Here is a 69808-nt window from a genome sequence, read left to right on the forward strand (position 1 = left end):
CGATGATTCAATTATTTTAGTTTAGTGTTAGTATTTCTAGGTGGAGATAGCTAACAGTTAACACGAGTGTTAATAATATGGTTAATTTGTTAGAGATTCACAGTCACGACTATAAATGGAAAATGGATGAATTGACGTCTTTATCCTCTTATAAAGGCGAGAAATGTGTTAGGTGCGATAATGCTATAATGATTTAAGAGCATCCACAACGAAGGTGCTGTGGGAGGCGGCGCCGGGAGGGGGAGGATATTGAGTGGAGGCAACCGGCGGTTCAACCAGAGGCTGCGCCGGGAGGGGGAGGATATTGAGTGGAGGCAGCCGGCGGTTCAACCAGCAGAAGTACACCCTAGTTGAAAAGATTGAAGATAAGAAACAAAAGGCGTTATTTATAGGGGTATGGAATTATTAAACAGTACATGTACATAATAATCTAAACCAACATTTGATTTAATCTACAAAGGTTAATTATTGTATTAGCTGAGCTGCTTCCCCAAACAAACAACGTTATTAGTATTCCTTAAACACCACCACCATCACTACTATCATCTTCTTTGCTTCTTCACTACAGTACATAAACTCTAACAACCACTCACTCTCTCCCATGCTTCATAGCTTCTTCCCAGCTTCTGTTTCTTCACTCTTTGCAAATCTTCCTCGAACTCTCGGCTGGCTATCCGCCAGAGCTTTCCTGCAAGCGTACTGCAACCAAGCAAAGAAACAAGTTACTACAACGACCAATGCTGGATCAAGAAGGGGAAGGCAGAGGTGGTCCGTCACCATCACCGGCAATGGGTGGAGGGCGAATAAGGGAAGTGAACTCCTCAAATGCAACAAATGAAAAGGCCTTTTGGATTTACCTTGATTTTTCTGCCAAAATTTCTCTTGGACTTCTTACTCCAGTATCTTGATAGCTTCTCCCTTCGGACCTCAGAAATGCAACTGCTCATCACTCGCACTTGCCCCATTGGGGATTCGACGTGGTTTATGCTACCATTACAACGAGCCTGTCATCAAAACTCCACTGTCAAGAATCATCTATACGTCTCAACAGCACAACCAAGAAGGATCGAAATTGAGGCTTGTTTCAACCAATTTAATTCAACTTGATTGATACCTTTATGTCTCCTTCACTGTATGCTCGTCGCATCCCATAAGCAGCTTCGAAGTCATCAACTGCGAAATCGAGAAAGCTGGGCCTCAGGGGAGCCTCATGGACGTCGTTGTCCATCGATCTCAGACAACTGGAGCTAACACTCTTCTGAAATGAACATTCCACACACGACTTCTCATCTATCAACATCTTCTCATCAGTAGTACTCTTGACAGTAGGGATGTTGATGCTGAGGACTTCAGAGAGCGGAGTTTCGTTCCCTTCCTTTGCCAAAATATCCTTCCTGCACTCGTAGAAGACCTCGCTGAGGAGCTGCCCACTCTCAATCGACGACTCAACGTCCGACACACTCAATGACTGAGGGGAGATGGCATCTTCTCCACAAGAGATCATTGATATGGCAACTGTCGTCGGATCAAGGCCCATGACAGGCTCCTCGATAACTGGTTGGGGCGCGTTGAACAGATCTCCTTCACCCCAGATGTTGTAATCAGAGACAGCAGAAACCTGAACATAGCTGCTTGGTGTGCCCTGCAGCAAGTAGCATATCTTTCAACCAAGTTCAAAAAACCACCACATATATACAAGCTTGGTAGCCGATAAAATACATTATAATCAAGAATTTTTCCTGAAATGCATAACCTTTCCAGTATCTCAATAGCCACAATACATTAATAGATGATATCATATTTCAACAGAAAACTCCCAAGTAAACAAGAAATAACAAAGGAGAGAGACCTAAAATCATATATCAAGCCCACTTGAAACTGGCCTACCACAACAAAGTAGGAAAAGTTTTTTGGCCATATAGAGAGAGAAGTTGTTGCAAAGCAGTTTTAGAGTCTAGACAGCCTAAGCAATATGTATGCATTACAACATAGATGAAAACCAGCTGGCAAAACCAACACGGCTTTTTCATTAAAGAGGACCAATAATGGTTCTTCGTTTACCCTCGTGGCCATGGTGACTTCAACACCGACCTATTGGTTGGAGGAGAAGCAACCAATAGAGCTGCGCTTACATGGAGGAATCAAGCAACAACGGAACAACAGTGACTCGACCACTATAAGTTGTCACCCACTAAATAGAATATAAACTAAGATTATTTTTGTAATAACCTAGCCAAGATCCTAATTCTATAAGCATCAATTACATCCTACAAACTCAAACAATTTAGCAGATGAAATGACAAGAAACAGTTAGATCAGGTTAGTATAAGTTTTAATGCAATATTGGTAAAGTAAAATAAAAACATGAAAAAAGAAGTTATTGCTAACTTGTTGCTAGTGAAAAATAAGACTCATCTTATTAAAGAAATTTACTATAAATAAACATGAACTAATTTGGTCGAAAAGGGGGAATCCTGAGCCACAAGTTGGCATGAAAAGGATAACATTTTCACGAAAAAGACTTGTTTTTGTGAAATGATATTCGAGGTGTATTTATGTCATGTGTACTGGAATGAGGAATTGACAAGTTTGTGAAGAACACGGAACCAATGATTGAGATATTATTCATGCTCCAATATTTATGTCTCAACCATTTATGCTTAGTGGGAAATTAGAAGTAATAGATGGTTTTATTCAAACTCAGAAATTAGGTTTTCCTTTTTTGCTTCATGTTGGTCAAGCTTTGTAGCAACCAAATGGTAATTCTTGTCGCCTCCATGTTAAGATGAGCTTGGAAATGTCGCAATTAAAAAAAACATAAAAATAGAAAAGAAAAGCAGAATGAAGATATGACCCCCCCCCCCCAATAATGAACACAGAAAAGGGGAAAAAGATCAAATTTTTGCATTCTTTTTGTGACGCAGAGAAGAAGAGATAAAGAAATTGGAAAGTGATGGGGTGCGTACTAAACAAGCCCAACAGCAATGACGGCCCATCAGCCCAAAACCCAAGGAAGAGTATGAGTTCGGCATTACCAAAGAGTTCGGCCTCAGCCTACAGCTCGGTAAAAGCCAACCTATCAAGCTCTACTCTCAGATCGGCAACCAAAGCAGGAGTATGAGTTCGGCATTACCAAAGAGTTCGGCCTCAGCCTACAGCTCGGTAAAAGCCATCCTATCAAGCTCTGCTCTCAGGTCGGCATCAAGCTCTACTCTCAGATCGGCAACCAAAGCAGTTCGGTCTCAGTATTCGACCGAACAAGGAGTTAGTGGACCCATACAGGATGTCCAACACACCCACTACCACGTGGTGTCAACTCAGGCCACGATCGTAGGCCATGACCTACGCTACATCCACGATCTTAGGCCATGACCTACACGACATCCACGACTTAGGGTGGTGATGCAAGCCACGATCTTAGTTCAAGATATAAATAGAACTTAGATCTGATAGAAAGGGGTTAGAATCTCTCTAGAGAAAAAGTCATATAGCAAGTCTGTGTTGTAAGCTGTAATTCGCAGATCAAGCAATACAAACCTGCCCCCTTTTCTCCCCGTGGACGTAGATTTACCTCAGTAAATCGAACCACGTAAATTCACCGTGTCGTGATCTGCTTTCTCTACCAGCATTTTACAAACACCAAAAATTCGCCGAATCATCAGAAAGATTAGTTACCGATGAAGCATTGGGCTTCTGAGAGCAGCAAAAGTGTTCAAAATGGTGGAATTCTTGAGGGAAGTAAGAGTGCATTAGCGGTGCATACATTTTACTTCACCAGTTCCTTTTTATGTCAAAGATGAGATAGAGAGAGAGAGAGGTCTGTATCTTATTGTACTTTAATGGAGGGAGGTGGGCTTTTATAGTTGTCGACAGAGAAGAGAGATGGGAGAGGAATCAGATTTTGTAACAGTAGGAAGAAATTTTATACTACTCCTACTCCTACTCCTACTCCTACAGAGTTGAAAGATAAAAGTGAGCAATGCAAGAAACCAAAAAAGAATAGGGAGTCGTTATCAAACTTAACCCAACTTGAAGACTTGAATTATTAGCCTATAGTTAATTAATATTTCCGATATTAATCCATTAAAAAACAAAAAATTGTTGTTTGGAATTGTGAATTGATTTCAGAAAAGGTGAGGTTGAAGTTCTGCAATTTGAACTCAATAATTACAATTAGATTCATTGGAAACAGGATTGCAATTTGAACTTGGTGGAGTGCTTTTTCCTATTTTAAGAGATGATAAATTATGAAAGTGACAACTGAATGGCGACAACAAATAAGGTTTAAAAACTCATAAATAAAGCCAAATTATATAATTCAGATCTAACATTGTACCTAATACCATGAAATGGTGCCAATTATTTCATTCAGAATCATACACTCATTATTTCTATATAAGTTACAAGTCTTGACCGTTTATAAATATTAAATATTTGGATTAATTATCGGAATAACACAATTTAGTCACATTTTTGCTTAATACTACTACTATTGAGCTCTAACACAACCTTTAATTTGTTTGCAACTGTAATACTAATACTTGTCGTGTGACATTCATCATGTAAAACAAAATTTTGAGTGTTGTAATAATAAGTAATATTAACATTGATATTTTCAAAACAAATACTGTAAAAAAAAAATTTATTTTAAAAATCGACAATTGATTAACCCTTATATTTTGAGGGCCCTAGGCATTAAGCACCACATGTGTGCTTCAGAAAGGGATTTGTACTATTGTACTAATGCATTCTACTATTTCTATAAAAAAAATTTAGAAAATGAAAAGGACTCAAGTATATTTATTTCATTAGTTTTTAGTTCGAGAAAGTCCCAGAAGTGACTAAAGAGAGAAAATAATTTTAACTATTTACTCTTTTACTGTTGGTATTGAATTAATTGTTCAATGAAATAGAAATTTTATATTTGGACAGCACGTTTACAAGTAATCAAATGAAAACGCAATTGGCATCCGCAACATTAGACTTTTTGATAGAATCCATAGTTTTCTAATTAATTGAAATGATATGGAGTATATAATTGACTTATAGAAGTCCAATAAATTTTGATGAGTGATCATACACTGAAGTAGCTATGGTTTAGATATGTGCCAAGGACACATGCCAGCTAAAATCACACTCGAATTGTTACTTGCCAAAAATAATTTAGACACCCCTAGTGTACAACAATTTAACCTGGCCACTTAAAATGGAAATTTGTTGGCCAAAGTTAATGAATTTGTATCACCGTGTCAACTTGTGATAATATTACTACAAATAAGTTGGAAAGTTAAAATGACTTTGATAGTATGCAATGAATGATCCCAGAAAAACAAGACAAAAATATGGAGTAATAATGACTTTGGATGAATGTGGTGGACCATTTTAAAACAAGTACTACTAATGCAACTTATAAGATTAATTTGGTTTCTCTTGTGTTAATCAACACTCACATGGTTCCATACCGGTTTTATTTTTAGAGGGAACATTTTTTTTGGTCCACGAACTTTACCAAAGTATTATTTTAAGTTCGTGAACTTTGAAAATATCATTTAAGGTCCACCAACTATGAGTTAATATCATTTGAAATACTTTTTACTATTTCCAAGTTTTTTTGGACGAAAATACCCTCAATACCTTAAAGGGTGTATATTTTTAATAAATTTATCATATACTCATATTTTTTTTATAAATATCTTTACAATATATTTTTGACAAATTTTCTAAATATAATCTGACCTTCAATATTATCATTTAATTTTGTGACATGCAAGAAAAGATCTTTATTCAATTTTTTATTATTAAAGAAAAGTTCTTTATTCAATTCTAAAAAAAATTAATATAAATAATTGAAGAAGCAATTTTACTTGCATGTCACAAAATTAAGTGATAATATTTAAGGTCAAATTATATTTAGAAAATTTGTCAAAAATATATTGTAAAGATATTTATAAAAAATATGAGTATATGATAAATTTATTAAAAATATATACACTTAAGGTGTTGGGGGTATTTTCGTCCAAAAAAACTTGAAAATAGTAACAAGTACTTCAAATGATATTATTCTATAGTTGGTGGACCTCAAATGATATTTTCAAAGTTCACGGACCTAAAATGATACTTTGGCAAAGTTCGTTGACCAAAAAAGATGTTCACCTCTTATTTTTGTATACTTCGTTATAATCAATGAATTTTAAAACCTACCCTTTATAAGATGGAGTATAAAATTAACGAAAAATACAGTCGTTTAGCATCCCTCCTTGGTAAAAGTACATGTTTTAATGACCAATTAATAGTAACGTAGTATATAATAAAAAAAAATTAGTGAAGTAATGTGTTTGAAAAAGTGTCCATAAGATAAAACCTAATTGTGAGAAAGTTTCCACCAAAAATTGATATATTTGCTATTTTTATCCGCCTACCAAAATTTTCATGTTTATTTATAAGTTAATATCTTTAATAAGATGCGTCTTATTTTTCACTAGCAACAAGTTAACAATAACTTCTTTTTTCATGTTTTTATTTTACTTTATCAATATTGCATTAAAACTCATACTAACCTGATCTCTATTAAGACTATTTTTTGTTGACGGAATGAGTATTACTATATGAATACAGTTCAACATCAATATATATAGAAATAGATTTCATTTTTATTTTGTTTTATTCATTTCCTCTATATATTTTATTATATATACATAATTATCCATATGAAACAACAAAATTGAAAGATGAGAATTAAAATAATATAATTAGTAATTAAATAAATCAACCTTTTCATTCATTAAATCGACCAATTACTCAAGTCTCAATTATTTGATATTAATATATTATCTTGTTTTTGTAACTGAAATCACAGCAGATATTTCTGAAAGTAATCAGACATTAAAACCATGAAAAGATTTATAGTTGATGTTGACTACGAAGTTTACATGATAAAACATACAATTATTTTAGTATTATCACATCCACATGTAGCTGTTAATTGATAGGAGGTTATAATCTACTACTTAATCAAATGTGCCACTAGATACTCTAATTGGTTGTAGACTGCAGTCTTATCCTATCTTATCTTATCACAATGTGGTAAGTATATAAAACAACTGTTAGAAACCGAATTATTATTGTTTCTTTTCATTGCTCCTTAATATTGGTTGCCTTTTATTTATGTGAGTTTTAGCTTCCAAACAAAGGAAAAAGGAAAAGGATTACGAATTTACGACACATAGAAATCAACTAATTTAATCACTTTGTTCCTTGATCTGAATAATGAGCATCTCTTAATACTAACACTAATATATGGAGTATAATCTTCCTCTAAGTAGACCAATAATCTTTAGTAGAATCCACTGATGAAATGATTCCACAAAGGGGAGTTGAATTACTCTCTCCATCTATAAAAGTTAATTTCATCTTTTTATTTTCATTCGTATATCAAAACTAGTTTCATATTAAAATTAGAAAATTATTTTAAATTTATTGCTCAATTTTCTTTTTATTTATTCACATTTTTTCTTTCTCTCTCCTATCCATTTTATCTCATTTTCTCATACTATTTACAAGTTTTGTAGTATTAGGTGGTGTTCGGTTTACAAGATAAAATAATACCAAGATATAATCTAGGATTGAGTTGTGAGATTATTTTAGTCATAGAGCGTTAGCTATGATTAATTATTTCATGATTATCCATCTGAGATTGAGTTGTGCGATTCAATCTGATGAACCAAACGTACTATAAATTTAATTCGGGATAAAATCTTGCTAACCGAACACCCACCATGTGACTATTTTGATGGACAAAGAAGAGGAGTAGATTATAAGCGGCCTTTAATTTATTGACAATATTTGATTCTATCTTCATACTTATATACTGTATATGTCACTTCTCTTCTTCACCTGTGCAAAATTGTCGGTCTCATAATATTAGTACTAAGTATAGTAAGCCGCAACGAGAAAATATTCGTAATATATTATCAAATGCTAGACAATGAAAACTATACTCTTAACACATTATAGCTTATAGTATCATAGTGCAACCACGTGCATATATAATTAATTCAAAATTAAATGCTCAATGATAAAATATTAGAAAATAAAAAAGGAATACAAAAAATGGAACGCATTTTAATTAAACTTTAATCCAAGAAAGTGGAGTATATACTATACACCCACGATGCTGGTACATGAATGGCGTGTGTGACAATGTACTTAAATACTAAAACATTAGAATTCCCACATTAGGAAATCAGAAATGAAATTGGAAATACTAATTTATTAATTGCATATACCCATCATAATCTTATATGGAATCAGTAGCCAACACGTGGAAGCGAGATTATTCTTTTTGGAATGAGGTGTATCTAATAGGATTCCCACCTTAATTTACGAATTATGTCCGTATGTTTAACGTGTTTAACTTAAAATTAGGATTAAAAAGATGATAAAAACTGAGATAAAAATCAAGTTTAAAATAGGTATTGTTTTATATATTATTGCTTGGTAAAAGAAACTGAGGAAATAAATATTAAATATATATAAATATTGATCCCTTCCTTGTTTTTGCCTGTCAAAAAACTTGAAGTCGTAAAAGCGAATAATTTTAATATTTTTTATTACTATGTTTTATTTAAAAAAGGAATTTGCATTGAGGACAATAACATATGAAAAGTTTAATCAAATTATATCCTGAAATTCTAAAGTTGAATACATGGAAAAATAATTTATCAATTTCACATAGAACATTTATTTGAAAATAAATAAAGTACTATAATATAGGAGAACACATAAATTTTTTTTTTGTGTGCGTGGCTAAATTATACAACTGACAATGTTTTTGATAAAATAATTTTACCTAAACGACTTTAGAAAAAAATTACTTAATTGATCAAAATACAAGAAGCCTATGAGAAGGAATTGGAAGAACAAGATTGAAAGAGAGTTGTCTAGAACGATAGAATGAAGAACAGCTGGTGTGGTGTGGATTGTCAACTTTTGTATTTGAGGCGTTTGGAGAATGGATTGAGAATGACAAACGTGACAATAACATTTAAATTAAAAATTTATTACAAACTCAATGCCCAAATTTAAAAATTGCATTCTACTAAATATGGTACAATTAAGTGTTGTTTTTTCCTAAACCTGACAGGACTATATAGAGCACTGCCATTACACATGTATAAAAGCATATATAGGGTTTTGCATGTAAGTATCTTTAGATTTTAATTTGGCCAATTTTCACTTTTTTGAAAATTGCTACTATAATTTTAGTATGTGTTAAAAAAATATTTGCACGCAGAAAAAATGAAACCAATAAATTTATGACATGATCAATGACGGATGTTTGGAGTGTTCAGGGTCCGCCGACCTCGTCTTCGTAACTTCATTTGACATTTGAAGTTACCGCCGAACCCACGGTGTAGTACCTCCACTCCCAACCTTTTGTGATTAGGGTTCACTTTCATTCTTCTATCATTATAATGACTTTATTTACTATGTTCAATCCCATAAATTCTACTCCCTTTGTCCCAACAAAGATGAACCATTTGATTTTCGTTACAGGATTTTATGCAATGTTGCTTTGTGAGTTAATGAAGTAAGAGAGAGAAAAAAGTAGAGATGTTGTTATTTTTATTTTAGGTAATATTTCATTTTTAATAGGATAATTAAAAAAATATTTAATTTTTAATGAGATAGATGGAATATTTATTAGTACTTCATAACAGCAGTACTTTACACATATTCAACTAGTGACAAAATGTAAATGTGTGAGCAGTAGATTCTTACGTTAAGGGCATTAGCAATGGGGCGCCCTAAGGCGCGCCCTAAGGCGCGCCCTATGGCGCGCCACGTCAGCAGTTTTATCCTCCTACCTCCCCACCTGCAGTGGGGCGCCCTAAGGCGCGCCCTAAGGCGCGCCCTATGGCGCGCCACATCATCATTTTATTTATTTGTTTAATTGATTTAAATGTTTTCAACTAACAATTAATAACGAGTAAATAAAAAGGTCGAAATAACAAACGGGGACACATTAATAAAAAAAGAAGTTACACCGTTCAACTTACAAAAAAAAAAACTAAGTCGGTGCAATTCCCAACTTCCGACGCAGTTCATCTATCAATGCCCGGAGGTATTCGGCTTCGTCGGGGTCGGTACACTTCTTGAGGGCCTTGTGCGTCTCCAACAACGTCCTCGCCATCGACGCTGTCGCCAACGACGAATACACTTCGGCTGCCTGGGGCGGGAGCATTTCCGGGAGCGGAGGTGGGGTTGCAGCGGTCGAGGATGAGGTCGCGGCCGCCTTCCCTTTGGCCTTCGCAGCCTTGACGCCGGGAGGACGTCGGGAGGGGGCGACTGGTCGGGTTGGAGACGGCTCCATGTCCGACAACCCATACGAGTCCGTACTGAAATCGGGATCGTATTGGGCGTTGGTGTCGAACGAACGATATTGGCCGGGTTCTGTACCCGGCCAACGCGCATCTCCACTAAACATAGGACTATTTGGACTTGAAGCCATTTCGTAGTAATTATGTAAATGTAAGTTTCGAAAGTGAAATTGTGAAATGAAATGTAAAACGAATGAACTCTATTTATAAAACAACCAAACCGCGTGCCATCGTCCGCGACCTATCGTCCGTGTACGCCACAATGGGGAGGACGATGGCGCGCCCGATGCCTATCGTCCGCAGCCATCGTCCGTGTACGCCACAATGGGGCGGACGATGGCGCGGACGATAGGCATCGGGCGCGCCATCCTCCGCGCCCTTAGTATCGGCCGCGACGATCGTCCGCGACCTATCGTCCGTATCCGCAATGGGCGCGGACGATCGATGGCGCGGACGATGCGCGCCATCGGGCGTGCCATCGTCCGCCCATTGCGGATGGCCTAAAAAGGAGGTACTAATTTTTGTAATGGTGGTTGGAGGATTGAAGCAAATGAGTATCGCCTCAAAAATAGTAGCTGTCTTGGAATCCAATATTTTAGGGCATAAAAAAAGTAGAGTGCATGGGGGTTGAATTTTGTACAATGTCAACGTTGAGTAGAGTAAATCTATAGAACTACTAGTACTATATTTAATTAAGTCGAATTACTCATGGCTGAGAAATTTCTCTGTACAGACATCATCATCAACATCAAGCCCAAATTCATAAAGGAGGAACCAATTCCAGAAATTCTTGTTTTACACGTATATATATGTAAGAAAAAATTGGGCTAAAAGGTTCCTATTTTTGTTTTATTTTAAAATTCTAGAAGATGGCACTTGGTTACTAAGTTCTTATAGTCTTACAACCTAATACTCGAATAATTTTACGAATAAAGCGGAAAATATATTTCTCCGTCATTCCGTACACTACGAATTTAATTTAACTACCGACATCATGTTTATTTTTTTATTCTTTTTCATTCTTGTCAAATTTCTTGCTACCTTCTTCGGTAAAAATAGTACTATTGGTAGTGATTAATACAAACTTTTAAATTATATATATAAATTTTTGAACTATTATTAATAATTTATAATGATATTTTCATTCGAAAAAAATTTATAGTATTACTGAATAGATATAGACTAATTTTATAGAGGAATCATTCTGCTACAAAAATGAGGCTATATTTTACAAAGAAAGGTAATAAAAGCGTTTAGTTTTCTAATCAGATCGAAAACTATATAAACATTTCAGCTGCATTATTAAGAAAATGATTGATGTGATGTTACTCTGAGAACATTTCAACATCTATGTTTTTATTTGTTGTTGTGTCAAAACTAAATTTTCAATATAAGCACGCAATAGTTATTATTCATATACCATGTCACACCAAATTTTTATACTTATGATTGGGAGAATATGTCATATTGCATTTTAATTACTTCGAGCGACTTCTATGCATAATAATATTCAAAAGCCTATTGTTGGAGTTTAGAGTGCATAAGTGAATTATTTTTTCAGAGACTAATTAGTTGATATAAATTTTATGATAGCATTCCAAAAATAAATAATGTAGAAGATTTAACAAAATAATCTACGTTCACTAATAAAAATATTAACACACGGATACTCGCTCACTCACAAGTCACAATCGTGGTGAAATGATGGGGTTTGCACTTTGATTATGTATGTAAGGGTCTGGAAGTAAATGACAGATTCCATCGTCGGCTCATGAGAATTGAAATACTATATTAAATTCGGCCTTTTGAGCTCTTGCTAGCCTTGCAGTGCGACAACTTAAATCTTTCAAATTTACTTATGTTTTTTGTTTGTCGTCATTTGCTTGCGATGATTGTCACACCACTTATGTGTTTAGAAGGCGGCGAATACCTTAATTGTTGCGTCTTTTCCACAAATTTTGTTTCCTAACTCTGTTATTATATGAGAGTACAGTGTGATTTGATGACAAACACTAACTCACTTTGAAGAGTCCAAGACAAAAAAATGGAAGGTTCTTTCCTCACTTTTGTCTCGTGGGATATCACCATTCCCTCTGCATTTCACAATAATTCTTGTCTTTTTTGCTCAAGATAAGATGTCACTTCCAATTTTATCAATTTGTATAATAATTGGAACGAGACAAATTAGTGGTTTTCTTTACCCATTTTATTCGAGCATCAACAACAATATTGCACCAACACCAGTTTCTTGGGGAAAAAATAAAATGAAAAACAAAGTTCTTAAATCTATGTACTACAACTAGCTAGTAAAGTAGAGGAAGAAGAATATAATTACACCTAAGGATCCTGCACGAGCTCGAATTCTATATATGAAAACTAAGATGTAGAAAAAACAATTAGTAATCCATTACCATTATCAGTTCTATAGATATTAACCCTATATTTTAGGTCTGAAAAATGAACAAAACATATGTTTAACTACTAATATTGTACATTCCCAATGGACATAGATAGGACTCCACAAATGTGTTCAATGTCTAAATTTGGATAATTGAGTTCTATCTAATTTACCATATATTCACACACATCAATTTATAACCGCCAAGGGTAAAAACGGCACATCATCTCATAAAAAATGAAGAAGTTAGTGTGAAAATTATTAATTAATGAAATAAAAGGGGACCAGGAAAAGAAGAAGGTATGATGAAATAATGGAGGTCTGGTGGAGGTAAGGTTTGATCACTATCATGTTAGGCCTATTTTATATTGAAAAATTTATTAGAAGAGGACTTTTTATAGAGAAGGACCTTGAAATTGATATTTTTGTTTGTCGTTATTAATCAAGAATATACCGGAAATAAAGGACTGAGGCTGAACCGTTGAACTATCCACCATGTTATAAGCTAAAACCTCAAAAATCGAATTTTGTCATTCCTTTTGGGCAGGCGTGGATCATTAGATGTAATGCAAGTCAATAGAGAACTTATAATCTTGTTATAGATTTCGTTGCCTACAAAAATCAGTGTACATAATTTTTTTTAATTATAAGTACAATACAATGTAACTTAATAACTGTGCCAAGTACCGACGCTATTAAAAATATTTTTAGAGAATATTCTCTCTTTCAGAATATTCATATTATACTAGCATGTGCAGATCTTCGAATTGGAACACTTGGCATCTATTAAATAGTGCAGTAGTATAAGTCTCTACAATTAAAGACTATAGGATTCGGCCTCTATTATACATATCCAGACAATTAATTTCAGGACATAAAAATAATTTCTAAGTTCATAGAAGTTCAATTCAATATTAAAGCTAAACATATTACTGATGTCTTTAAAAAAGAAAAGCAAAAAGCAAGTTTCACAAAATGGCATCCTTAGTTGATCTTCGCCCTTGAGAAGTCCATTTCTGGGTGCTGCAAAATACATGATTTTTCAGTTAGTAAAAAGGTCTAGAAAACAAATCGAAGTAAAAAGGGAAGGCATGGAACACAATGGTCAAGTCACCTCAGCCATGAACTTCTTCAATAACTCCTGCTTCTGCATCTCATCACTTGTTGGGAGGCCCATTTGCTTCTGACGTTGGTCAAACTGAAGAAGGAATTTCAGGATCAAATGAGAGCAGCGAAAATCACACATACTTAGTAAAGGAGATATAGACGAACGAGACGTGTAGGGATAATGGCCCATCAAAGCACAACTAATAAACAAAAAAATGGACTCCCATAGGCATTCAGCCATTTTGAAAATCAATAGAGCATTGGGGAGATGCTCTTCTCCCAATAAGATGTTATTCATTAATCTCCATAATCGATTTCATTGACTTAATTTTCAAACTTCATACAAAAAGTGCTTTACCTTAACAGTATAGACGAAAGAAGTCTTGAGAATCACTTACTTTCCTTTCTATTCTTTTTCATACTAGTAGTATATTAGTATTTCATTAAAGATTGCATCTAAGAAGTCTTATTCATCAGTATATCAGAGCAGAGATAACTAATCAGGCAGAGACATAGGCCTTTGGACAGATGCAAGCACCAATTATGCAATTACATATACAAATGAACCACAGGAGAAAGGGATCAAGGGAATTGCTCAAGTCTTACCATCATTTTTTCCACAGTAGAACGAGTCTCCGGATCCAGATCACCTAATTTGCTATTTTCTGGTTCTACCTTCTGAGTATCAATTTCTGGCTCACCCTTTGCCAAATACTTCCACCATTCCATGTGGTCTTGTTTGGTAAGGAGAATGGAGACAGTTTTTTGGTCCTCTGAACATTTGAATGATAAATTCAGCAATAACATATGGTTTCCATGAAAAAAGCTTAAAAGTAGTAAGATGAAATAAAACAACATTTTATGTCTAATTGCATAGTGCAATAAATGTACCTAAACTCCAAAAACAGTCATCAACCTTGACAGAATTGAATAGTTCAGCCTGCAGATACAAATAACTTACTGAGAACTTACATTACACTGACCAAAACAAAAGGTATCATATGCTACAGCGGAAATAGCCGAGGTCCCCATGTGGATGAATTAAGACAAAGAAAGAGTCTTGCACACTTACATCAATAACTGGTAGCTGACCTTTGACCCCAACTTTCAGATGTTTCTTCTTGATTTCACACACAATAAATCTTGATTTCGTTCCAGGTGGCACAGGAACATAAATGTTAACCTCTTGTAGAGACTGACCCCAAGAGTATGTATCCATATCAAGGCCGTTCAACTTGTTAGGAGCTGCTTAGAGACGACTACCAGTTAGAACATATTCACTCAACAATAATATAGTCATCTGAATATCAGAAGTGGCAAAGAGAAGGAAAAAAGTTCAAACTTCAGGCACCCAAACAGAAGAGTGCACATCATCATATTGTTACACTAAAACATCGTGTACTGAATTTGCTAAAAAACTGAAGCATGTGGTATTATTAAAATGTTTTAAAACTCTAGTCAGCAATCATCCCAATATATTTCTAGACTTAAAAAAGCAAGATACAATAGATCCCACGAACCAAAAGTTCAGCTTATCTCGCATTACAATTAGTATACTTTCTGACCCTGAGATCAGTACAGGGATAATGCAACCCTCAAACAAGATTCATTTTAATACTACAAAGCAGCAAAAGAACATATCCAGTTTTCAAAGTTCATTACTTCATCAGGCGAGTGCACAATAGATTACCACGGCAAGAAATTTAGTTACGCCAAATAAAGCACATATTTTTTCCATCCAATTCGATAACATTAAAAGCATATCACCATAAATAAAACCAAAAGACAAAAAGGAAGGAAAATTAGATATAAAGTTCAATGATGTATACCTCGAGGCCCCTTAGCCTCTTCTTCAGGTTTACTTTGTGCTTCCTTATTCGCCACGATCTCCTCTTTCACCTTCACAGTCTCTTCCTTCTTCACCGGGGCAGGGGCCGGAGCCACTTTTCTCTCCGCAGCCTTCTTCTCTGCTTCCTTCTTTTTCCTCTCCTCCCCCTCCAACTTATCCTTCACCATCCTCACCACCGCATTGACATCCCTCGTCAGCGAATCGCTCTTGAACAGATCGCTCTCCCTCGCGACGAACTCAAACGCCTTCTCCAGAAACCCCAGCGGATCAGAGGGGTCCAGGGCAGCGTTAAAAGGCTTCGCCACCGAAGACGACGACGGCTTCTTGTGGTCTTGCTCTTCGTATTCGGAGAGAATCGCCATTGATTAACTGGTTGGTGGAGAAAAAAAGGAGCTTTAGGGTTTTTGATGAAGTTGAAGAGTTGTTTAGGGATTTTAGAGAACTAGATTGATTATGACTGAAACAATGTGTGTTGTTTATATAGAGTAGAGGTAACAATTGCAAGGAGGTCCTTGAAGTTTTATAGAACTACATTGATTCCAATTCGATTAATTTTTCAAGGATTAATTAGCAAGATATATTGCAGAGATTCAATTTTTTTAGTCAACAAAAATAGTGAATGGTAATATTTCATTCATCACGCTTTCCATCTAATAAAATTTCCTATTATCTAATATACTAGTTGGCTATTTCACAATATTATGTCATAATCTTTATAACCAATTTTAAATTTCAAAATTATACTAATAATTTACTGGTAGCGATAGCCACTAAATTATTCAGACTGGTGAATGCTAATATTTCATTCATCACTTTCCATCTAATAAAGTTTCCTATAATATAAAACATATTTGACTATTTTACGATATTACCTTGTAATCTTTATAACCTTTTTCAAATTCCAAAATTATTACTCCCTCTCCTTTGTTCGATTTTACTTGGCACTAATTTCTGTTTGGGCTCATCCATCAATATTTGGCAAATTTACTTTAGAATGTACTCCCTCCGTTCCCTCATTAATTGACACCGATTAACTTGATACGAATTTGAAGAAATATAATGGCGGACGTAGGGAATACAATGAAATAACAATAGGAACTGGAGTATTCAGATTTGTTTAGCCATATCTCGGAGTAAAAATTTCTGGACTTTTCCGGTAGAGGTCTTGGGCAGCTCCAGCAAGAACACAACTAACCTGGGCACCATGAAAAGCGGCATCCTCTTCTTACAGAATTCCCTTATGTCCTTCTCTGATGGCTTCTCGTTAGCCTCCTTCAAGCTCACGAACGCACACGGTGTTTCACCCCAATACTTACACGGCCGTGCCACCACAGCCGCCTCATGCACGGCAGAGTGACTGTAGAGAATGGCCTCCACCTCAATGCTGCTAATATTCTCTCCACCGCAGATGATGACATCCTTGGACCTGTCCTTCACCTCCAAATATCCATCTTCATGCATCACGCCCATGTCTCCAGTCCAAAACCATCCATTCTCTTTCATGCACCGCGATGTTCCCTCTTCATCGTTTAGATATCCCAACATCAATGTGCCGCCTCTCAGCACCACCTCCCCAATCGTCTTGCCGTCTCGGGCCAAGCTCTCGCCAGTGTTTGAGTCCACCACGTCCACTTCAGTGGTGCAAATAGATCCCACTCCTTGTCTTGCCTTCAACCTTGCTCTCTCCGACCCTATTAATTAGTAGTTATAATAGGAAGATGATATTATACAAATTGAAAATTTGTCATTAAATCTTAAATTTTGGTCAAATTTTAAGAAAAAAACACTTTTTGAGGCCTTATGGAAATTAATCAAAAATAAGTCTGTGAGGGTGGACTTGACCCAAAGCGAGAGATTATAGATCCCAAAATATATATACCTGGCAAATGGTCCCATTCTTTCTTCCAAGTGCACATCACAACATGGCCTCCTGTCTCAGTCAGTCCGTACCCGTGACTCACAATGAACCCCAACGACTCAGCCCGCTCAAGCACTGCCGCAGGCGGTGGCGCACCGCCTGTTAAGACATGGACGGGAGCGGTCAACGTGCTCCCTGTGTAGTTGCTCAACATATTGAGCACCACCGGCGCTCCACCCATGTGCGTCACTCCATACTCCTCCAGAGCCTGGTAAACAGAAGGCGCCTCAATGCGGCGGAGGCAGACGTTGACGCCTCCCACCCCCGCCAAACCCCATGGAAAACTCCACCCGTTGCAGTGGAACATCGGCACCGTCCACAGGTACACTGGTCTCTGCGGCACGCAGCACTGGAACAGCATGTTGACCGACTGCAGGAAGGCGCTGCGGTGGCTGTGCACCACACCCTTGGGCGCGGCAGTCGTGCCGGAGGTGTAGTTCAGCGCGATTGGGTCCCACTCGCTGCGTGGCCGGACCCACTCGAACGCCGCGTCACCGTTTTCTACCATGCTCTCGTAATCATGATCAAACGAATTCTCGCTGTAGCTATATTCTTGGTCTTTAATAAGGACTAACATAGGGCGGCGAAGATGCGGCGGAAGCAGCGTTATAGCTTCCCAGACGAGAGATGCGAACTGTGAGTCGACGAAAACGAGCTTGGAGTTGCCGTGGCGGAGCAAGTTGGAGATGCTGTTGGCGTCGAGGCGGGTGTTGATGGTGTTGAGGACGGCGCCGGCCATGGGAACGGCGAAGTGGAGCTCGCACATGGCGGGGATGTTGGGGGCCACCACAGATACAACGTCGCCACGGGTGATGCCGAGGGCAGTGATGGATGATGCGAGTTTGAGGCATCTCGTACGGGATTCGGACCACGTGCGTGTGATATCGTTGAAGATAATCGAAGGGCAGTCGCTGTAGATGACCGCGGCTCTATCAAGAAAGTGCATAGGAGTCAGAGCAGTTTGATCATTGGCAGCTGATATTGGTTGTACGTTGCCGAGTTTTTGAGGGGTTGAGTTGTAGGACTTAGAGAGGTGAGGCGGTGGTATTGAACCATGGATTGTACGTTGTTTCGGTGGTCCCGGGGTTGGAATAAACGGCGTGTATAGGCGGAAGGATGGAGAAGAAGAAAATTGCCTCAAGTTAAGGGGTGTGTGTGCGAGAGTATTCATGATTTATGAACACAATTTAGTTCGTTGGTGATGGTATATAATGTACGAAGTGTGTCATATATAATATAAGCTTTACCCACATTTATTGGGCTAAATCCAGAAGCAAATTTCCTTGTAGATGTCGGACCTCTCATCCATAGCTCATAAATTGTTTTGAGGGAAAAAAATCATGAGCAAGTGTGTTGGGATTTGAACTGATTTGCGAAATGGAGTACCAGATTCAGTTCAATTCAAGCTATACAAATAGGTTGTGCAACCTACAAATAGTTGGGCAAGCTCTTGCGATATATAGATCATGCCGTATAATTACTTATTCATCTAGCGACTAGCTGGCCATCGGGGTATTTATGGTTTGGGATGGGGAAAAATACCCACATACCGGTCTTATTGTACCGAAAAAATACTGAAAATACCAATTTTTCGCTATACTGTGATTTTCGGTACGGTATGATACCTTACCGAAAGATTTCAGTAAGGTAACGGCATGAATTTTCATATACCGGGGTATGCCGCGGCATATCAAAATCCGGTATATAGTAAAATATAAATATAATTATATATAAAATATATTTATATATTTTAAATTATAAAATCTATTGAGAGATACTAATTTAATTATGAATAAAATATATTTAATATTTTTTTAAAATTATAAAATATAAATAATATTATAAAAACTCAAATATTCTATTTTCATTGATGTTGAAAGTGAGGTATACCGCAAAAGTATGGTATACCGAACTTCGGTAAGGTATATTGAAAATGAGGTACGGTATCGGTATGGAAATTCGTCATACCGAAAATAAGTATACCAGAAATTTTGATAAGGTAAAGGTATGATTTTTTCGCATACCGAATTTACGATATGGTGGTTTCGGTAAAGTATACCGTACCTACCCACCCCTATAATTATGACAATATTATGTCAAAGGGTAAACAAGACTCTTCAATCCTACTCACTCATCGCTGTGGACAGGAGCCGTATTGATCATCGCTGCTGGACATACTGCCAAAATTTAGAAACAATAGTATTATCTTTTAGGGATACAAAAATTGAGACGCAATTAATAGCGTTTGTAAATTTTTAAAAAATGCAAAAGAAAATGCCTTTAAGTTGAGCACAAATTATCTTAATTTTTTCGCTTTTTTATTACGCTTCTATTTGTCTTGTAATTTTAGTTGAGACACTTACAATAAAAACATTTTATAAAGCATTGGTAATATAATTAAAACACACAAATTAACATTCTTAAAAACATTAAAAATGTCCTTATCCGAATTTTTTGTTGCAATGAAAGACAATTGAGGGAAGATAGAAAATGAAGTTTATATAAGAGAATCAAACGTATTAATTGGAGGACTAAAAATTGAAAAACGTTGGTAGAAATTCGTTTGGTAACGGATATATTTAAATAGTATAGTAAATTTTGAATTCAAATTAATTTATTCAATTTTTTAAAAATTTATTAGAAATACTCCAAAACGAAGCCCACCCATCAACATGCAAGTGATCAGCTTCATGTTACACCTATACTGGTGGAGCACCCACATCATGTTTCACGTTCCATTCTGTCGGAATGTAATGGCAGTAACCATTGCAAATGCCCTTATATTTACAATAAAATAATTTGGAAAATCAAAATTAACTAAATAAATAAGAATAATTTGGACTAATATTGATATATGAAAAAAAATCTATAAAAAAATGTATTTAAAAAAATCGAGAGAGTATTAAAAAATGGTGCGTTATTATTTAAATGGACGTAGCCTTAAATTTTAGAGGCTCTCTTGTAAATCTCTAGGCCGCCTAAATCTCAAAAAATAATTCACACTTTTTTATTTTGCAGATCTCCTACGGAATAGATTCTATACATTTTTAACTTTTCTTTTCCACTAATTTGTATATTTATTTTATTTGTATTTTGCAAACCTATTTTAAAATGAAATAAAATATTCTACTGTTACTTATAGTACTATTAAATACTACTACAAATGCAGTAATAAAACTAAGTCATTTCTTTCCCAAAATATGACTAACTTTTGTGACAATTTGTGTCTTACATCAAGATGGCTATGCATTATTTTATGGAAATAATGAAGACTTGTAAAAATATTATCATTCGCCTAAAAAATGATTTAAACAGCTACCTATGACTTATATGTACATGTCATTCTTCGAAGTTCTAATAAGAGACAATTTTTACAATATTTCACATTAATATTGCATAATGTATAGACCGTTTAAAGAAAATGCTCCATAATAACATAGTAAAGGTAGCCACTAGAGAATTAGATTTGTTTAGCCATATCCCGTAGCAAAAATTTCTGGATTTTTCCGGTAGATGTCTTGGGCAGCTCTGGCATGAACACCACCGACCTGGGCACCATGAAAAGCGGCATCCTCTCCTTACAGAACTCCCTCATCTCCTTCTCCGATGGCTTCTTCTCTGCTTTCAAGCTCACAAATGCACACGCCGTTTCCCCCCAGTGCTTACACGGCCGTGCCACCACAGCCGCCTCGTGTACCGCAGGGTGACTGTAGAGAACGGACTCAACCTCGACGCTGCTAACGTTCTCCCCACCGCATATGATGATATCCTTGGACCTATCCTTGATCTCCAAATACCCGTCTTCATGCATCACGCCCATGTCTCCTGTCCAAAACCACCCATTCTCTTTCATGCACCGCGATGTTCCCTCTTCGTCGTTTAGATATCCCAACATTAATGTGCCGCCTCTCAGCACCACCTCCCCAATTGTCTTGCCGTCGCGGGCCACGCTCTGGCCAGTGTATGAGTCCACCACGTCCACTTCAGTGGTGCAAATAGATCCCACTCCTTGTCTTGCCTTCAGCCTCGCTCTCTCCGACCCTGTCAGTACATATAATAGGGACATGTTACTGTCATACTAGAAAACATTCACACTAGTAATTTACATGTATAACTGCATGTGTTCATATTATATACTCCTACTCCTACTCCTTACCTTTCAAATGCTCCCATTCTTGCTTCCACGTGCACATCACAACAAGCCCACCTGTCTCAGTCAACCCGTACCCTTGAGTCAAAATGAACCCCAACGACTCCGCCCGCCCAAGGACCGCTGCAGGCGGCGGCGCTCCACCGGTCAACACATGGACAGGAGCGGTCAACGTCTTCCCGGTGTAATTGCTCAACATATTGAGCACCACCGGCGCGGCGCTCATGTGCGTCACTCCATGCTCCTCTAGAGACTGGTAGATAGACGGCGCATCCACTCGGCGGAGGCAGACGTTGACGCCTCCCACCGCCGCCAAACCCCATGCAAAGCTCCACCCGTTGCAGTGGAACATCGGCACCGTCCACAGGTACACCGGCCGCCGCGGCACCGACCACTCGAACAACGTGTTGACCGATTGTAGGAACGCGCTGCGGTGGCTGTGCACCACCCCCTTCGGCGCGGCAGTCGTGCCGGAGGTGTAGTTTAACGCGATCGGGTCCCACTCGCTGCGTGGCCGGACCCACTCGAACTCCGCGTCACCGTTTTGTACCATGATCTCGTAATCAAGATCAAACGAATTGTCGATACAGCTATATTCTTGATCTTCGATGTGGACTAATATAGGGCGGCGAAGATGCGGCGGAAGCAGCGTTATAGCATCCCAGACAAGAGATGCGAACTGTGAGTCGACGAAAACGAGCTTGGAGTTGCCGTGGCTGAGCAAGTTGGAGATGTTGTTGGCGTCGAGGCGGGTGTTGATGGTGTTGAGGACGGCGCCGGCCATGGGAACGGCGAAGTGGAGCTCGCACATGGCGGGGATGTTGGGGGCCACCACTGATACGACGTCGCCTCGGGTGATGCCGAGGGCAGCGATGGATGAAGCGAGTTTGAGGCATCTGGTGCGGGTTTGGGACCAGGTGCGAGTGATGTCTTTGTAGATAATGGAAGGGCAGTCGCCGTAGACGACAGCGGCTCTTTCAAGAAAGTGCATTGGGCTCAGAGATGTTTGATTGTCTGCAATTGCAGCTGATGTTGGTTGTACGTTGCCATGTGTTGGAGAGAGGGGAGTTGAGTTGATGGAGAGGTGAGGCAATGGTAATGAAGCATAGATTGTACTAGTACGTTCTTTGAGTGGTCGCGGCGGGCATGGAAGAAACGGCAGGAATCGGTGGAAGGATGGAGAGGAAGAATAGTTCCTCATGTTGAGGTATGTGTGTGAGAGAGTATTCATGATTTGTGCTGACGTTTTAGTTTGTTGGTGGGAAGTGTAAAGCGTATGTTAGTATATATATATGATGATGTGGAAGGTGAAGAGATGATGATCCTCCCCAAATCACAATGGTAGATTTAGGAAACAGCTAGAGAGAGTTAGACACATTACAGAATCAAATGTAGAAAACAGATAGAATCAGACATAAGGAAGAATTTAATCAAATGTAGGAAACAAATAGAATTAGACACAAGGAAGAATTAAAGTAGCAGCTAAATCTGAAAGGGATGGGCCGCAGATCTAAACTCGGAATTCATGCTATTACTACTATATACAACTAGTAGATCATGCGCTACGATTCATCTAATGGCTGCCAACACTATAAAGTATAAACTCAACTCATTAATATGACTTCCATTTTTCTTTTTTAATCCATCCTTTAAAATCATAGATTTTTTAATTGAAAAAAAAATACTTGAGGAACTAAACACCACTAATAATGTGGATATAATTATCAATTAACATTAATTTTATTATTATTTTTTATCTTTCTCTCTCTTATTTTAACAATTGAATCCTTTTAAAAACTTATATTTTTAAGAGAGACTAATAAATTTTGGAATATCACAAAAAATTACTCCATAAGCAAATACTCCATAAATTTTGGAGTATTTATATGGAGTACAAGAGAGTCGAAGCAAGTCGACCTACGTTCGTGTACAATAGGGCCAAAAGCACAGCTAAACAACGTGAAAATTAAATCAAGTGTACAGCTAGGACAATTCGGATATATATTGAATCAATCCACATGCATATGATATGTAGATCAATATTAATTTGGACACTTGGACTTATTTGATTTGTTTCACTTGATACAAAAAGTTAGTGGTAAGAGTATATATCTTACTAGTATAATTAAATTTTCCTTACAATCCACATGCATATGATATGTAGATCAAGTGCTACTATAGGCTCGTTTAGTTTCCTTACATTTGTAAAGGTTTATTAAAGTTAAAAAATGTTCTTTATAAGAAAATTTAATTATACTAGTAAGATATATACTCTTACCACTAACTTTTTGTATCAAGTGAAACAAATCAAATAAGTCCAAGTGTCCAAATTAATATTGCAAGCCTTAAAAGTACTTCGACATTTAAATAATGACTTCTGGCTGACATTAATATCGTCAGTTTCACAACTTTTGAAACTGCGCTATAATTATAAGTAGTGTTATCATCCGTGCTATGTACGAGACATATAATTTTCAAATAATGATAATAAATTATAAGATAAGTAAACAGAGGATAAAAATAATATAATGAAGTTCATTCTTAAGAATATGTGTTAATTATATAAGTAGTCATAACACTATAAACACAAAGAGGAGATATGTGACTAAGGATCAAAGCTTATGGCATAGTTAGAATAATATATACAAACAAAGAAACTATTCTACTAAGGATCAAAGAGGAAAAAATCATATAATTTGAATAAATAAATAGTTTAATTTTGATCAATAAAACATTGATGTTCATAAATAGGAACAAAAACTTAAAACAAAACAGCACTCAAGACTGGAAATCGGAAATACAATATTTCTTAACTTCTTCTGCATCTTAAAGACTGAAAATCGGCATTGCAATATTTCGTAGCTTCTTTAGCACTTTGAAGAAAGAAATTATGCATGGCAAAATGCTCAAGAATTACTGATTGATTCGCGTTTGAATCTATTAACCAATTACGTAAAAAAAATTATTTTTGTGAGTTGTTGTAACACTGCTTTCCAATAACCATAGGCTAATATCTTGTACTCCCTCCGTCCCATGTAGGAGTCCCGGTTTACCATTTTTTGGTGTCTCAATTTAGGAGTCCCGATAGCATTATTCCATAAATGGTAATAGGACTCACATTCCACTAACTTTTATTCACTCACATTTTATTATTAAACTAATATACACAAAAGTAGGTTCCACATTACACTGTGTTTTTTCACCAAATTTCCTTTACATTTTTTAAAACTTGTGCCAGACTCAAATAGGATACTAAAAAGGGATAGAGAGTAATATAAATTAGTCAAATTGCACACTTTTTTGAAAATGTTTTCCGGCTAAAGGTATTCTTTTGGAGAAGAGGTTTGAATTAGTGTTTTTAATCAAAAGATAATTATTCAAACAAACTTCAAAACGATTGCATTATATTATTATAAGATAGTATCTTTCAATATTCTAAAATGATATTTTGGTATTGTTCCAAATCTATAAGGGCATGATCACTATGTAAGAATTGGTCAATTCTTGATCCAATTGGGGGAATTATGGTGTTTACCTTCCACTAATTAATTGTTGGGGCCCTTACAATTGAGATGGGGTCCGCACTATTCATGCCAATTGAGGAAGAATTGAAATCTTGCCTTTTAGGTAAGATTTATTTGTACATTGAAAAATGCACCAAGAAATGGACTTGGTTTTACACATTTGCCCTACTTTTCCACATTTCCACCTTTCCACTTGGAGGGATAAAATTGTCAATCCATAATTCAAAGTCTTTATTTTGGGTAATATTTGGGTCAATTCTTGGCCAATTCTAGGATACTAAACAATGGGGAAAAGAATTATATATGTGGCTAATTATGGTTCAATTCTTGGAAAATTTAATTCTTCCAAATGTTAGAAATGGAAATCTCCTATAGTGAACACGCCCTAAAAGTTTTTGTTCTTATTTTTATAGTTTGAATTTAAATTGTAGTAATAGGCTCTCTGCACGAAAAGAGCTACAATGTGAAACTATTGCGTAGTAACAATTTATCAACTATGGGAGACGGTCCAAATACAATACATAATAGTACTCCCTCCGTCCCAACTAAGATGACACATTTCTTGGCCGGCACGAGATTTTAGGAGTTATTTGTTAAAGTATTAAATTGGAGTGAGAAAATGTGAGTGTAAGTATTAAAATAGAGAGAGAAAGAAAGATGAATAATTTCATAGGAGTGAGAAAAAATGGTTAGGTGTATTAATTGAAGATAAAAAGTTTCAAAAAAAAGGAAATGTGTCATCTTAGTTGAGACAAACTAAAAAAGGAAAATGTGTCATCTTAAGCGGGACAGAGGGAGTAATTTTTAATATTTTTATCAGTAATATCACTATTGCAAAAATACAAAAAAATAAACGCTCAAATATAATAATACACAATAAAGTGGAGTACATTTATACTGGTTTCATAAAATCCAAATATCAGTTTAAAGTAAATTGCCAAAATTGAAAATCATTCTAATTTGAAAAATATGTAATAACAAATGCCTATTATGACCACTCAATTTTATTCATATAATTGAAAGTTAGAAGGGATATTAATCGGACATGTGTACAATTTATAAAAAAGAAAAAGAAAAAGAAAATAGAGGCGTGCGCGGGCTCCACCTTTAAGAAGAAAAATGATACTCCAGTTTTATATGGTCTTAGCATGTTAATCTTTTACTCTTCCAATATTTTTTTAATTTGTCACTAAATACTTATTTTTTTGAAAGATTTTACCGAATGCAAAGATACTGCAGATTTTTGTAATGTATTTTTCAAGATAAAAAATATTATTCAATTTATCAAAATTTCTATTTGGATGATGATTTAAATTTATATATTAATGTCGTAACTCGTACGTTAGTGAACCAATAGGATGCAATTTTATTAAAATTTAAAATCTCATAATAATGTATTTAAATATAACATGTAGGAGTATAATTTAAGTTTGTAATTCGTGTAATTTATCAACAAATTAGAAGAACGCGGAATATGTATAAATAAAGTTACAGAAAGCAATCAATAATGTTTTAAGTCTGTTTTTTTTATTTGTCTATTTAAATTACACATATCCAATGAATATAGATAGGTGATATATTACTTAAAAGCTTAAATTTTAAATCTACAAGACTTAAACTATTAAACCCCCCAATATCCATCCTACAAACTAAACATAATATACATACAAATACACACGCCTCTTCCCCTCTATCGGTCCTCCACAGTCCCCCAAATCAGAACATACAGATCTCTCCACCTACGATCCGTACTCAGCGGTTCAGCTCCTCCCCCGTCCGTCAATCTTCTCTTTCTTCGGTATCTCTCTCCCATGCTTTCTTCTCTCCCCAAATCGAAGACCCTCTGAACATCAACCCTCTAACTCATCGCCCGTTCAGTTCTCCGACAATAAGAGCCGTCATCACCTCCTTCTCGTCACTGATCCACCACTCTACTGATGTCGAACCGTCGCGAGCTGTTCGTCGTGGTTGAACTCCCAATTCATCCATCTCCCCTTTTCTCTTGGCTCTATTCTTATCCGGCCATGGCATCGCCGGGCGGCTCTCGCCGGCGCTCCTTCCTCACAGCCTCGTCGCCGTGCCTCATGCCTCGCCAGTTCCTTCCGCACAGCTTAGCCGCCATTCCTCCCGCCTGCACCTGCTCTGATGGCTTCAGTGGTGGTGTGCTCCGACAGATTTCTTGGTTGATTCAAGTATTGATTTGGTTTTTGAGTTAATGCTCTTTTGTTGTTTTCTGTGTAATTCATGGAACTTGTAAATGTTAATTTTATAGAGGTTTAAACTTATGTGAAACGCTATCATCTCATTGGACAACCATATTGACTAATAGTTTATTTTTCTTTTTTCAATTAATTATTTATTTAATGAATACATTTCAACCAATGAACAATTTTCCCGCCAAAACTGTGCCACATGGCATCCCAAAAAACTCTCCCTTTATATATTGATAGATTTAATATCATTTCATAAAATTATTTTAAAATTGAAATTAATATGACAAATTAAATATAATATGAAAACAAAATAAAGTTATTTTGGATATATCATCACCGTCTTTTAATTAGCACTCAAAATATAGCCTCACATTCTGTAAACCCTATAAAGAATAATTTCTACACTATTAGGTAAACCCTATAAAGAATAATATCTACACCAATATAGCCCCAACTCAAAACATTAGTAAAATATGTTTCTCTCTTCATCACAGACTGATTCAAATATGTCGAGTTCGTAATGGTGAGAAAACTCCTTCCTCGGGTATATCTTTTTTCTTGTTGTGCGATGATCTTCTTGTTTGCTTCACAAATTATTTAAAGCAACTCCGAAACCATATCTTGAATCTTATCTGCTTGTTTGCGATGTGGGGCAATATAGTTTTTTAGTTTGGTTGTCGGGGGCAATATATACTATTTATGAACATTGTTATTTTAATTTTTATAGACGTTTATACTGAAAAAATAACGATTAACAATGTAATTGTCTTAATTTTATTGAGGCTTTACATATACAGAAGCCCAAATAAATTATATCGAGGATTTACATATTCACAAGCCCAATTACTATAAATAATTTGCCTATAACTTTTCATAATTGATTAAATAATTTGCATTAGCTGCACCTGGTTAGGAGAAGTGATTGAAGTGGTTGAATATTTATTATACCCTAAGACCATCCACAATAGGCGCCCAGCGACCGCCCAGCAGAGCGCCGGCGCTGGGCGGTTCGCTGGGCGGTCTATTGCAGCCGCCCAGCGGCTGAGTGGAGAGAGAAACCGCGCAGCGCTGGGCGGTTATGTGGCGCTGGGCGGTCGGCTGGGCGGTCCGTTCGGCGCTATTGCAGCGCCCGGATCGCCCAGCGCACCGCCTAGCGCAAAAATTAATTTTTTTTTTCCGAAACACTATATATACGCGCTTTGCTCGTCATTTTCATTCGCACCACTTGTTTTAACGAGTACTCTCTCTATCTTAAACTTTTCCCGTATATGTCTCGTAAATTAAATTCCGTATATTGTGTGATTGTTAATTATGTCATTTTATATAATTGTTATTAGTGATGTGGCTATTGATGTGGCTGGGCTATTTATGATGTGGCTAGGCTATGGCTGGGCTATTTATGATGTGGTAGGAGGATTTTTAGTGCTGATGATGTGGCAGTGGCTAGGCTATGGCTGGGCTATTGCTGGGCTATTCCTATTGTGGATGGCCTAAGTTGTGTAATAAATGGTACAGTTGCATGGCTCTTTAAGTTAATACCTACACAATTCATTTTCTTCAAAAGAAAATTATAAAAACAAAAGTAACAAAACAAACAGCAAACCAATAAATATATATATATTATTTAAATAAACTTATATTTATAATCCAAACACGTGTTAGAGTAGCAATAAATATAGGGAAGTAAAAGCAATCGCCATATTTGAAAGCAGACCGAGGGTTCAAGATAATTCTTAAAAAAGTAAGTTACGTTGAAACACGATAATAGAGTATACAATTAATGAACAAAGAAATTAATCGTGATTAAAAATTAACATTATCTGAAAATAGATTAATTGAAAAATAATGGAGTACCTATATATGGTCGGAATTGGAGTTGAGCAAGATGCTGTTACCGGCTAAATCAGTCGAAATTCAAATTAATTTGAAATTAATTTATTTTGGTCAGATTCCCATATTTGTATACTGGAGTATATTATAATTGAATGACAAAGTCACAAATCTGTGTGCTGCAAATTGAAAATTACAGTGCACACTCAATAACTATACCAATAAATGTTGGCTTGTATTATTAGCTCTACCAATTAATTTAGCCCTTATTTGTATCAGGTCGCTTTCAAGACCGACCAATTTCATTTGCATGGATCAACCAAAACCTACTTTCCATCAGTAATCATAATTACTCCATTAGTAGCTATTTAAATTTCAAAATTATAGGAGTAGCAATGAAAAACTCCAAAATGAAATCAATGGCGATAAAGAAATTAGAAGTAAAGGAGAAAGAAGACGACGACGAGCCAATGAGCCCGACCGGGCGAATGATGCAAGCCCCCAAATTCAATATCTGCATCATAATATTCATGGGTTAAATCGATCCCATTTTATTCAAGAAATGTGTGCAACAAACTCTCCTCAAGCACCCTCGTTTCTCCAGCATCCTCGTTAGTACTAGCATTTCTTTTATCATCTCAAATTTACTTTTTTTTTCAAAAATTAACCCATTTTTAAAAATTCCAAATTAATTCTGTCGGAACAAGATGACGAGCGGGGGCAGGTACAAGTGGAGGCGGACAGTGGTGGACATCGACAGCCACCTCTTCGTCCGCGGAATCTCCGGACGAGTTCGTGTCAGAGTACGCGTTGAGGCTGTCGGAGATTCCGATGGACGCGTCGGCGAAGCCGCTTTGGGAGTTCCACGTCCTGACCGTGAAGACGTCGGACGCGGAGGCGGTGGTGGTGATGAAGATCCACCACTCATTAGGCGACAGCGTCTCGCTCATTGCGCTCACGCACGCCTGCTCCAGGAAGCTCGACGATCCCGCTGCCTTGCCGGTGCTAGTTCCACCGTCCAAGAAGCCGCGGGAAGGCGGCGGAAGAGGGGTGTGTGAAAGCTTTAGAGATAGACTCCATAAATGGAAGCAGAGAAAGAGACAAATATTATCAGAAGAAATATTTCATTGCTCATTTGTTCAATAGTACATTAGGAATTTATACAAGATGAAAGAAGGATCTAGAAAGTGACAACAATGCTAATGGTCCATGAAGGACCACAAGAGATTCTCAATTCTGTTGGGATCTCTTCACAGAGGCTATGCAACGTCGCCACGTTGCATATTTGTATTATTTTCTTTAATCTTAACTCTATCACGCCCCCGCAATTCGAGCGTAGATAGCGAATAAATGCCGAGTTTGTTTCGTAATCTAGCGAAGAATTGGAGACTGAGAGGCTTTGTGAGTATGTCCGCCACTTGGTCGATTGAAGGAACATGACATAGGTCAAGTTGCTTAGCTAGGACCTTGTCTCGGACGAAATGCACATCCAATTCGATGTGTTTGGTGCGTGCATGAAGGACGGGATTGGATGCTAAGGAAATAGCACTCAAATTGTCGACCTAAATGGTGGGTGGTTTGGGTGGCAGCATGTTAATTTCAGAAAGTAGAGACATGATCCAAGTGACCTCAGATGCAGCATGAGCAAGGCTGCGATATTCAGCTTCAGTGCTCGAGCGAGATATGATAGATTGTTTCTTTGAGCACCAATAAATAAGATTAGACCTAAGAAAAGTGCAATATCCAGTGACTGACTTCCTGTCATCAAGATCCGAGGCCCAATCTGAGTCACAAAAGGCACTAACCATGTTATTCGAGCGACGAATGTGAAGACTGAAGTCAATTGTGCCAACCAGATAGCGGAGAATGCGTTTCACAGCCTTCCAATGAGTGTCAAGAGGAGAGGCCATGTATTGGCTCACTTTGTTGACAGAATAACTTATTTCAGGACGAGAAATTCTGACATATTGCAGGGCGCCTACTGTGCTTCTGTAGAGTTTCCCGCCGGGAATGAAATTGCCATCTGACTTGCTGAGATGAGGAGAGGAAATCGTGGGAGTGGATATTCCTTTGGCATCTTGCATGTTGAGTTTGGACAAGAGCTCTTTTATATATGTTGACTGATTAAGGTGAATCCCTTGATCAGTTTTGCTCACTTCAATTCCCAAGAACGTCTGCACCTCGCCTAGATTCTTTAAAGAAAAATGAGAGCTCATTTTGTCAATGACATCTTGTATGCGTGAAGGAGAATTCCCAGTGATTAATATATCATCAACATAGATTAAAAGGTAGATCACTTTGTCATTTGAAGACTTGTGAAAGAAGGAGGCATCTGCCTTAGATTGTGAGAAACCAAGAGAGATCAGAACTGAGTGTACTGTGAAAAACCAAGCTCTTGAAGCTTGTTTCAAACCATAGAGTGACTCGTTTAATTTGCAAACAAGGTTGGGAGAGCCTTGTTCGGATCCCAGAGGCTGCTTCATGTAAATGTTTTGCTCACGATCACCATGAAGAAAAGCATTATTTACATCAAGGTGTGTGACGCTCCAATTGGCAGAAGTGGCCAAGCTTAAGATAATTCTGATGGTGTTTGGCTTGACAACGGGGCTGAATGTCTCAAAGTAGTCAAAACCCGGCTATTGGGAGAATCCTTGAGCAACCAATCGAGCCTTGTGCCGAGCTATAGTACCATCAGAAAACCTTTTGATTATGAAAATCCATGTGCTTCTAATGAGATTTTTGTCGGGTGGCAGCTCAGTCAAAGTCCATGTATGATTTTTAAGCAAAGCTAGAAATTCATCTAGCATTGCTTGCTTCCAAACGAGTATGAGTAAAGCAATATAGGTAGATTTTGGAAGTAGAGATGAGGGTAGGGTAGCAATCAGCAGCTTGGGCTTGATGACGTCAGCCTTTGCCCTGATAATCATTGGATGAGTGGAAGATGTGCCTTGAGCTGAGGGGGAATCACTGAAAGGTATGTGAGTGGAGGGTAGATCAGAATGGTGATCATGATGCTCAGTAGGAGGATCAGGGATGAGAGCAGTTTGTGGAGGAATGAGAACAGGTTGTGGGTGATTGCTGATAGTGAGGGGGATTTGAGTGGGAGGATTATTAGGAGGTCAGTTTTGAGCTGAGAGTGTATGATCGTTAGATGAATTTTGAACTGAAGTTTGAGGTGTGAGAGGATTTTGATGTGGAAAGCTAGCAGCTGGAGAGGTAGTGTGGAGAAAGAGTGACTAGAAGAGAATGAGGATAGTGAAAAAGAGAGTGTTTATCAGTGATGAGAGGAGATGCATGAGTTCTCTAAGGGAATTGCAGCTCATCGAAGACAATATCTCTTGTAACAACAACTTTTCCACTAGGCAATAATGTTATATAGCCTTTATGTGAGCTGCTATATCCCAAAAAAGTTGCAGCATCAGATCTGTATTGCAACTTGTGCTTATTGTAAGATCTAAGGAATGGGTAAGAAAGACATCCAAAGACTTTTAGAATGTGATAATCTGGTTTCACATTAAAAAGTTTCTGATAGGGAGAAACAAATTGCAGTACCTTACAGGGTATCCGGTTGATGAGAAATACAGCAGTGACAAAAAGATTGTCCCTAAAGTGTGAAGGAAGAGCTGCTTGACCGAGCATAGCAAGTCCCATTTCAATAATGTGCATGTGCTTCCTCTCAGCGAGACCGTTCTATTGAGGTGTGTAGGGACATGATATTTGCTGATGAATACCATGCTCCTTAAGAAAACCAGTAAGTGACTGAAACTCCTCACCCCAATCTGATTGCAGAACATTAATTGGCCGCGATAATTATTTTTAAGCCATAGCTTTGAATTGGGGGAAAATGTACTTTAGCTCAGCCTTTCACTTCAGTAAATATAACCAAGTGAATCTGTTGTACTCATCAATAAAAGTCACATAGTAGGAGAAACAATTTCTTGATTTGATGGGAGAAGGACCCCAGAGGTCACTGTGAACAATAGAGAGGGGTGCAGTGCATGTGGAAGAGGATGAAGTGTAAGGAAGTCTATGTGATTTAGCAATGCAACAAGGATGACATAGAAGACTTGAATTCATTACTTGAAAAGAGATGTTACAGTTTTGGAGTGCCTTTTTCACAACATCATAAGCACAATGGCCTAGCCTTCTATGCCATAACTCTAAACTAGTAACAGACTTGGAAATAGAGGAAACTGTAGCAGAACACACAGTGGGTAAGCCACTGGAGTGATTATTGAAAGCAGGAAACACAACAGGCTTTGAGATGGAGTTGAGATGCTTGGGTGGTTTGTGAAGGCAGAAGCGGTAGAGTCCTTGGTCAAGGGAATCCTTGAGGATGACTTGGTTGGTGGACAGATCCTTCACAAAATAAGACGATGGGTGAAATTAAAAAAAATACTCCATTATCCTAAGCAAACTGAGATACGGAAAGAAGATTTTTAGTGATGGAAGGAACATGTAATAGATCTTTAAGAATGAGAGTTCTAGACAAAAAGGTAGACTAGGAGAAATTAAGAACAGTATGACCAATGTGAGTAATATTAACTTTGGAGCCATTACCAAGATGAAGTTGCTTACCACCATGGTATTCTGAGCTTGAGTGCAAGTTAGAGATCATGAGAAACGTGGTTGGTTTCCCCTAAGTCCGGGTACCATGAAGAGGCTGATTGAGAATCCAGACTGAAATCCGATGGAGGGGTAAAAGCTGGAGGGGAATAGGTGGGAGGGCCACGAATTTGAGCTAGATGGGCAGCTGGGTTGGAGTTGAAATTAGAGTGAGAAGGAGCAAAATATTGATGATATTGTCTTAGAGGCTGGGATTGTTGAGGTGTGGTGAAATTTTGGTCGAACCTGTACCAGCATTTCTCGACCATGTGGTCAGGCTTGTGACAAAGTTGACAAGAGAGGCGATTAGAGTAGTAACTCCTTCCACCAAAACCTCTTCTACCACCTCGGAAACCACCTCTGCCACCATCACTTCTTCCCGGATTCTGCTGACTTTGTTGAAATGTGGATTTGTCCATTTGATTGGAGGTATGGGCAAGATTCAGGGATGGCTGAGATCCATCAAGGCTCCCTGCAGCAGGCATTCCAGATTCTTCTAGCCTAGATTCAAAACTCAACAGCAGAGCACGAGTGTCTTCAACAGAGTACGCATCAGTTTTTGAGGAAATTATTACAATGACAGGATTATAATCCTAACCAAGACCAGTGAGGATATAAAGGGTATGATCTTCCTCAGTGGTTTTGAATCCAGCAGTGTTGAGAAAATCACAGCAAGCTTTGATTTTGTTGAGGTAGTCGAGCATGGGTATCGATTCTTTCTTCGTCGAATGCGGGTACATTCTATACTGCATAATCTTGGCTTTAGATTAGCTTGCAAAACTCTTTTCGAGCGTCTTCCAGACATCTTTGGCTGACTTGAGCCCAACGACTAGAGCCATGATACTTTCTGAAAGAGATGATTGAATCCAGACCGAGAGAAGTTGATCTTGCCGACGCCATGCCGAGAATTTTGGATTTATAATTTCAGATCCAGATTCTGGATTTGTGATCAATCGTTGAGGTGTTTCTTCTTCACCAGTGAGAAAACCTTCAAGACCATACCCTTCCACAATAGCAAGGATATGTTGCTGCCAGATCAAAAAATTGGAATTTGTCAACTTGATTCTGAGAGGATGGTTGTAGTTGATGGTGGGATAAGGAGATGGGGAAAAAGAGGGTGGATTTGGGGTGAAGGTTGACTGATTATCTGCCATTGCCATTGCTATCTAGAGAGAAACGATAGAACAAAAAAAGGTATAGAGCCAGGTTAGGATAACCTGCTCTGATACCATGAAAGCTTTAGAGATAGACTCCATAAATGGAAGCAGAGAAAGAGACAAATATTATCAGAAGAGATATTTCATTGCTCATTTGTTCAATAGTACATTAGGAATTTATACAAGATGAATAAGGATTTAGAAAGTGACAGCAATGCTAATCGTCCATGAAGGACCACAAGAGATTCCCAATTCTGTTGGGATCTCTTCACAGAGGCTATGCAACGTCGCCACGTTGCATATTTATATTATCTTCTTTAATCTTAACTCTATCATGCTGAAGCTCCTTTGGATGGTGGTTTTGATCTTGTATTATACATTGTTGGATGTGGCGGCGTTTGTTGCGACGCTGCTGTTTCTCAGAGACGTGCAAACTCCGGTGAGAGCCGGGCGCGGCGTTAGGCTCAGCTGGAAGAGATTTGCCCATATTTTGAACCGCGGGCCGGTTCCGGTTCCAAATTTTACGAACCGAAATCGTGCTGGAACCGCCGGTTTTGGACGGTTTCAAACCGGAACCATGAAAAACCGTCAGAAAATCGTGAAATCTAGTCGGAACCGTGAAAACCGGCGGTTCGGAACCATGAAAAGCCGTAAAAAACCGCCGAAAAACCGGCGGTTCGGAACCGAAACCGGAACCGCCGGTTTTCGAACCGAAACTGGAACCGTGAAATAGCCTCACGATTCGGTTCTGGTTCCACATTTCTCGAAATCGGAACCGGCGGTTCCGGCATGTCTAGTGTGCTCAATTTATTTTTAATTATTGATTAAATTCTTAGTTGTTTTAACTTTTTTGTTGTGGACAAATTATGGAAGAGCGTAAATGATGTGGTCCTCGGAGTAACGGAGGCATGCCTCAGTCGTTATCTCAACTCTCTATATACGGTCAGATTATTTTTTAGTATTTACATCTATCTTGAAGTAATTGGATTTTGATTTTACGTTTCATTTCAAATTTCGAATCACAGTGAAAAATAGAGAAAATGGGGCAGAAAATAATGAGAAGAGCAGTGATTCGATCGACTGTGGTGTTTAACCTCAGACCATCTCCAACAATTGAGGTAAGGGATTTCAATTATTGTTTGACATAATAAGAGAATTAATTTATAAGTAAGTGGTTATGAAAATTTGAAAAGGATTTGGCTGAGATGCTGGAGAAAGAGGAGTTGAATGGAATATGGGGGAACGTAATAGCAATAGTTCTTCTTCCATTCAGTATTATTCTAAGGTAGTGTTCGGTTGTCATGACTAATATCATGAGACTATCCATCTAGGATTAAGTTATGGGATTATTTTAGTTGGAGGGGGAGGCTATGACTAATTATCATGAAACTATCCATCTAGGATTAAGTTGAAGGGTTCAATCTTATGAATCAAACATGATACATATTTAATCATGAGATTTAATCTTGCCAACCGAATACCCCTAAGAGTTGCTAAAACAGTACCTCTGTCCAATTTTTAAAAACTTATTTTACTCAATTGGGGTTATTTCATTTCAATGGACCACTAAAATTCAATAACTAACAAATAATTATATACTACTCCCTAACTTAGTATTTCGCCATATGACGAGGGCCATTTTCCGAAACACAACATTTACTTTCTCAAATGTGATGGGTCAATTTATTTGGACATCATTTACGCTACATTTGCCCCTTCTGTTTGCGGATTTCCTCAAGTAAGACCAACTAACTATTTAATTGCACAATTTAATTTTATTCATCTTTTTATGGAAACTTGTTGATGGTCACGATTAACTATATTTTCTGAATTTGAATAATTATATATGCACTCTTCATTATCCATTACCAAAGCTACAATAATAAAATAATAATTTTCATCGGCGCTGATAAAAAGTTGATCCTAAATCCTAATAACTCTGCGATGATTTGGTTAAGTCTCTTCAAAATATCAAGGAAGCTGTCAAAGAAAGAGCTCTTGCCACGGATTCTCTTCACTAATGCTGATATATGGGGTTCGATTTGATGTATTGGATGATATTGAAATTTACGAATATTGTTGGGGCTGATAAATATGACTCGTTACTTGATTTGGAGACAATGTCATTCAAGAGTAATTAGTCTTTGATTATGAGTCTTGGCATTTACAAAATTAACATCGCATTATCTCAGGACAAGTTGATCTTAATCAATCGAAAAATATAGAACCATGCATATGATAATAGTATATGTATTAAATCTTTTATCCATCTTTCAAATGTTAATCGGTAATCGTTACCTCGACAAATGGTTTATTCATTTGGCTGTAGGGTTTTTATGTAATCTATAAATAAAGTTATTGTCTTTTAATTAGAGGCGTGTGCTGAAAAAATAGGATTATCAGTATAATGACGTTAAGTTTAATTGAAAAAAATTGTATCGCGGAGTGCAACTTACATATTGAAAAGCCCAACTGACGATGAACTCAATCGAACCAAATTAAGGCCCAATGGACCTCACAGTCAACACAATTTTTATTAACGACATAAATTTTTATTCAAAATGAATTACTCCGTACAATATTATTACTAAAATATGTGTGTATAGTATTATAGAGAAAATATCAAAAAAGTAAAAAAAAAATATGACTATTAGCTGTGAGTGAAAAGAACTATAGTACTATATAATTTTTAGTTAAATAGCAAAAAAAAATAATAATAATTTGGGACTTAAAAAATGGTTCTCTAATGTTAGGTTTTGTGCAAGTTAATCCTTGTCGTCTAATAGAAAGTTAACAGTTGATAGAAGAGTTATGTGTAGACTTTATAAACGTTAGAGATCTATAAATTCAGCAAACCAATGCCGAAAAATATAGAACCATACATATGTGAGTGTTACAATGCATATGTATTAAATCTTTCATCCATCTTTCAAATGTTAATCGGTAATCGTTACCTCTCTTGGACAAATGGTTTGTTCATTTAGCTGTAGGGGAAATATATAATCCACCAATAACGTTATTTTATTTTAATTAGAGGAGTATGCTGTAAACTATAATTGGAATATAATGATCTTTATTTAAAAAATTGTATCACGGAGTTACTTTTAAAAGCCCAATTGACGATAAACTCTATCTAACCAAATTAAGGTCCAATCGACCTCACTCCAAACAATTTGGTTAATTGACAATTCATTTCAATAGTGTTATAGTAGTTTACGAGTTACGATAGCAATTTTAACTTAAAATGGATTGCAATATTGTTACTAAAAATGAGTCTATATTATTGTAGAAAGAAATTTACAAAAAATAGAAGGAGATTAATTTTTGTAAATGAAGTAGAATGGAAAAAATATTGTTAAATAGCAAAATTCCAAAATTTAGGACTGAAAAAATGGTTCTCTAATGTTAGGTTTTGTGCAATTTAACCCTTGTCATACAACAGAAAGTTCTTCTTCTTTTTTTTTTTACTTTTTTTTAAATTAAACGTTACATCTACTAATCAAGCAAACCGATGCCGAATTCATTAATCCTTTGGGGGTGTCGGAACAGTAGTGGGGATTTAAATAAATCATGTAGATCATTCAAAATGTACTAATTGAATTACTAATGGATCATTATATAAATCTACATTTCATAAATAGTTTCCTAAAAAATTAGATTAATTTTCGAAATGACGAGTACTACCTTAAACTAAGGGTTTGAAACAAATTAATACTATGGTTTTGTTTTCAAAGTTTTCAACTCTGACATCCACATGTAAAATTTATCTTTTCATTACTTTTTAGCCTATTAACTATGATTAGTTAGGAGAAGTGAGTAGTTGATAATTTATTATGGCCTATGTTGTGTATACATGGCACAGTTGCATGGCTTTAAGTTATCATCGACACCATTCATTTTTTTCAAAAATTATAGAAATAGAAGTTATAAAACATATACTCACTTTGCTCATAAAAATAGTAAAAAATCAATTTGTCATTTTTGAATGTCTACGTAAAATAGTCTCATTTTAAAAATGAAACATTTATTTCATACTTTACTATTTTTTTTCATTCTCTTTTACTTTTTCTCTTTTACTCTCTACTTTATCTATTTTTTCTTCCATATTTCTTACTTTAATAATTTCTCATTAAATTTGTGTTGTCCTCAAATGAGACTGTTTTTCGTGAAAGGATGAGTAAAAAAACAAGAGTGAACTACCTCAAAAGTCCATAACTTTTCGGTTTGTGACACTGCAGGTCCCTAACAAAAAAAATATCGTCAGATGACCCTAACGTTAAACATAATCACGAATCATGTTTTTTTAGCCACTTTTCGAACGAAAATGCCCAAATGGCTTGAAGGGCATTTTTGGCAATCCCTAAATTCGCTGACATATGAATTCTGTCACATTTATGTCAACAACTTCTTATGTGATATCCTAATAAGTTCTGATACTTCATACGTGATTAAAGTTTTGTCAATATTTGCACACAAAAAAAACTTCTTATATTCCTCTATTTCTAGTTAGTGGTAAAAATATACTAGTTATATCATATAGGAAATTTATTGAGAAACAACAAAAATATGGAAAAGTCAAGTTATTTATGAAATAAAATCTGAATCAATAATACACAGAATAAAAAATATTTCATATTTAATTAAATGATACAGTATTATTTTCTTGAAACACTAACATTTAAAATATTTTTTCATTATATATCATCGAACTAATTTGTTAATGTAAGCCTAACTTTAAGATGATTTTATATTTATTAATATTTTATTAAGAATTTTAATTTAACTGGCGAGCAGGTTTCGAACGACAAGCGAATTCGGATCAAGTTATATTGAAGATAACCGAACCGATTGGATCAGTTAGCAAATGTCGTTGCCACTTGATCGATGCAAACTCGCTCTCACTCGTTTACCCACCAAAGTAATTTATAACTCCCAATTTTGCATTACTTTAACAGTAAAGCGGCAAGTTCGGGGTTGATCCCACAGAGAAGTTGGTGTATCAAGTGTGTGAATAGTGAACAGGGGGTTGGCTGCTGCCACACTTTAACTTGGGAGTTTTTAACTACTGATTTTACTCTAGGCAGAATTAAACTTGCTAGCTTGATCAAGGTAACTTTAACTACTGGGTCAAGTGCTCGAAAATGAAATTAAAGCAGTAAATGCGAGGATGAAAACGAAAGTAACTTTGATTAAAACTAAACTCATTACAACACGAAATTTAAATTAAGCTAATACTTGGGCAACTACGTAAGCAATTAAAACCGAGAAGAGCCTCGGCGGGAAACTTAAGACTACGCCGACAGATAACAAGTATTTTGCAGCGCTTCTTCAATCCCCCTTTCTAACTAAGCATTACTTTATCTAAGCTAAACTAAGTTATTCTAGAGAACTGAACTAAACACTAGAACTACGCTAAACTAGACGGAAAAGTAAAGGATCGGCTCTACTTTGTGTGGTGGCACATCCTCTATTTATAGGCTCGGCACGACCTCCAGCTGGATAACGATCTTGGCAGGGAATATTCGCTCATGCTGAGAGTGAGCGACTCATTGATTGCTACGTGCTCTTCTTCTATAATGACGACGCTTTTCAGCAACAGAATCGTGACTCAGCTCCGTCCTTGCATCTCATATTCCAGCACGTGTCCCCTTCTAGAACGTCGTCCTTGATAACAGAATGTTGCGCACCATCCAGCTCATAGCCTCGTGTGTCCTTCTTCTGACATCCAGTGGTCTCCTCCTTAACTGCTTGATTACTCCCCTTGAGCAACTTCCCCCGAAATCTGGCCTTTTTCGCCTATTGTACTTGCTTGATCAGTCTGACCTAGTTGCCTTGGTCAAGTAGCATTTATGCACATTTAACACTTGTTTTGCGCGATAAAACTGATCAAGTAGCGTACATTTCACCCCTAAACCGATGCATGAAATGAGCCTTATCATTAGCTCAAACTGAAATTTTAACATCATATGAATATTCAATCTTTATATATAAATTTGCATAGTTTCTTGTCATTCATGATAAAATTGAAACATGAGTAATATTTTGAAAATATTCAAGCATGTGACATTAGCTATTTAATCCTTGTAGATTTTTTTATTAATAATAGTAACTTAAATTAAGACACTGTAAATTTATAAATTAATACTGCAAAATTGGGATACTATCATAATAAATAAAACCAATCGATAAATCAAGGTAAAAAACAAATAAATATTAGTGGATATATAAAAAATCAAAAAATACCTAAAAATGAGCTTTATAAGGAAGAAATGGTCTATTTTATTGTTTTCATATTAATTAATGCAAATAATGATAAATATGTATAATATAAAAAAAATTAGAAAATGTAAATAATGACAAAATTTTCATTACATATGAAGTACTAGAATTTATTAGAAAAATACATAAGAAGTTGCTGACAAAAATGTGGTAGAAATCACATGTCAACAATATAATGGAGTGACATAAATGCCCTTTTAGGGCCTGAGGGTATTTTGGTCCGAAAAAGTATGATTCGTGATTATATTTAACGTTAAGGTCCTCTGGCGCTATTTTTTTTGTTAGGGAGCTGCAGTGTCACAAGCCGAAAAGTTATGGACTTTTGAGGTAGTTCACTACAAAAAAGACGGCTAAGGACGCTTTTTAATACTATTAAAAACGCTAATTTGTGTGTCTAACTATACTACCAACGCTTCATAAAATGTTCTTATTGTTGGTGTCTCAACTAAAATTAGGAGACACAAATTGAAATGTCCTTAAAAAGTAAAAGATTATATAATTTATCCTAAATTTAGAAATATTTTTTTAATTGTGATTTTTTTAAAATTTTCAAACGTTAGCATCATAATTTTTGTATCCTTAACAAATAAATTTTTGTAGTGCGTGTTAGAGTACTATAGTAGACAAAGGGAGATTAAAAGCAATATTGTTGTCTGCTGAGAGGGCTCCACTTCAATTAATAGACCAAAGGTTGGAGATAATAATGACTATGGTTACAATGAATTATTATTAATCTTGATTGAGAAATGGCTGTGCTGCCAATTGAAAATAACAATGCACACTCAATAACTATACCAATAAATGTTTGGCTGTATTATTTGCTCTGCCTCTGAAAGATGGATATTCTCAGTTTTATTATCATATTTATCATGCCAATATTTCATACTCCCTATTATCTATATACAAAACATGGAAGATGAAATACAAATTTTCACTCTTATAGTACGTGGAGTTCATCTGAATAATTGATTTTTCATAAGGTTATAATCGAAAAGATTTTTTATTATTATAAGAGATAAAATGCACACAATGAAGATGTACTTCTCTCGCTATTTAGATATTAATTTTATAATGAAATGTGTATAGAATGAGTTAGTGGAATGTGAGGTCTACTTACTATTTATAGTAAAAGTGAAAGTGAACTCTTATTATAGGACATACTAAAATGACAAAAATGAACTCTTATTGTGGGATGGAGGTAGTACTTATTTTATTAAAAATAATTCTCCCTTCACTCTTTTACTCTATTCTCTCTCCACTTAACATATTTAATATATATTTCTTAATCTACGTGTCGAAAAGAAGCAACTTCATTATAAAATAACTGAGAGAGAACGTATTTAGAACTGAGAGATAATGTATATTACTTATATAACACATGTTTAATTGATTAAGGTGAATTAGTTTATCAATTCTATACCACTCAAACCAAATACTACATTCTTTCCGTATACTCATAATTTAAAAAACAACATCCTAATCTGAAACTAACAAGTTAGTCATTCATTTTTAATTGTTAATACTCCCTTCAGTCCTCGTTAGAAGTTTAATTAGTAGAAAAAAAAGTTAGTAGAATATGAGTCCTACCTTCATACTTCTATATTAATATTTTTAATAAAATATGAGTGATGAATTATTTGGAGTTCACATACCTAAAATTATAAAAGTGAAATGAACTTTTAACGAAGACTGGACGAAAATGGCAAAATAGGACCGCTAATTAAATCGGATGGAGTACTATTCTCATTTCATTTGTATCAGATCTAATATTTCAATAACTTATTCTATTCATATTTTATTACTATTCTTATAAAACTAATACTGCGTGCACGTAATCACATACTCCCTCTGTCCCTTATAATTTGTTACCATTTGATTCGGTACGAATTTTAAGAAATATAATAGAAAATTGGTTGAAAAAATTAGTGAAAAAAATATCTGAATTATAGTAGGACGCCGTAAAATTGAATATGTCTCGCTTATAATAATGGCACGGAGCATAAAACTTGTGTAAAAAAAGTAGTCATAAGTAAAGTATCATTATAAAGTGGTTAGCTATCCAGAATTAGGCCAACCACGAAAATCAGCATCTGTGTATACATCAGTATATGTTGGTGATAAGACCTAGCAGAGATGGCTCCCATTAATATTTTGGACCTTACTTGATCAGGTCGCTTTCAACACCGATCAAATTTATTGCATGGATCAACCAAAACCCTACTTTCCATCTGTAATCACAATTACTACTATTACTATAAATAAATATTCGAAACTATACCAATTAGCTCAACAATCAACAAAAAATCAATGGCGAGAAAGAAAGACGAAGAGGAAGAAGACGAGCCCGTGAGCCCCACCGGGCGAATGATGCAAGCCCCCAAATTCAATGTCTGCATCATAATATTAATGGGGTTTTACACCAAAATTGATCCCATTGTATTCAAGAAATGCGTGCAACAAGCTCTGGTTAAGCACCCTCGTTTTTGCAGCATCCTCGTTAGTATTTATTTCTCTGTTAAGACTGTATGATATTGTCCGTTTTGGAAATCAAACAATCTTAACATTTTCATCCTCAAATTTACATTTTTTAAAAAAAATTAACCCTTTTTTTATTAATTCCAAATTAATTCTGTCGGAACAAGGTGACGAGCAGGGGCAGGTACAAGTGGAGGCGGACAGCGGTGGACATCGACAAACACCTCTTCGTCCCGGACGTGAGCGCGGCCGCGGAATCTCCGGACGATTTCGTGTCAGAGTACGCGTCGAGGCTGTCGGAGATTCCGATGGACGTGGCGGCGAAGCCGCTGTGGGAGTTCCACGTGCTGAACGTGAAGACGTCGGACGCGGAGGCGGTGGTGGTGATGAAGATCCACCACTCCTTAGGCGACGGCGTCTCGCTCATTGCGCTCACGCACGCCTGCTCCAGGAAGCTCGACGATCCCGCCGCCTTGCCGGTGCTTCCGCTGCCGTCCAAGAAGCCGCGGGAAGGCGGCGGCGGGAGAGGGCTGCTGAAATTCTTTTGGATGGTGATTTTGATTTTGTTCTACACTTTGGTGGATATGGCGGAGTTTGTTGCGACGTTGCTGTTTCTCAGAGACGTGCAGACTCCGGTGAGAGCCGGCCGCGGCGTTAGGCTCTGCCGGAAGAGATTCGTGCATAGGATCGTTAGTCTCGACGACGTTAAGTTCATCAAAAACGCCATGAACGTGGTTTGTGTGCTCTTAATTTAATGCTACACTACTCCCTTCGTCACTTGTTAAGTGATTTGTATTTTTTTTTGGACGTCATGATAAGTTGTTACTCCTATTTTTTTTTATTTTTTATTTTTCATATTTTCCAATTTACTTTTATCTCTCTATTTTATTCACACTTTAGCTTACAAACTCATTTTGTTAAATCTCATGAAAGAAACGCCTCATTTAGCTAACAAGGGAAGGGAGGAGTAGTTTAATTGTTGATTATATTCTCAATGTGAATATTGTTGTTTTACTATTTTGTGGAAAAATTATTGAAGAGCGTTAATGATGTGGTCCTCGGAGTCACAGAGGCAGGCCTCAGTCGTTATCTCAACTCAATATACGGTGAGAATATTTTTTACTACTACTACTACTTTTATTTTTGAAATACAAGGATTTTGATTTTGTCTTCATTTCCATTACAGTGAATAACAATAAAGAAAATGTGGCAGAAAACAAGGAGAAGAACAGTAATAGTGTACCACAAAATCTAGGCATTCGATCAACTGTGATATTTAATCTAAGACCATCTCCAACAATAGAGGTGAGGGAAGTGATATTTTGACATAATAATGTCTGAAATAAGGGAGAAATAAATTATTGTAAAAATGAATAGGATATGGCAAAGATGTTGGAGAAAGAGGAGGTGAATGGAATGCTGGGAAACAAAATAGCAATGGTTCTTCTTCCGTTCAGCATAGCTCTGCAAGATGACCCATTGACATACATTCGTAGGGCAAAATCCACCATGGATAGAAAGAAACTATCACTCGCTCACCAATGCGCCTACATCACCATCAACCTAACTACCTCCTTGTTTGGAATCAAGGTACTACGACCTATATTTACTCATCCTGTCTCTTTTTATTTGGACAAACACTCTTAACAACTCTCTCTTGTTTTATTACTAATATTCAATTTGTTTCTAAATATTTGTCCTGGCACATCAAGGCATATTGAAACGAAATAATATTACTACTATTTTCGTCAATAAAAAATAATGACTAATTTTAATAGGGTGGTTTAAAATATTAGAGAATATTTATGGTCCAAGTTAATCCGTCGTTCCAACACGTAGGCAGCGGCGCGTTTGACGAGGGCCATTTTCCGAAATACAACATTTACTTTCTCGAATGTGATGGGTCCCGCTGAGGAGGTCAATTTATTTGGACATCATTTACGCTACATTGCTCCTTCTGTTTTCGGATTTCCTCAAGTAAGATCAACTAACTAATTGCACAATTTAATTCTTTATATGGAAACTTATTGATGGTGCCGATTAATTATATTTTGTGAATTTGAATAATTATATATGCAGTCGTTCATTATCCATTACCAAAGCTATAGTAATAAGATAATAATTTCCATCGGTGCTGATGAAAAGTTGATCCCAAATCCTGATCAACTCTGCGATGATTTGGTCAAGTCTCTTAAAAATATCAAGGAAGCTGTCAAAGAAAAGGTTCTCGCGTCAGCTTCTCTCGATCACTGCTGAAAGATGATGTTCCATTTGATGCATGCATTGAATTTAATGAATATTGTTTGATTTGCATCAACTTCTCTCGATTAATATTGATAGATGATGTTCCGTTTGATGTATTGAATAATAGTATTGAATTTAATGAATATTGTTCGATTTGCTAAAGATGTATCGGCATATAATTTGGAGACAATTTTACACAAGATAAGTCTATGATTATAAGTTTTTGGCCTTCACAAAATTAGTTTTGCATAATCTCGGGACAAGTTGTCTTAAACATTGTAGTAGCATTTTATATTTAAGATTTGAAGATCTGTGTAGTGAGACCAATATTCATGGGTTTATTGTCCTTTTATCCACAAAAAAATATACTTTCACCGCATGAATTTTCATGTTAGCTGTTTTTTTCCCCTCTTATTTAATTCTTGTGAATTGGAAAAAGAAAAAGGACCATTAATGCTACTTTGATGTTACGAAGCGCTGGATGGTCCTGTCACGTTACTAATCAAAAAATCTTTTTCAAATTTGGTTATTTGAGTAAATAGAATATGACTGTTTCCAACACTTGCCATTTTGCAGCAAATATGACACCGAAATTAATGTTCTCTATCATATTTTATACTCCATATAAGCATACATAATCATTAAATAAATAAATAATGTCATACAAATAATTATTGACTAATGGAGTACATAGTATTCCACCGTTAAAACTCGGCTCAAGAGTCAAAGCAAAGGTTTCATGTTGGTAGCAAGAAATTAACGAATATTGGTTGAAATGAATATTATCCTTGTAAATATATGCCTCCAAATACAATTTTTTAATTGAATGTTTCTATCATGCTTTGTGGCCAGTGATTGGAATCTTTTTAAATTGATTCCAAGCCAGTCCAATGATATACCAGTTTTTTTTTCAATTACTATCTTATTTGTGGCCCATTCCAACGGAATGAAACTGATCGAGTGGGACTGATATTTCCATTAATAAAGTGGGCTCCCAATAAGAGATATTTACCTTGAGCCCATTTCTATGCTATCTGATGTTGCGTATTTTGATAATATCTATCCATATATTGAGCCCATTTTATTCGTTGGGCCTTGAAACAAGTCCTCTTCTTTTTACTACAGAAATACTCACCTTATAAGGCCCGATGTAGTCAATGTGTTTCGAATGTAGGCAGGGTCAGGTGGTTCTCGACCGACTGTCCGACTCTACCGCCGGTCCATGGCCCGGGCCAGAAAACTCATACATTAGCTAAGTTCATTGCTAGAGATATAGTACTCAAACAGTAAATTGCAATGCTGTGGAATAGGATTTTTTCTTGGCTTCTAGTTATTTTTAATTTTTTATTGAGGTCACATTTAATTTATTTTGTTTATGTTTAATTAGCTAAGTTCATTGCTAGAGATAGTACTCAAACTGTAATGCTTTGGAAGTACTATGGTTTTTTCTTTGCTCCTAGTTATTTGTATTGATGTCATATGAAATCTTTTTGTTTTGGGGATTCAATATTTTGCAAGGTGGCTATATATTTTGTCGGCGGATGAACAAACTTACTTATTTTAATGGTGATTGACATAGGAAAAATACTTTATTTCCATTTTCATGATAAAATTCCATATATTCTTATTGACTATTAATGTCGTTTTCGAGTTGAATTATGGGACGCGTCAAATTACGGTTGTCTTTGGAAATGTCAATTTATCAAAACCCACCGCATAGACAGTGTTCAGATAATGATGTTGCAAATTGTATAGTTTTATTTATTTATTTATTTATTATTATTATTATTATTATTATTTTCGGACTCGATTCTAACGTCTCTAGTTCGTTATTTCGAATTTTGGGTCCCACCTTTGTAACGTCTAACATCATTCGAATTTTTTTGCTTTGAAAATAATTTTAGGGTCAAGATGGACTATATTATCAATCGTATTATATGAATCTTGCAAAAATAACGGAGTGTTGAATTTAGTGTATTAAATTTAAAATGTGCCTTTAACTTTCATTTTCATCTAATCCTCAAAATTAACATAGCACGGTAATCAACGAAATGGCCTATGTATAGTTTAAATTTTCAATTATATTAGTATTAATTAATTTACGTTAAAATATTAATTTGTAAACAGATGAGTTACTGATTCTTCTATCCCAAAAAAAGTAACTTCCGCTAAGAAATACTATCTTTAAGCCTATCTTGATGGCTACACAATTCACTTTAAACATGCCATGAGAAAACAAAAATCATTGGTTTAGTCTAGGCATTCAAAACGTTATGATTGCAATTTCTTAAGAAAAACGTTATTGAAATAATATTATTATATTTTCAAAGAGAATAAGTGTCTAATGTTTAGCATGCGATTTTTTTAAGGAAGAATAGATATGCTTTTTCAGATAATTCATAAAAAATAAAAGTCCCAAACTAATTAGTGTAGCTAAGACATTGCTCATGATGGCAAAAATGTGTTCATATAGAATTAATAATTTTACTGATTGAGTTTATTGGGGAATTACGCGAAACGAATAAGCGAAAATAATCAAATATTTTTTCGAAGGAAAATAAATTAAATTTTAATTGCCGCCAAACATATTTAATATGGAAATTTAATGTGTGGCTGAAGACTGTTTGGAAAATCCTAATTTCATTTTTATGTATGATATATAGTAGGGTCATTAAATTTATAAGAGATGGACACATCAACAAAACAATGGCACATGAAGATTGGATTTATTTTGGCCATTATGGAAACTGATGTTTCCCATCAATAATAATATACTACTAATTACAGGTTGTTTCATTTAATAGTGGCCCATGGTCAACAAACTTATTGACAAGTCATACTATCTCATATCTCAATAAAATACGTCGCGAGAAAGAAAAAAAGTACATATAGTGAATATAATAAATTCACATCAAATTAAAGAACACACACAACACACACACTCATCCCACTACATTAATTTTAAATCCTCATATAGCTTATCCATAAATAAAATGTAATACTGAGACTACAAGAAATTGAAAAAGAACATGAAAAATTTTGTAGCAAGAAAAGACATACTAACAGCCAATTATATCGGCTTTGACTGCTTAGTGCTTAACCACATAGGCCCGATGACAAAAGGTCGTAAAATAAATTATTAGATTCTAATGTGTATTATATATTTGTAGGCCTCTAATCCAAATATTCCATCCAAATAGTATTTGCTTAAGATTACGGCATAAATTATTAGTTTGTCCTGTTTTTAGTGCGAATTTGTATGCAATTGTCCCCTTTACTTGTTTCGAATCATTTTATTACGTTCTAATATATATATATATATATATATATATTGTTAGGGTGATATCAGTTTTAAAGTGACAACAACGTAGCATGCAATTTACGATACATAAGCAAACAACTCGTCATATGTTTTCAAGCAATCTGCGATGTTAAATCAAAGCATTATGGTGACATCATAATTAAAATGACAATCTAGGCAAGCAATTTGCTATACATATGCAAATAATCTGTGATACATAAGCAACCAACTCGGCATATGGTACTAAGCAATCTGCGATACGAAATTAGAGATATCAAGCAATCTACGACATAAGCAAGCAAGCATGCCACATGGCAAACTAAGATTGAATCTGCTCCTAAATCTATGTGGCAGACTAAGATTGAATTTGCTCATCAATCTAAGAGTTCTCATTAATGGTATATTCTCATTTTAAATATGATTGTCATTTTAATGTAATCTTATATGTATATCATAATATTACAAAAATGAAACTAATTGATTTTTGTATCCCCATTCTTATTAGTATGTTCTACAAATTATTTTTATTTTCATTCGAAGATATTAGATTGTTCTATTAAAAATGCTTCCCTAAATAGTAACGGTGGTAGAACTAAAAAAACAATTAAAATTAGATAATGACGAACAAGAACATTCGTCGAAGTCAATGGTTGATAGTAGGTACGAAAATTCAAGCAACCAAATATTAAATACGAATCAACCGACACCAAATAATTCACAAAATATTTATAAGTGTGGGACCCATAGGTGAGAAAAAGAGTAACCACTAATTTGAGTAAAATTGTGTGCCCCCCATAGCAATATTCAAATCGTACACAATCAAACTATGTTGGACAGTTGCATAAGTATAAATAAGTTAAAGATATATACTGAATTAACCTTCGATGATTTAACAAAAGTTTAACATATTTTTAGCAATCACGTAAAGGCAATGCATGTTTTGCATATGATTGGAATATACTGGAGTACTATATATAGTACCACTAATTCGATTGAAATATTTAAATAACTTGATACTTGATTGAAAGGTTAATTACAACATTAAAAATATACATCTATTGTTTTCGAATTGAATTAAGATTTTTGCTAATAGGCATCCCATGTTGAGTCTCGTTGTCGCAACTTTAACGATATCTTGATTTTAAGTTTGATAAATTGGCAAAACAATATGCACTTTTAAATTATCTAATAAGTTTTCTACTGACGCAAACCGTGTTTACTTGTTTGTTTTGTGGCATTTTCTTTCCTTCAATTCGCTTGTCTACTGAGTGTTTTGCCGTGCTTTGTGACTATTGTTTTGGACTTTTCTTTCACTTTAGAGTTATTGTGTGACTATTTTTATTTGGTGGATGAAGTTGATGAATAACAACAATGATTTCTACTACTAGTGTACCATTCTATTTACGTTTTTCTTGGGTACATATTTTTGGATAAGAATTTTTAATATATATGTTTATTTTATTACTCCCTATGTCCCATAAAAATATATGCACTTTCCGTTTTCGTCCGTCCCATAAAAATATGTGCATTCCATTTTTGGAAAGTTATATCATTTAAATAATGTAGGTCTCACTATCCACTAACTCTACTTTAACTACCATTCTCATCATCTCTCTTACTTTACCATACAATTCTCATCCATCTCTCTTACTTTAACAATTTTGTCTTAATTCTCGTGCCACTCAATGCCTATATTTTTATGGAACGGAGGAAATATTATTTATTGTTATTTACTTTTCTTGCTATTACTAGACTACTACTTGCCTTGTTTTTAACTCGAGCAGTTTTGTACCACAATAATATAGTACTAGCAAGTACTTATCATACCATCATTTAGTTTATCCACTGAAATGTACTCCTTCCTATTTTAATTTCAATATTTTATTGTTTTATTGCCTTTAGGGTGGGGGTCAATCTGATAACATATGTTGGGTTCTCATCTTACGGACATTAGTGAAATTAGAGAAGGAATTAATTAAGAGTGTCAGCATGCAATAATGTAACTTTTGGTAAGTCTAATAAATATTTTTTGGGTCACTGGCTTAGCTAGCTAATTCTTGATTATATGTGCCATGTTATATCTTAGTGGCGCACCTAGTTTATTTGGTTTATTCACCGTCTTATTTTCACTAAGCTGCCAGACAAACACAAACTTCTATACTGCTATACATTTAAATTCACTGAATCAAAACTCCATGCACGTACATTTATTCAAGATATGTTTGGGTTTATGTATGAAAATATTTTAGTCAATAATATATTGCATAAAGTAAAAAGGAAATTTATTTTTATCAATAAATAAATTTAATAAAGACAGAAACAAGGGAGTCTTTTCATATATTGTTATAATTGATTGCATTTTAATATTTAAAAACGAAATAGTAACCCACAAGGAGAAGAATACAACTACAAGTTTGGTTTGAAATAGTAGACAGCAAACCCTATGATCAGCAATAAAGTGGAAATGTAACGTTCCAATGACTATTGTCTATATAAAATAATTCAACGAGAACAATCAATGCTATTTGCATTATATAACCCCAATATTTTTTCATTAATTTACCAGCTAACATATGATACAATTTTCCTTAAATCGAATAATTATTTGCGCATAGAAACAATTAAACAAACCTCCAACCGCCATTATGTTTTTCTCGTGACTGGCAACTTATGGAGTAAGTAATTTTTATAACACTCTAGCGTTGAAGAAACTTTCATTAAAAAAATGGACATAGATTTTTTTTTATAAGGTTTGGTTAAGTTCAAGTTAGCCATAAGTTTTAAAAATAAAAGATTCATTTTTTTTTGCAATTCATGTCTTAAACGTGCACATAACGTTGTTTTTTTGGCGATGTTCAAGATGCCATGTTCAATTGAATAAGAATTTTTATTTTCGTTTCTTTTTCTTTTTATTTTTTGATCAACCTTCTTAATATAAATAATTATTACTATCTCTTAAATAAATGTTAGTTTCTTTCTCGAACCAAAAAAATGGACAACACTTTCACTACTAGAAAAATTGCTTCTCACTACACTTTTTTTTATCACACTTTATAAAAAGTGTCAGCATAGATGTACTATCTACACACTAGCTTTTCACTGCACTTTATAATATATTGTTACTGCACTTCAACATAAAAAGTGCCATCATAGATGTACTATCTACACACTACCTCTTACTACAGGTACCCGGTGCTGCACTTCATCAAGTGCCATTATAGATGAAGTGTCAGCACAGTAATTTTCTAGTGACAATTTTAAGTGTCATTATAAGCCAATTTTCTAGTAGTGTTTCTAGAACTTATTATTCTATTATAAAATTAATATATAAATTTAAAATCCACGTTCTTACTCAAAATTGCTAAATAAATCATGATAGATGGACGTCATATTCAACTCTGTCCCATACTTTTCAAAATTTGAAAAATTAAATTATGAAAGACGGAAATCTTGTAATTTTCTCATCCGCCTCATTTCCGGTGAAATATGCAAAGATTAATGTGTTATAATTCTAAACATGTAGAAGTGCTACAATTATGTTGACTCACTAATTTGGTGATACTATATATTTATGTGGTGATTGTCATATTTACAATCGACTGGCACATACGTATACTCTCTTCGTCCCATCTGTAGCTGAGTTGTATTCATTTTTTGGTTGTTCCACTATAATTGAGTCATTTCCTATTTTGGTAAAAAGCACAAACTTTTCTTCCCTCCTACTTGACCCTCTCTTACTTTATTCTCTCTTCATCCCTCTACCTTTTTCTTTTCCTATTTTATTCTTCCTTCACTAAACTCACTTCTAACACAATTTCTTAAATTCCGTGCCGAAAAGAAACGTCGCTACTACAGAGGGGCGGAGGGAGTATGTATTTTGCTAAAAATGAGGCAGATGTGATCATTGCGAAATTTTTATATTTCGTAAATTAATTTTTAGAGTTTAAAAAATTTGTGATTGAAAAGAACTGGACCAAATTTTTAAAATTATTTGGCTATTTGCAATTTCTTAAAATCCATTTCCAATTAAGTTGGCCATTTAATATGAGTTTTAAAATTTTGGTGAGTAGTAGGGAGTTCTCCTTCCATACCTTAAATTTTGTCATATTTTAATTAAATATGAATTTTAAGAAATATTTTTCTCAGTCTCAAAAGAATATGAACTCTTTCTTTTTTAGTCTGCTACATAAGAAATATACACTTTCCAATTTTAGAATTTTTTTTCTCTCTAATAAGGTGGGTCTAATTTTCTACTAACAATACTTTAATTATTTTTCCTCTCTATCTCTCCCTTACTTTATCAATTATGCATTGAAATTCGTGTCCAATCAATAATGCATATTTTTGTAGGACGGATGAAGTATAATGAAAATTGAGTTAAAAAAATTAGTGGAATGTGAATCATACTTTTAAATATTAGTTTTTTATAATAAAATGTGAGTGCGAATAAGTCAGTGGAATGTGAGATTCATAACTAAAATTGGTTTTAAATGAAATGTAATAAATTTTATGAAACAAATGAAAAAGGAAATATATGAGAGGACGCACCCTAAGCTTAGTCCACGGACGATAGGGCATCGTCTGCGCCATCGTTCGCCCACTGTGGGCGACGCGGACAATGGAGTCGAACCCGGGTCTATTGCTTGGAAGGCAATTATCCTAACCATTGGACTACAAACGCTAGTTGAGATATTTTGAAAACTAATTATTAAAAATGCTTAGTGCCTTACTAATTATTTGTTAGCTTCGTTAAAGTAGCCCCCTAAATAGTTTTAGATTTACACGAATTTATTCGCAATAAGGTTATATTTAATTAGTATGATTGGGAAAATGAATAAATAAAATTATGATTAAAAAGTATAATTCGGTGAAACGAGAATTTGCTTCTTCGAGTTATTAAGATGATTAAGTTTATAAATGAAATGAAGGTTTTCCCCAATTTTTATAGTTACTTAAATATTCAAATAAAAGAAAATGCTTAGGGCGCCCCACTGCAGGTGGAAGGGTAGGAGGATAAAATGCTGACGTGGCGGTGCGTAGGGAGAGCTTTAGGGCATCAATAACCCCGTCCCCATTTCCGGCCACAAGTCTCCTCCACGTCATCATTCCTCTACAGTTGCGGCCCAGGCCCCAACTGCTCTAACCCTGCAGGCCCGCCCCAACCCGGGCCGCAACTAATAAATGACACTATTCACAACTCCAACTTATTTTACTCGTAAAATAAAATACGTTGAGCAATTATAACACGAGAAATTCATTTTTAATAAAAAATAATAAATTATAAACTAAAAATTATAAAAAAATTAGAAAATTTAAAAAAAGTGCAAAAAAATAAAAAAAATGCACATAGGATTCGGGCCCCTCTCCCTCTCCATCTTCTTCCTCTTTCTCCTTCTTCCTCTCCCCTTCCCTCTTCTTCCTCTTCCAAAAATCTGCAAATCCGTGAACAGTAGCGGCCCGGCCTCTTCTTCCTCCCTCTCCATCGAGCGCCCAGGCCGGGCCGCGGGAAGGTCACCAGGCCGGGAACGCGGCCCCGGGACCAGCCCAGGCGTGCCGCTCTTCCGTGTAACGCGTGGGACGGGCCGGGACTCGCGATTTGCGGCCCGGCCCCTTGCGTTATTCATGCTCTTAGGGCGCCCTTACGAATTATTGAAACCAATTTTGACTAACCTTTGATTATTTATTGACTGGATCTACTTAGATTTGTAATTGATTCCCTTTATATATCCTAATCATAATCGTCCGTGCCTGTATTCATTTAGTACATGTTTATTAGCCAAAAAAGCTACACCATTAATTTTTAGTTGAGATTTCATTATTATCTCTAAAAATCTTCAATTATAGCTTTTTATAGAAAAAACAGTGTGACAGTTGCATGGCCAAATTATCTTAATTGACTCTTAAACCCGTATGGCTTATGTTTCTTCCTTCACACAAAAAGCAGCTTACAAGTCATCAAATAATGTTGGAAAGTATGATTACATTTTTCATTTTTGCGACTATATATAATCTAAAAGTAGAGACCTCATGCTGACGTCATTCAGACTGCACATGTTCTATACTTGTACCCATCTACGTGGTTGGTTTAAGTAAGATTTTGCAAATAATATCTCAACAATGGCATTGCTCACTTTTATAGGTAAAATGACAAAAATTTAAAAATGACACAATGAATTTGAATAAAATGTTTATGACAGTCAACATTAATAATTCTACACAGGTCTAGTTTATGGTAGTCATTAAACACTAGTAGCTATCTCATCACTAGAAATTGGTGCTTAAGTAGTATCCAGCTAATTCCCTTGGACAGTTGGACACCATCCCCACTCTTTCTACAGTCTACATATACATGCAGTCGCCATATATTTATGCAACTTCACTTACACTTACACTTATACTTACTTCAATCTTGAATCACTAATTAACTCCTTCACACCACTTCCTTGTTCCTACCATCACTCACATTTTGCTATTCCAAATGGAATACGGCAGGCTCGGAGCACCCGAACCTACCAGCGGAGGCTCCTCAACTCGTAGCCTAACCCCTGACCCCACCCGCGCCCCCAAAAAATCCAGAATCAAGCTCCTCCTCCTCCTCGCCGCCACGCTTCTTGCGGCTTCCGCAGTCGCCGCCTCCCTCGTCGTCCTCGTCGTCCGCAACAGAGTCGACGACTCCGGCGGCGCCTCCGCACTCCATGCCCGCCGCCCCTCCAAGGCCATCTCCTACGCCTGCGGCAGGACTCGCTACCCGACTCTCTGCGTCAACTCGCTCCTCGACTTCCCCGGCGCCGCCTCCGCCTCCGCCAAGGACCTCGTCCACATTTCCGTCAACATGACTCTCCGCAAATTCGGCCGCGCGCTCTACTCCGTCGCCGAGATCAGCAACCTCAAAATGGATCCCCGCGTCAGGTCTGATTTCACCTCTGTTTCAATTTTGTTACCAATTTAACCTAATTTTATCCCCAGTCGACATGCATAAAATTTAATCATATAAAAATCCCCAAACAGATCAGCATACGACGACTGCCTCGAGCTTCTAGACGATTCGGTGGATCTCCTCGCGCGATCGCTCACCACCGTCGCGCCGGCTGGAAGCAGCGGAGGTGGATCGACGCAGGATGTGCTGACGTGGCTGAGCGCGTCGTTGACGAACCAGGACACCTGCACTGACGGTTTCTCTGAGCTGAGCGGCTACGTGAAGAATCAGATGACGGATCGGTTGAAGGATTTGTCGGAGCTCGTGAGCAATTGCCTCGCGATATACGCTGCGGCCGCGGGAGACGAGGATTTCTCCGGCATTCCGATACAGAACCGGCGGAGGCGGCTGCTCGGCGGCGAGAAGGCGCACAAGCATTTTCCGGCGTGGCTGTCGCGGAGGGACAGGCAGCTGCTGGACTTGCCGGTGACGGCGATTAACGCCGATATTGTCGTTTCTCACGACGGCAACGGCACATACAAGACGATCACGGAGGCGATCAAGAAGGCGCCGGAATACAGTAGTCGCCGATTTATCATCTACGTGAGGGCAGGAAGGTAAGTTCACATGTCTGTGGTCGGTTACCATTTAAATTGCCTTTTTTACGTGGTAGTAAAATGACACTTATCCATGTCCGTTGTTTTTTTCCCGGGAACAATTTTAGTGGTAATTATTTTGTCACGTGCATGTGTTCGAGTAATCGACTTTTTTTCCTAGTGATTACATTTAAAATATTTATGATATTGGACATGTCATTCTCTTTTACTCCGAATTGTAGTATATTTTATTTAACAAATAATATCCTTCAATTTTTTATAGGTATGAGGAGACTATATTAAAGGTGGGGAGAAAGAAGACAAACATAATGTTCATCGGGGACGGTAAGGGCAAGACGGTCATTTCAACTGGGAAGAGCATCCAAGATAATATGACAACATTCCACACCGCCGGATTTGGTAAAATTTCTCGGCCTCCATATTTTTTTACTGTCCTTAGGGCTTTTTTAACTTTTCCCCCCTTTATTTACCTTATTATCACTTTATGTTAATCTATTTACATATATGGAGGTAAATTAGTAGGGACTCAGATTTAAAAGCATGTCAAAATGCACGTGGCTGTCATGCCTAGCTTTTATATTTCATATTCTTGTCTAAAATACTTCATTCTCATTTGACTAATCTGCCCTTGAAGTTCTCATAGTACATTATTTTCTCTCTTAATAGGATTTTTTTAATTCGAAAAACATAATTGGATTTCCTATTCCACTAATATACTCCGTCATTCTTTGAACTGAGTGTCAAATTTTAAAATTCCATAATGAAACTGTTTAATACTATTACTCACCATTCCTAAAAAATTGACACTCCTTAGTCCTTAATGTATATCCATAAACCTATTTGTTTACTATTTGTATCACATAACCACTACTTTGTCCAATCTAAATCTCTAATACATGCTCATAATATACCCACCACTTTTGTTAAAATACATGCCACATCTTACTTAGCTTATTTTAAGAAACAGAGGGAGTACTAAACATGTTCCATATTACTCAACTCTTACCTTTTCAGTTTCACAAATACTAGGGATAAAATTAAAACAGAAATTCACTATCTTGGTATATAAACTTTGATTGGCGGGGGAAACTCTTTTCTAGAGTATAAAACTAGTTCTAGATTAGTCTTAATTACTACAACAATCCAATTCCTCTATTACAAGGTTGATCACTTTTCTATTTTAGCGTTGTCAACAAAACACTGTCACAAGTTGCAAGTACATTGCTGGTTATATACAACTTTATACACATGATATGCACTAAAGTATTGAAACAAGTAAGTATATGCCCACATCCATGAGTTTGGACAGTGACAATTTTCTTGGACATGCATATATACTGTGCATAAAAATGGACGTCTCTGCATAAGTTTACTGCCTTGTTAGGACAATTCAACAGCACGCTCTTCTTCATGTCCTTTTAATCAATCATTTCTTAATAGTGCAACTTTCCAACATAGGATACTGATAAAATTTCTTTGGTTTTCCAAATCTTCTAATAGATGTACTATTAGTTTATTTAATCTTAGCTATGATTTTTGGGGGACTTTCATCTGCAACTATGTCTTAGTGTATGTCCCCCTCCCACTGTCCCTTTCTATTGGAGCTTTTATGGCTGTCCACAATAATTGCTTTCTTGGTGGAGGTTGGAGATGTGGTAGGCTTCTCACATTTCTTGGAATGATAGTGTGCAAATTAGTCGCCCAATGTTATAGATGGAAATTTCAATTATGATTGTTAAACCAGTAGTAATCAAGTCTCTATACTTTTAACAAAGTAGAATTGAGAAAATTAAATTGCATATGTTTGAGTTTGACTGTTAACCTTCTAATTTGTCGGTTAATAATGATGAGCTCGGCCTATTATCCTCTACTTTTTTATAGTTAGTTCTTCATTTAAGTATTAAGTGGAGCCATGAGGAGAGCTTATCATCTTTTAATATGTTTTCAAGATCATTTGGTGTATTTTTTAACTAATCAAGTGTCCAATGATTTAATTTTATAGTATTAATTAGGTACCAGATGAAATAAGCATAATGCTTTGATCATTGTGACATAAGAGAGAGGTATGCAATTGATTTCACTGATATTCATTGTTGATTATACTAAGAATCAAGATGAAAAAGAAAATGCAGGCGGGGGTGGGGGTTGGAGTGAGTGGAATGCTCAATTCATGTTGTAGTGTATATTTTTTCTCACTTGTCACGTTCCTTTTAGATATATGATTTAATAGTACTGTTTTTGAGATCTTATCCTCTATTACACCAAATTCTTGTCCCATATATAAATATAAAGCAGGTCCTCACAGTATTGGTGGGTCATAGTATGTCATTGTTAAAGCTTTTCACATGCAAACTATTAATTCAAAATTGGTGGCTAAAACTTACCCTTTTTAAGAAGTGTGTATAAAAACATTTCAAAGTTGAGATGTGAATTCTAGCCAAAAACAACTACTCCGTGCTTGTTAGTATAATGTGTGTATAAAAATGGACAAGATTAGGTGGAAATGGAAATGTGTAAGATAATCCCTGCTACACAGGGTAGGATGATTGATTTCTTCCTTGTACAATACTATGTGACATAATAATAGATTATCAAATGTTAACTATATTGTTGTTTATATGTATTTAAAGCTTGTAATCTTTGTAATGTAGCTGCAACTGGTACTGGATTCATTGCAAGGGATATATCATTTGAGAACTGGGCAGGGCCAAGCAAGCACCAGGCCGTGGCCCTCCGTGTAGGGGCGGACCATGCCGTCATCTACAGGTGCAACGTCATTGGCTACCAAGACACACTCTACGCCCACTCGCAGCGCCAGTTCTACCGGGAGTGCGACATCTACGGGACCGTTGACTTCATCTTTGGCAACGCTGCCGTCGTGTTCCAGAACTGCAGCATCCACGCCCGGAAGCCATTGCCGGGCCAGAAGAATACCATCACGGCCCAAAACCGCAAGGACCCTAATCAGAACACGGGCATCTCAATCCATGCCTGCCGGATCATAGCGGAGCCCGACTTGGAGGCAGCGAAGGGCGCCTACCCGACTTACCTAGGGAGGCCGTGGAAGCTGTACTCACGGACGGTGTACTTGCAGTCCTACTTTGGGGACCACATCCACCCAAGGGGGTGGTTGGAGTGGAATGCAACATTTGCACTAGACACATTGTACTATGGGGAGTACATGAACTACGGCCCCGGGGGCGCGATCGGGCAGCGCGTGAAATGGCCAGGTTATCGTGTGATAACTGCAGTGGAGGAGGCGAGCAAGTTCACGGTGGCGCAGTTCATCTACGGATCGTCGTGGCTGCCTTCCACCGGGGTGGCGTTCTTGGCCGGCCTATCAACTTGAATAATATTAATGATAATGAAAATAATATTTGTGTAGTAACAAGGAAAATATTTGCCTTGAAAATAGGCTCTGATTTCTTGATATGGTATATAGTAATCTTTTATTTTCTTTTTTTTTGAGGTGTTTTGTATATATATATATGTTGTGATGTTATTGTGATCTGTTACATTGAATTTCAAACTGATCCCACAGAGCTGATCAATAATTCAATATAGATTATTAATTTGTCGTGATAAAGTTTGCTAAATGAAATCACAGATAATTGAATGTTGAAATTTGTAATGAATAGTTGGAATTCTTTTGTGTCGGTGGGATTTCAAAATTTAATGAGTCGGACAGTAAATAGTTAGACCAATGAATTATTTGATCCACAAGAATTGTGCAAATAATAGAGGGACCATGTGAATCACTAGACATAGGCGTGGCTATGATATTATTGTCATGTCCCCATATGTTATACTACTGTTATACATAGTACTATAAAAGGTGAGATAGTGTACAAGTTTTTCCTATATATGATAATATCATAAATCATAATTATATAAATAGTATGGATACAGTGATAATTAAATAAAAAAAATGAGATTGTGTACAAGTTTTTCCATGATAATATAATACTAATTCAAAATTATATTAATAGTATGGATATATTGATAATTGAACTTTAAAGCAGAAATGAAAATAACGAACAAGTACATGATTAAATTAATGAACAAGTCCATTGAATCAATGAATATGATATACTAGTAGATGTCTAAATTTTTAGTTTTTAATTTCTCGTTTCTACGAATGTGAAGATGGCTCGAACTCGGCACCTCATACAATAACAAAGTTCCTTGCCGCTAGGACAAAGGCTCTGGACATCTGTTGTAATTTCCTCATTTCTATAGTATAGGAGTTTATTTGTAATTTCCTCTCCTGAGTTAATTTAAAAAGAAATGTATTTGTAGTTTTGAAATAATGATTCGTGCAAATACATAAATGCTCAAGAGGTGGTGGTAGGCGAACGTTATTCATCAAAAGTCATGGTTTATAATTTTTTATTATAAGTAGTGCCATTTGATCATATTGGAGTATTTCTTTTTCTAATATATGCAACTGTCCAGAAAAGTATAGATACAAATTTTAATAATGCACTCACTCAAATTCTTTAATTCATTCGTTATATCAGTCTTAAATTACAACTATGTTCTTATTAGGACTGATGATAATATGTCCTAACAGATAGCTTCCCCCTTTCTAATTTATAGTACAATATATATTCAGTTAATAGTTAGTTATACTTTGAGTCATTTTCATTTTAAATTAACTATATAAAGTTGTTTACGATATGCTTCTTGTTAGAAGGACAGATATTATTAATTATTACATACATAATAATATAGGCAATCATATTGGAGCAACAAAAAATCTTATCGACAGAGCACTTAATTATTGAAACCACAAAGTAAATAAGTTTTCAATAGTTCATGCAATACTATTAGACCAAAAAAATTAATTTTCAACCAATGGTAACCTATGTGCATAATAGACCTTGATATTCAAACAGCCTTTATGGTTGAATTGTTAGTGTATGGTATACCAATAGAAAGAAAACTAAGTCAAATTGACGTTGAAGATGCCAACTACCTAATAACACACATTATTGTTTGTACACATAGAATTCCATATTAGATTGAACCTCATAACTTATTCAATGATTATCTCAAGTTTCAATTTAAAAAAACTGCATATGTTTATGTTTTATGATTTACAAATCTACATTATTATGTACTATTAGTTGGAAAATTTTATGAACCGAACAAGAGCTATGCTACGTTGTTTAGATTCTATTGATTTATTGTTATTGAAAATGTACATAGGTAAAAACTCTATAACAGAAACATAAAAACGTTATTTGCGTGTAATATTAGACAAGTATTGTAAATCTGGGATAAAAAAAATAAACAATTTGATTTTCATCTTATTCTAAAAAGAAATACACTCCCTATCATTAAAAACATTCCATCATCATATGTAGACAACCTTATAAGCTGCAAGTTCACATACACTCAACTCACTCAGATAAAAGCAGGTCATTACTATACGTATGTTATGACACACTGATATGTTCATACTCTTGATAAAAGTCATTACACTGTTTCTCCATTCCACGGGGGTGGAGTGACGACTGACTGACGACCAGCGACTCGTGTTGTAACGATAAAAGGTGATGACAACACTGCACTTGTAAGTTTACAAAGGCCATCCATCAACCATATCATATTCACAGCAACAGTTTCTATGTAACTGCACGTTGCGATTAGGGGGAGAGGCCGTCAAGGTAACGGTCCACGATCACTGAGATAGACTCGAGGAATGCTGATTCGCTTGTTCCAGGCAGCACAGATTCTTCGGATTCCTCAACTATCTTCTCGATGACAGACTCTTCCTTAACTGTCTCCCTGCACATGATGCTTCCGATGGCAAAGGGAGTCAGCCCTCTCTCTGCACCTTTTTTAAGAAGCATGGTGGAGATGCGGAAGACGCGTGCACAGTTTTCTGGTACGTTCCATCCGTAGAAGTTCAGAACTTCAATGTCTTTGTCAGCATCTAAGGAGTTTATGTATGAAATCTCATCGGGGGTGAAAGGTTCCCGAGCTTGAGGCCAGTAGAGCCACTCAAATGTGCAATCTTTGAACTGCAGTGCATAATAGTCGTAAATGGAAGGATAAAGGTAATTGGCGAACATGAAAACTCAAAATGCAAAAATCCACAAGTCATGATCTGCACAACCACCATAATTGAAACAGCTACTCCCTGCCTTTGGAATTGTGTTTATGTTACAAAACAAGCATGAGCAAGTCAAAACTTCAGATAATGGAAGTATATATTGTCATGGTTCAGCCAAACTCCATATATGGATTTATGGTAGGAGCGAAACATGTTCGACAGATAGCTAGGAGGTATGAAGCTAGCTGAACAATAATAAACAAAATAAATCATATGTGGTGCCTAGAAATTCAATAACTTGCCAGGATCAGGTCATCAAAATGGATGCATGCCGATAAACATATGAACATGTTCTCAAATAATATTCATAATCCAACATTATTAAATAAAAATTGGAGAACAGAAATATACTTACATTCTCGGGCATGCAGTAACCATGATCAATCGGGATAAGAACAATTTGATCCTCAGCATCTTTCTGAATCAGAATGTTGCCAGCATGTCTGTCTGCATTTGCCAACCTGATGTCGAGTATACATATCTTGTGAACTTCCTCCACAGGGAAAGCATGAGGGCCCATGTCCTCACAGCTACCGCAGTTCTTCATGAACATCTGAAGTGAGCCAAACTTACTCGATGCACGGTCAAAACCTTCTGAGTAGTGGAATGTGCTATGCTGACACTTCACCATGACCGTAGGCGGGACGCCAGCAAAGCCTTTCTCATCACTACAAGTTGAGCGTGGACCTCCTATTGGATGGTCCAGAATATATGCTGCAACTTCCCTGAACGCCCCTTCCCCTACTCGTGTACCTTCCTTCAAACCTTCACCGTTAGGGGACAAGGGTAAGCCTCGAGGATTATTCACAGCCATGGGCTCCTCATCAACTGGCTTAAAAACAGAAACATATTTCTGACCAGATAAATCTTGCATGAAATAAGCCCCCCCTGATCCCTCGGAAGATCTAATAGGTTGATTACCCTTTTCTAGCCCATTAAGAGTCTCATCAATTAGTTGTTCAATCACAGGTGACAAGACGATCTTAGGGTTGACAATCAGTGGTTCTATTGGAACCTCTCGTGGCGAGGGATTGACAGCAACTATTGGAAGCTTCTCAGTTTGACTTCTCCTTCTCCACCTATTCACTTTATCACCTACCTTCTCTTCTACATCTGATGCTACTATTGAGACCTCAAAATCTTTTTCAACAGGCACAGCCCTGAGCTTTGCAGACTTACGAACCAGTAAATGAATCACAGCATCATTGCTCCTACATAAATCGTCTATGATCCTCTGATCTTCAAGCTCCTCACCATCACAGAGCAATTCTTGATCTTTGAGATCAAAAATACCATCACCCCTCTCAGCAATCTGCTGTTTCACATACCCCACATTCCTTTTTCTTTGAACACGAAACTCGATTTCCTTGCCACAAACTGTCCTAACTGTGATGGCTTGGAGATCAGAGAGGCGGACAACCAGGTGTAACACATTCCCATCAGAAACACCATAGTCCCGCATCTGAGAGTTGTTCCTTGCCAGTTCTTTCCCATCGTAAACGAGCTTCTGCTGCTTTGCAGAGAACCCTCTACAACCTTGGATTCTGAGTTTGACAGAAGCAATTGAATCTGATTCAAGAACCCTCATAGGAATCACCGAACCACCAACTGTAAGGTAGATCAAGATCGAGTCAGTCGACCACAGGCCACGCTGCCCCGAGACACGGCCTGGGAAGTTCCAGTAGTCTTCATAAACAGGACAGAGAGCTACGCTGGCAATCGACATTGTAGCCCAAGAAGATCACAATCTTTCTCCCTATAAAACAAAACTTCAAGCTTTCACTACTTATTACCAATCAAAATATCAAGAACAAACATTTTCCTGAAACGATCTGTGCAAATAAATTTCCATTAAGTGACAAAATAAACCCCAAATTTTCCAATGCCCTCAAGAACCAGGTCGCAATGAAAGATTTCCTAATTTTACTACCAGATCGACTACAAAATTTAAAAGAAATGTCGAAAAAGTAAATGTAGAGACTCACCACTCCACTATTAGCTAAAAACATTTCAACTAAATCACATAAACAAACCTAAAAAGCAGGACACAAAATTAAACTAATTAAAAAAGGAGAAAAGACGATGAGACTTTATTCTCAGCAATTGAACATCAGAAAACCAGGGCATTGCACAAGAATCATCAGAAAGTTCCAAATCAAAATAACTACACAAATAATTAAAAAGAAGACCTATAAACACGAAATTAAAACAAAACAAAAAAATCGAATCTCAAACCTGAGTGAGGAAAAAAAGTGAAAGTCCGAGCCAAAACTGAAACTATCAAACAACGCTAGTCAAATCCACTTCTCCGCCTTCATCTCTCACGATCAACTCAAATACGTGTAAAATTTCCGGAAATTGGTTGAAAATAATTAACTTTCCTGAGAATTTTTGGGCCGTTTAAGCATTGGGCAATTTAAATGGTTCAGGAAGTGGAGCCCACAATTGTTTACTTCAAGTTTTGAACGGATTTCCGCCGTTAGAAGTTCTAGAACTTTACTACGGTTAAATAGATAAAATAAAATTTGCAGTAATCGATAAAATTGTTGTAGAATAAGATAAATGTTGAGACTCAACGGTCTATATTGTTTCTAGTACTTATAATTTTATTTTTCATTTTTAACTGATTCAACCGTTGAGTTTCAATTTCTCTTTTTATTTTTTTTGTATTTAAATTATATTTCTATTTTGTTTTAATGTTTTTGAAATTTAAATAGCAATTTCGAAAAAAAAACTTGATCTCCAAGTTGTTAGAAACTTGGATGAGAATATAGGAAACAGTAGGAAATGAAATGAAAAAGTAAAGTGATGTTATTTGGTCATCATCTTTATGATCAATTAGTTTTCCCCAATATAGAAAGCACTTTGATTGAGTTTTTTTAAAAATAAATGAGATACTTTAACCTTTTTCATTTCAAATTAGTTTGTTCTATATTTATATTCATAACAAATGAATGTTGGTGTTCATTTGAATTCGAGCATGACAGATAATTATATAACGATCAGAAATATGTGTTTGTATCTGAATGATGTTCTTTGATTTAGAATGTGACAAATAATTACATAACGATAAAAAAAATGTGTGCGTCATACCTTAGATTTTTTTTATTTAGAATGCGACAGATGATTATGACACAATTAGGAATTGGGGTTGATGGAGCGGGACCATTGGACTTCCTAAGTTTAACTATATCATTAGCGAAAAGTTAACCTCAAAAATAAGCTGCAAGTAGCATGTCTTTGTCAAGTTACATAGTGCCCATCTTTACAATTTCTTGGATCACCAGCAATCCCCAAGAGCATGGTTTGGGTAGAACCTGCCAGCTTCTCATTTTCTGCAAAACACAAACCAACTTAACAAGGCCTGGCCTTGGCTATGACTGTCACGATGGCCTTCGATTCTGTGAATCCCTCTTCTGTGAAATCGATGTTGTGTACAACTTAATCATCACTCCAAACTCTGTATGGAGTTCATAGTCTCTAGATGAGACGGGGAATGCAACGTGCATTTAGGCCAATACACTAGTTCACAAATCACAAGTCCGAGTCCTCTACTTCAGAGCGTACCACAAAGCTAGGGAATGCTAGTGTTATATCCCTACAAAGCCAAATAACATATATCAGATGGTGGAAAACACGCGAGAGCTGTAGTAGCTATTGAAGACGAGTTTGGATCGAGCAGACTAGCCTGAGAGACTTACTTTAGATATGGAAGTGTCATATTCTTGATAAGGGATGGATTTTGGGATACAAATTCCTTCCACTCGTCTAGGTCAATCTTTCCATCGCCTTTCTTATCTGCATCGTCAAATGTCTGCAGCATAAGATACAACTGATATGAGACAAAACACATTGTTCTAAAGAGTACGATCTCGAAAAAGCAGAAAACACGAGAAGAGTGGTCCTTGCCTTGTTCACGATCATCTCAATGTATTCCTCCGAAAGAACTACATCCGATTCGTGTAATAGTGTCAATACCATCTCTCTCAACTACCAAGTTAAACAAAAAGTTGCAAAAAAAAGGCATATCAAACATATTCGAACTGCATGAATCAGATGGTCCATAAGACTTCACGAATTATGAAAACTTCATTCAAAATCCATGGTGAACACAACTTACCTCTTCCCTCTTGATGAAACCTGTGCTCCTCAGATCATACACTCTAAATGCAACTGTTGAGCAAATGTATAGTCAGAGACGAGAAAAGCATCATGTTATAACAAAATATGAGTGAAATGTGATTCTTACATGAAACTTTGTCTGCAACTGATGCATTAGGGTGAAATATTCCTAACGACCGGACAAATTCTCCAAATTCAATCACTCCATTGCGTTTGTAGTCAAATATATCAAATACCTACTTGTAAAACTCTTCATAAGGACTATATGTAGATAACGGCGTAAGTTTAAAGGACGTATATATGTATTTGAAAAGTGAACGAAAGAAGTTGTGTTAACCCACCCTGTCTGCAAATAGATTTCTCTTGTTTCTGTTCCTAAAGAGAGCAAGCTGGAATTCTTCCTGATGAGTTTTCAATAAGGTAGATAATCAGTAAATGGAAAAGTTCCGATAATGAACAAGTCAAGACATTGATGAGCGATGATGTTACCTTGTGAATGAGGCCGTCGTCAGTTATGGAGCTACTTATCTTCTTATACAGTTCGTATAAAGCCTCTACTTCACTGACAGAAACTACAAGATAAAAATCGCATTCAATAGACTAGTGGCAGTCAAATCCAATGATAAAAATTCAGGCAGCATGGAGCAAATTCGAGCAGAAACTAGACTTGAATAGTACTCCAATTTGGCCATCAAGAAATGTTCAATAACAAACTAATGTCACAAAAAACTGGCTAGTGATTGATAGTTACACGGTGAAACAGGTACTAAGTTTCAGAGAGAAGCATAAATAAGCCTAGCATGGTTCATACTCACAGAGTGTCTCAGCAGCGAGGATAACGGGCTCCTCATAACCAGGGATGTGTTTAGGGGATTTAGAGTGGAAGCAGCCCATCGGAGTAGGAAAGGTCACGGATTAGTCCACGGTCATACAAATACAAGCTAATGTGGCTTCGATGTAACCTCACCTGCCAAAGATGAATCAACTAACTTAGTTCAGCATGAAAAAGGATTGTTCGTAAGTTTCTGATAGGAATGATGAACTGCAACAACCTTGCATATATGATTGATGGAAAACAAGTAAATCATTTTGTAACAGCTTGATTATCCATAATTCCAAATGCCATAAGTGCATAACTGAATGATCAATCTTATGCCACAACAGCTCATATATGCAGGTAAGTGAGTGAACAAAATAAAAAAACTGAGAGAGAGATAGAGAGACTTCATTTAACTCAGAGCCTTTCTGGAAATATAAAACTTAAAAGAGTACTATAAATTATGCTACCTAGCTTCTCAACTAAACCTTCAACCAAAATTAATAAAAAAATTCACATTACATATGTCATATTTAAATTCAATGTGTGTGTGCATATATATACATACAGAATATGGGAAACCAAGAATTTATGCAGCAGCAGCAAAATACTATACTTAATTATGATAAAAGAAAATGAAAAAACCAGATAATATCAGTGATTATTAAAGGTTAATCCACCATGAATACAGCTATTATTCAAAAAAATATGAAGCCGCCAATAAACTGATAGGACCACCCTATTAGCAAGCTGTATTCAGATCCAAATAATATTCATTATTCAAAGCATAAACTTCAAACTCACCTAGGACTTTATACTATCAGCCAAAAAAGTAGATGTCATGTCCAGTTCCAAAAATATCACGACTATATTTAAATAGATATATCTAACCCTTGGTCATCTTTTAAAGTTCCACAAAATTCAGTCTTTCAAGCAAAAAAAATGCAACAGATAGTTGAATTTTTCCCAATAGATTGAAATCGAGAAGAGCCTGACCCATTTCAAATGTCGAGTCTTTTTGAAAGAATCACTTGAAATTATCCTTGTATTCTTCACCATTCCCATTGAAAAATTGAAATAGAAACGAATTCAAGTCGAGAAAATAGAGTGAGCAAAGACAATCTATACCCAAAAACGTCAAATAAAATTGCAGCGGTGGAGAGAAGAAGAGAGTAAAGAGAGATGAGAACTGACCGAGGCTGTTGTGGAATTGTTTGTGTTGTTGCACCTAAATCTGATAATTTATGCATGTATGCTGCTGCAGATATATATAGATTAAAAAAACATTAGTATAAGCAATGAGTTTTAATTATTACTGTATTATATAATGTTGGTGATAAGACCGGTGACAGATGAGTTTGGTGGCGTTTACTTTTGGAGGAGCTCTCTCAACATTTCTTGTCTAGTTACTTTGTCATTAATGCATACACAAATTAGTTATACATACATGTAAGCGTACACCGTCACTGCAATTAGCATCCACAATTGACCGCCCTGACGCGCGCCACATCAGCAGTTTTATCCTCATACCCTCTCTCACCTGCAATGAGGTGCCCTAAGGCGTGCCATATATGTTTTAATATTGTTCTGTTAATTAATTTAAATGTTTTCAAATATATAATGCAAACTAATTTAAAAACACAACGAGTAACCAAAAACCGTCGAATATTGCATTAATAATTACACAAAAGTTACACGATTCAAGTTGGCTAATCTACACAATTCTCAACTTCCGACGCAAGTCATCGATCAACCCCCGGAGAATTTCGGCTTCGGCGGGGTCCGT

At 36.1% G+C, this 69808-nt stretch overlaps 9 protein-coding genes, 1 non-coding gene and 1 pseudogene across 25 annotated transcripts; 3 read left to right on the top strand and 8 right to left on the bottom strand.

Moving 5' to 3' along the window:
- Positions 1–366: 366 nt before the first annotated feature.
- On the bottom strand, positions 367–3887 carry LOC121750479 (zinc finger protein CO3-like). Of its 5 annotated transcripts, none has more exons than XM_042145014.1 (4): positions 3676–3887; positions 1115–1642; positions 858–1004; positions 367–699 (listed from the first exon to the last, which is right to left on the bottom strand). In XM_042145014.1, the coding sequence occupies exons 1-4, from the start codon at positions 3763–3765 to the stop codon at positions 607–609; spliced, it is 858 nt and encodes a 285-aa protein (XP_042000948.1). In that variant the 5' UTR covers positions 3766–3887; the 3' UTR covers positions 367–606. The 5 variants fall into 5 exon arrangements, with proteins under 5 accessions (XP_042000948.1, XP_042000952.1, XP_042000949.1 ...); XM_042145018.1 differs by lacking the exon at positions 3676–3887 and adding an exon at positions 3538–3664; XM_042145015.1 differs by lacking the exon at positions 3676–3887 and adding an exon at positions 2062–3056.
- A 9651-nt stretch (positions 3888–13538) lies between these two features.
- LOC121751075 (protein BOBBER 1-like) lies at positions 13539–16190 on the bottom strand. The gene is made up of 6 exons (XM_042145789.1): positions 15714–16190; positions 14957–15129; positions 14776–14824; positions 14491–14657; positions 13892–13975; positions 13539–13800 (listed from the first exon to the last, which is right to left on the bottom strand). Exons 1-6 carry the CDS (start codon positions 16093–16095, stop codon positions 13762–13764), a joined length of 894 nt encoding a protein of 297 aa, XP_042001723.1. The 5' UTR covers positions 16096–16190; the 3' UTR covers positions 13539–13761.
- Positions 16191–16781: 591 nt separating this feature from the next.
- On the bottom strand, positions 16782–18659 carry LOC121751074 (2-methylpropanoate--CoA ligase CCL4-like). Its single transcript, XM_042145788.1, has 2 exons — positions 17613–18659; positions 16782–17424 (listed from the first exon to the last, which is right to left on the bottom strand). The coding sequence occupies exons 1-2, from the start codon at positions 18595–18597 to the stop codon at positions 16841–16843; spliced, it is 1569 nt and encodes a 522-aa protein (XP_042001722.1). The 5' UTR covers positions 18598–18659; the 3' UTR covers positions 16782–16840.
- Positions 18660–21111: 2452 nt separating this feature from the next.
- LOC121751289 (2-methylpropanoate--CoA ligase CCL4-like) lies at positions 21112–22837 on the bottom strand. Its single transcript, XM_042146005.1, has 2 exons — positions 21808–22837; positions 21112–21692 (listed from the first exon to the last, which is right to left on the bottom strand). The coding sequence occupies exons 1-2, from the start codon at positions 22790–22792 to the stop codon at positions 21112–21114; spliced, it is 1566 nt and encodes a 521-aa protein (XP_042001939.1). The 5' UTR covers positions 22793–22837.
- A 6950-nt stretch (positions 22838–29787) lies between these two features.
- On the top strand, positions 29788–30720 carry LOC121751866 (annotated as a pseudogene).
- A 210-nt stretch (positions 30721–30930) lies between these two features.
- LOC121751867 (uncharacterized mitochondrial protein AtMg00810-like) lies at positions 30931–31851 on the bottom strand. The gene has a single exon (XM_042146659.1). It carries the CDS (start codon positions 31849–31851, stop codon positions 30931–30933), a length of 921 nt encoding a protein of 306 aa, XP_042002593.1.
- A 2627-nt stretch (positions 31852–34478) lies between these two features.
- LOC121753482 lies at positions 34479–34623 on the bottom strand. Its single transcript, XR_006040455.1, has one exon. It is a non-coding gene; the product is annotated as a small nucleolar RNA Z247 (small nucleolar RNA).
- A 9059-nt stretch (positions 34624–43682) lies between these two features.
- Positions 43683–46347, top strand: LOC121751373 (wax ester synthase/diacylglycerol acyltransferase 3-like). Of its 2 annotated transcripts, none has more exons than XM_042146104.1 (7): positions 43683–43905; positions 44052–44618; positions 44924–44990; positions 45071–45189; positions 45262–45474; positions 45724–45861; positions 45964–46347. In XM_042146104.1, the coding sequence occupies exons 1-7, from the start codon at positions 43717–43719 to the stop codon at positions 46138–46140; spliced, it is 1470 nt and encodes a 489-aa protein (XP_042002038.1). In that variant the 5' UTR covers positions 43683–43716; the 3' UTR covers positions 46141–46347. The 2 variants fall into 2 exon arrangements, with proteins under 2 accessions (XP_042002038.1, XP_042002039.1); XM_042146105.1 differs by having other exon boundaries at positions 45274–45474.
- A 9384-nt stretch (positions 46348–55731) lies between these two features.
- Positions 55732–60424, top strand: LOC121752029 (probable pectinesterase/pectinesterase inhibitor 34). Its single transcript, XM_042146901.1, has 4 exons — positions 55732–56338; positions 56438–56962; positions 57225–57361; positions 59614–60424. The coding sequence occupies exons 1-4, from the start codon at positions 55908–55910 to the stop codon at positions 60309–60311; spliced, it is 1791 nt and encodes a 596-aa protein (XP_042002835.1). The 5' UTR covers positions 55732–55907; the 3' UTR covers positions 60312–60424.
- Positions 60425–62254: 1830 nt separating this feature from the next.
- On the bottom strand, positions 62255–65568 carry LOC121751011 (phosphatidylinositol 4-kinase gamma 3-like). The gene is made up of 3 exons (XM_042145709.1): positions 65319–65568; positions 63439–64839; positions 62255–62991 (listed from the first exon to the last, which is right to left on the bottom strand). The coding sequence occupies exons 2-3, from the start codon at positions 64807–64809 to the stop codon at positions 62614–62616; spliced, it is 1749 nt and encodes a 582-aa protein (XP_042001643.1). The 5' UTR covers positions 64810–64839; positions 65319–65568; the 3' UTR covers positions 62255–62613.
- A 721-nt stretch (positions 65569–66289) lies between these two features.
- Positions 66290–69339, bottom strand: LOC121750849 (calcineurin B-like protein 4). Of its 11 annotated transcripts, none has more exons than XM_042145469.1 (9): positions 69217–69339; positions 68021–68172; positions 67695–67777; positions 67547–67606; positions 67333–67441; positions 67204–67256; positions 66993–67073; positions 66785–66897; positions 66290–66681 (listed from the first exon to the last, which is right to left on the bottom strand). In XM_042145469.1, exons 2-9 carry the CDS (start codon positions 68097–68099, stop codon positions 66618–66620), a joined length of 642 nt encoding a protein of 213 aa, XP_042001403.1. In that variant the 5' UTR covers positions 68100–68172; positions 69217–69339; the 3' UTR covers positions 66290–66617. The 11 variants fall into 11 exon arrangements, 10 of the variants coding, with proteins under 10 accessions (XP_042001403.1, XP_042001407.1, XP_042001405.1 ...); XM_042145473.1 differs by having other exon boundaries at positions 68017–68172; positions 69217–69280; XM_042145471.1 differs by lacking the exon at positions 69217–69339 and adding an exon at positions 69019–69150.
- Between the last annotated feature and the right edge of the window lie 469 nt (positions 69340–69808).

The sequence above is a fragment of the Salvia splendens genome, chromosome 10 (genome assembly GCF_004379255.2).
Source record: "Salvia splendens isolate huo1 chromosome 10, SspV2, whole genome shotgun sequence".
NCBI classification, from domain to species: domain Eukaryota; kingdom Viridiplantae; phylum Streptophyta; class Magnoliopsida; order Lamiales; family Lamiaceae; genus Salvia; species Salvia splendens.

Excerpts from the sequence above, each read along its gene's own strand:
- LOC121751867 (XM_042146659.1), bottom strand. The coding sequence starts at position 31,851 with ATGAAGCAGCCTCTGGGATCCGAACAAGGCTCTCCCAACCTTGTTTGC.
- LOC121752029 (XM_042146901.1), top strand. The coding sequence starts at position 55,908 with ATGGAATACGGCAGGCTCGGAGCACCCGAACCTACCAGCGGAGGCTCC. Across the intron at positions 56,339-56,437 it reads AAAATGGATCCCCGCGTCAG|ATCAGCATACGACGACTGCC; the intron begins GTCTGATTTCAC and ends ATCCCCAAACAG. Across the intron at positions 56,963-57,224 it reads ATCTACGTGAGGGCAGGAAG|GTATGAGGAGACTATATTAA; the intron begins GTAAGTTCACAT and ends AATTTTTTATAG.
- LOC121751074 (XM_042145788.1), bottom strand. The coding sequence starts at position 18,597 with ATGCACTTTCTTGATAGAGCCGCGGTCATCTACAGCGACTGCCCTTCG. Across the intron at positions 17,425-17,612 it reads AGAATGGGACCATTTGCCAG|GGTCGGAGAGAGCAAGGTTG; the intron begins GTATATATATTT and ends ACTAATTAATAG.
- LOC121751289 (XM_042146005.1), bottom strand. The coding sequence starts at position 22,792 with ATGCACTTTCTTGAAAGAGCCGCTGTCGTCTACGGCGACTGCCCTTCC. Across the intron at positions 21,693-21,807 it reads AGAATGGGAGCATTTGAAAG|GGTCGGAGAGAGCGAGGCTG; the intron begins GTAAGGAGTAGG and ends ATGTACTGACAG.
- LOC121750479 (XM_042145014.1), bottom strand. The coding sequence starts at position 3,765 with ATGTATGCACCGCTAATGCACTCTTACTTCCCTCAAGAATTCCACCAT. Across the intron at positions 1,643-3,675 it reads AGAAGCCCAATGCTTCATCG|GGCACACCAAGCAGCTATGT; the intron begins GTAACTAATCTT and ends TACTTGCTGCAG. Across the intron at positions 700-857 it reads ATTTTGGCAGAAAAATCAAG|TACGCTTGCAGGAAAGCTCT; the intron begins GTAAATCCAAAA and ends GCTTGGTTGCAG.
- LOC121751075 (XM_042145789.1), bottom strand. The coding sequence starts at position 16,095 with ATGGCGATTCTCTCCGAATACGAAGAGCAAGACCACAAGAAGCCGTCG. Across the intron at positions 14,658-14,775 it reads TGACTGTTTTTGGAGTTTAG|AGGACCAAAAAACTGTCTCC; the intron begins GTACATTTATTG and ends TCAAATGTTCAG. Across the intron at positions 13,976-14,490 it reads CTACTGTGGAAAAAATGATG|TTTGACCAACGTCAGAAGCA; the intron begins GTAAGACTTGAG and ends TTCCTTCTTCAG.
- LOC121750849 (XM_042145469.1), bottom strand. The coding sequence starts at position 68,099 with ATGGGCTGCTTCCACTCTAAATCCCCTAAACACATCCCTGGTTATGAG. Across the intron at positions 67,607-67,694 it reads ACGACGGCCTCATTCACAAG|GAAGAATTCCAGCTTGCTCT; the intron begins GTAACATCATCG and ends AAAACTCATCAG. Across the intron at positions 66,682-66,784 it reads ATGACACTTCCATATCTAAA|GGATATAACACTAGCATTCC; the intron begins GTAAGTCTCTCA and ends TTGGCTTTGTAG.
- LOC121751373 (XM_042146104.1), top strand. The coding sequence starts at position 43,717 with ATGGCGAGAAAGAAAGACGAAGAGGAAGAAGACGAGCCCGTGAGCCCC. Across the intron at positions 44,619-44,923 it reads TCAAAAACGCCATGAACGTG|AGCGTTAATGATGTGGTCCT; the intron begins GTTTGTGTGCTC and ends AAATTATTGAAG. Across the intron at positions 45,190-45,261 it reads GACCATCTCCAACAATAGAG|GATATGGCAAAGATGTTGGA; the intron begins GTGAGGGAAGTG and ends AAAAATGAATAG.
- LOC121751011 (XM_042145709.1), bottom strand. The coding sequence starts at position 64,809 with ATGTCGATTGCCAGCGTAGCTCTCTGTCCTGTTTATGAAGACTACTGG. Across the intron at positions 62,992-63,438 it reads GTTACTGCATGCCCGAGAAT|TTCAAAGATTGCACATTTGA; the intron begins GTAAGTATATTT and ends TATGCACTGCAG.